Source organism: Prunus dulcis, chromosome 6, assembly GCF_902201215.1.
Source record: "Prunus dulcis chromosome 6, ALMONDv2, whole genome shotgun sequence".
Lineage (NCBI taxonomy): Eukaryota > Viridiplantae > Streptophyta > Magnoliopsida > Rosales > Rosaceae > Prunus > Prunus dulcis.
The window spans coordinates 21,260,278-21,328,640 of NC_047655.1; the positions used below are offsets into that span (position 1 = coordinate 21,260,278).

The 68,363-nt window shown below is 38.3% G+C and overlaps 8 protein-coding genes across 12 annotated transcripts; 3 read left to right on the plus strand and 5 right to left on the minus strand.

Moving 5' to 3' along the window:
• Positions 1 to 3,556: 3,556 nt before the first annotated feature.
• LOC117632955 lies at positions 3,557 to 8,445 on the minus strand. Its single transcript, XM_034366603.1, has 5 exons — positions 7,307 to 8,445; positions 6,760 to 7,224; positions 5,632 to 6,660; positions 4,998 to 5,181; positions 3,557 to 4,640 (listed from the first exon to the last, which is right to left on the minus strand). Exons 1-5 carry the CDS (start codon positions 8,393 to 8,395, stop codon positions 3,670 to 3,672), a joined length of 3,738 nt encoding a protein of 1,245 aa, XP_034222494.1. The 5' UTR covers positions 8,396 to 8,445; the 3' UTR covers positions 3,557 to 3,669.
• A 2,693-nt stretch (positions 8,446 to 11,138) lies between these two features.
• On the minus strand, positions 11,139 to 13,509 carry LOC117631199 (cyclin-D5-1). 2 transcript variants are annotated; one of them, XM_034364214.1, is made up of 5 exons: positions 12,975 to 13,505; positions 12,777 to 12,863; positions 12,368 to 12,659; positions 12,137 to 12,273; positions 11,139 to 12,046 (listed from the first exon to the last, which is right to left on the minus strand). In XM_034364214.1, exons 1-5 carry the CDS (start codon positions 13,251 to 13,253, stop codon positions 11,840 to 11,842), a joined length of 1,002 nt encoding a protein of 333 aa, XP_034220105.1. In that variant the 5' UTR covers positions 13,254 to 13,505; the 3' UTR covers positions 11,139 to 11,839. The 2 variants fall into 2 exon arrangements, with proteins under 2 accessions (XP_034220105.1, XP_034220104.1); XM_034364213.1 differs by having other exon boundaries at positions 11,139 to 12,273; positions 12,975 to 13,509.
• Positions 13,510 to 20,484: 6,975 nt separating this feature from the next.
• Positions 20,485 to 24,430, plus strand: LOC117631198 (BTB/POZ and TAZ domain-containing protein 4). 2 transcript variants are annotated; one of them, XM_034364211.1, is made up of 6 exons: positions 20,485 to 20,903; positions 21,638 to 21,917; positions 22,227 to 22,357; positions 22,746 to 23,052; positions 23,142 to 23,455; positions 24,122 to 24,430. In XM_034364211.1, exons 2-6 carry the CDS (start codon positions 21,657 to 21,659, stop codon positions 24,261 to 24,263), a joined length of 1,155 nt encoding a protein of 384 aa, XP_034220102.1. In that variant the 5' UTR covers positions 20,485 to 20,903; positions 21,638 to 21,656; the 3' UTR covers positions 24,264 to 24,430. The 2 variants fall into 2 exon arrangements, with proteins under 2 accessions (XP_034220102.1, XP_034220103.1); XM_034364212.1 differs by lacking the exon at positions 20,485 to 20,903 and having other exon boundaries at positions 21,664 to 21,849.
• A 1,358-nt stretch (positions 24,431 to 25,788) lies between these two features.
• Positions 25,789 to 30,848, minus strand: LOC117632196 (formin-like protein 6). The gene is made up of 4 exons (XM_034365621.1): positions 29,179 to 30,848; positions 28,864 to 29,069; positions 27,290 to 27,531; positions 25,789 to 27,192 (listed from the first exon to the last, which is right to left on the minus strand). Exons 1-4 carry the CDS (start codon positions 30,630 to 30,632, stop codon positions 26,401 to 26,403), a joined length of 2,694 nt encoding a protein of 897 aa, XP_034221512.1. The 5' UTR covers positions 30,633 to 30,848; the 3' UTR covers positions 25,789 to 26,400.
• Positions 30,849 to 42,743: 11,895 nt separating this feature from the next.
• LOC117632197 (glucan endo-1,3-beta-glucosidase 12) lies at positions 42,744 to 44,883 on the plus strand. The gene is made up of 3 exons (XM_034365622.1): positions 42,744 to 43,061; positions 43,216 to 44,496; positions 44,586 to 44,883. The coding sequence occupies exons 1-3, from the start codon at positions 43,001 to 43,003 to the stop codon at positions 44,615 to 44,617; spliced, it is 1,374 nt and encodes a 457-aa protein (XP_034221513.1). The 5' UTR covers positions 42,744 to 43,000; the 3' UTR covers positions 44,618 to 44,883.
• A 227-nt stretch (positions 44,884 to 45,110) lies between these two features.
• LOC117632198 lies at positions 45,111 to 47,049 on the minus strand. Of its 2 annotated transcripts, none has more exons than XM_034365624.1 (5): positions 46,879 to 47,049; positions 46,531 to 46,691; positions 46,374 to 46,446; positions 46,131 to 46,196; positions 45,111 to 45,493 (listed from the first exon to the last, which is right to left on the minus strand). In XM_034365624.1, the coding sequence occupies exons 2-5, from the start codon at positions 46,560 to 46,562 to the stop codon at positions 45,458 to 45,460; spliced, it is 207 nt and encodes a 68-aa protein (XP_034221515.1). In that variant the 5' UTR covers positions 46,563 to 46,691; positions 46,879 to 47,049; the 3' UTR covers positions 45,111 to 45,457. The 2 variants fall into 2 exon arrangements, with proteins under 2 accessions (XP_034221515.1, XP_034221514.1); XM_034365623.1 differs by having other exon boundaries at positions 46,531 to 46,708.
• An 8,171-nt stretch (positions 47,050 to 55,220) lies between these two features.
• Positions 55,221 to 60,418, plus strand: LOC117632200 (BTB/POZ domain-containing protein NPY5-like). 2 transcript variants are annotated; one of them, XM_034365625.1, is made up of 5 exons: positions 55,221 to 55,481; positions 56,014 to 56,728; positions 57,511 to 57,580; positions 58,027 to 59,193; positions 59,518 to 60,418. In XM_034365625.1, the coding sequence occupies exons 2-5, from the start codon at positions 56,667 to 56,669 to the stop codon at positions 60,103 to 60,105; spliced, it is 1,887 nt and encodes a 628-aa protein (XP_034221516.1). In that variant the 5' UTR covers positions 55,221 to 55,481; positions 56,014 to 56,666; the 3' UTR covers positions 60,106 to 60,418. The 2 variants fall into 2 exon arrangements, with proteins under 2 accessions (XP_034221516.1, XP_034221517.1); XM_034365626.1 differs by lacking the exon at positions 55,221 to 55,481 and adding an exon at positions 55,495 to 55,654.
• A 5,248-nt stretch (positions 60,419 to 65,666) lies between these two features.
• On the minus strand, positions 65,667 to 68,191 carry LOC117633188 (probable N-acetyltransferase HLS1). The gene is made up of 3 exons (XM_034366899.1): positions 67,410 to 68,191; positions 67,036 to 67,256; positions 65,667 to 66,905 (listed from the first exon to the last, which is right to left on the minus strand). The coding sequence occupies exons 1-3, from the start codon at positions 67,602 to 67,604 to the stop codon at positions 66,041 to 66,043; spliced, it is 1,281 nt and encodes a 426-aa protein (XP_034222790.1). The 5' UTR covers positions 67,605 to 68,191; the 3' UTR covers positions 65,667 to 66,040.
• Positions 68,192 to 68,363: the final 172 nt, after the last annotated feature.

Genomic DNA, 68,363 nt, shown 5'->3' on the forward strand with positions numbered 1-68,363 from the left:
ACTTATTTACATAAAAGCACATCAAATCATTCATGAAATCTGATTTATGAAAGAAAGGCCACTCACAGATGGTCCAAGCTACTGCGACCCTTCGAAGGTCTCCTTTGCAATTCTGTCGGGTTCCTGGTGCCTTACTCGATCGATTTGGTGGAGAAACGAAGGAGAATTTCGAGCTGGAAGTTTGGGTAGCTTCGGACGAACCTCCGTCGTAAAACACGATTTTCCTGTCAGCTCAGGGATGCCCCCGGGTTGAGGTCGGTTGGAGAAGGTAGGGGACTCGATGGCGGTTCCAACGCCACCGGTCCCTTGGCCATTGGAGCTCGGAGGCGGCGCCAGCACCCTCTGGAAGTCGGCGGCCCGTTTCGCGCAGAGTCTGGGTTTATATAGATGCAACTTCGAAATATTTACGGTTATGCTACTGAGACTCTTTTGACCATAACTTTTTCGTTACAACTCCGATTCGGCCCCACTCCGTGTCTATGGACTCCTTTCGCCGTGCTCTAAGCAATGTCGCAAGCGAAATTCCCAAATTCTTTCTCAATCAAAAAGTCAAAATTTCCCCTATTAAATAATACAAGGGCAAAATTGTCTTTTCGCTAAAAGATATTTTCCTTACTTTTTAGATATTTTCTTTCTTTTTAGATATTTTGTTTTGGGTTCTTACAGAGCAGCTGCTCATTGGAGTAGATCACACTTTAGTACAGTCCCAAAGTGTGATATACTTCTAAACAACTTGTGTGAGTGTTTTAATGCTGCAATTCTAGAAGCAAGAGATAAGCCCATTGTTACTCTTTTGGAGAGAATTAGAACCTACTTGATGCTTAGAATGGCTAGACTTAGAGAGACAGTGTGGCCCCATGAGGTTGGTCCAAGAATATTTGGTATTGTGGAGAAGAATTCAATTGAAAGTGGCCACTGCATAGCTTTGTATGCTGGTGGGGGGAAGTATCAAGTTAATAGCATGTTGGGAGCTATGTTTGTTGTGGATTTAGAAAGGCATACATGTACCTGCAGAAAATGGGACTTAAGTGGAATTCCTTGTCCACATGCCTTGGCTTCAATAGCAAAGAGTGAGCACAGCCCTCTGGATTTTGTGCATGCACTTTACAAAAGGCCGGCATATGATAGGGCTTATGAGGGCTATATATCTCCAATGCCTAGTCAAGCATATTGGAGAAAAACAGGGCATGTACCTATCAAGCCACCTGTTTATCGCATCCAACCAGGAAGGCCCAAACTTAGCAGAAATAGAGAAGCTGATGAAATACCAAAAGGGGCAACAAAACTTAAAAGGTATGGCATTGTAATCACGTGCCGCAACTGTGGACAAGAAGGTCACAATTTTGCTGGCTGTCCCCAACTTCGACAGGTTTTAATTGTTCTTAATTTGTTTGTTTACATATTTCCTTTTGTTGAAAATGGCTATGTTAACATGTGATTGGACTGTTTTTACTATATTAACATGTGATTTGTTGTTCTTGACAATGAAGGGGCAACCTAGAGGTAGAGCAAGATGCGGTAGAAGGGGAAGAGGAGCTGTGAGGGGAAGAGGTGCAAGGGGAAAAGGAGCTGCAACTGCTAATGGAGATGTTGATACTACAAGTGTCAATGCAAGTGGAACAACTGCAAGTGGAACAACAACTGTCAGAGGTGTTAAGAGAGGCAGAGGTGTTGTCGGTGAACAACAACAAACTCAGGCCAGACCAAAGTTTAATGTAAGTACTTGGATTATTGTGGTGTGCTTTGAATCAATCATTGCATTATTGAAGGCTTAAGGGATCTATGCTTGGAACAGGTGAAAAGAGGAGCTCAGGCCCCCTATGTCATAAGGAAGACCAATGTATTTGCTGATTCACAAGCTGGCCAAAGTTCACAAGCTCCTTCAGGACCTGCCCCAAGGTCACAAGCTCCTTCAGGACCTGCCCCAAGTAAACAAGCTCCTTCACAATCTGTCCCACATTCACAAGGTCCTTCACAACCTGCCCCAAGGTCACAAGCTCCTCCACAACCTGCCCAAAGTTCACAAGCTCATCAAGGTTCAAGTTCACAACCTCAACCTATGGTAACTTCTCCAAAAAGGCCTAGGTTAAAATCTCCAGCAAAACGTATAAGGCCATGGAGAGTTTAGTCAGCAATTTGAAGTGAATGGTTCAAGAGTTGTTATGTTTATTTTGGTGTTCTAGATCATCTTGGTTTGCAATCTATTTGCTAGTATATTGTTGAACTGATTTTGATATGAAGTGAATGGATGAAGATGTATTTTTGAAACTGAATTTGGACAAGCTTTTATGTAATCACATGTGAATTCAAATGTTGTATATTTTGGCCTTTGAAGTGCAGTTCATTTGGTGTGATAGTTACTATTTCAATGGTCAAAATGACAGCTTGCATTTTCATTCACCAAAACAGTTCTTACATTGTCAATTACACACCCTTTCTTACCCTTACAAAAAGTCAATCACCCATCTCTTTCTCACCATTACAAATTGCCAATTACCCATCTTTCTAACCATTACAAAATGCCAAGCACTCATCCCTTTCTAGCCCTTACAAAATGCCAACTACCCATCCATTTCTACAGCTGCCCATTTGTGCCTTTATCTTCATTCAAAATCAAGCACAAAATAACCCCAAACATGCACAATGACACCCAAAACCATGGGTTTTTCAGCTTCGAATTCCCTTTCTTTTTTTTCTGCTTCCAAACTGTTAATTCTCCTCAGCAGTCCTGGAATTATTTGCTTAGATCTATTGCACATAACAGGGTCACCCCACTCCCACATTTGACAACGTTTCTGCAAACCCACAGTTTTCAAAGGTGGAAATTCAAAACTGCAAATTTGAAACCCAAACTTCAAAATTCAACTCACCTGTGCACAAACATAAAATCTTTGTCCTGGATGTGAAGAGGTCCACGAAGTCTGAATTTTTGCAACCTTCCCACAGTAGCAGACCTGTGATGGCAACATCCATGGATTGCCATCTTCCAACTCTGAACTCCCTATGTGTGCGTTCGTCCTCATCTCTATATCTCTCTCTCTCTCTCTCAGCAACCTTCAATTTCGTTCTATTCCAACCTTCGATTTCGTCCTTTTTTCCGCCCAATTTCCGGTCCCTTTCTAACCGATTTCCACCAATGTGAAAGAGAAGTGCGAAGTGTGTGAGAGAAGAGAGGTTGCTAATTCAACCCGCGCCTAATGCCGAAAATAACCCTCAATCAAGCGTCAACGTGGGTCAAATAGACGGACTAATGGATGAAATGTTCGAATTTTGACGGTGGGGGTAACATTGATAATAAAATTTAATTCGAACCTTTAATTCGCTAAAAAAAAAGGTCAGGGGGTAAATTGAGAATTATGTACAAGTTCAGGGGGCAATTCAGCAAAATACCCTTTTGGTGAAGAAACGTGGTGCTATATAATTGAATTAGATTTTTTTTTTCTTATGATTTAGACAATCGCTTGTATATATAAAGAAAAAAAAAATTTGTTTTCACCAAAAAAAATTAAAAAATTAAAAAATTATAGCCGAATTTTATTTCAACCATAATTGCAAATATACAAAAATAAAAGAATTTTATTTCAACCTGTACATGCAATACTAACCGACCCTGTTTGTAACAAATTGGTCATTTCTTGGCTTCTTTACATTCAGGCTCATGTTTTCAATCTAGTCTTCCTCCATAGAAACCTTCCCAGTTTCATACATATGATACATCCAAATTGGTTCAAGCAATTCCTTTGCACTTCGCAGATTTTCCCTTCCATCTTCTTGGCTTTCTTCTTCCATTTCTCTCTCTATCTGAGGGTAAAGGTCTTGAAGAGAAGCCAACATCATATCACCCCACTCTTTCTCATCTTGCCTGAATACCTTCAGGCATACAAAGCGTACAAGTCCGGAAACCAACCTGAAATTCTTCTTCTCCAGCCCAACTATGGCGGCAATCAAGAAAACCACTCCAAAAACATCCCGTATGCTGAGGTTTCCTTTCAACAATATGACAATCATGTCAAGAAGTTTCTTAAAAGCAGGAAACTCCTCTGGTTCAGAATCTCCATCTTCTTCTGGCCTAACTTCACTTATTTCGGAGACCTCAATCTTAGCTAAAATCAAGAGCCATGATGGAAAGTGGAGTCTACTGCGATCAGCTGCAGTTATTTCTATCGCCTCTCCCTTAATCTGTTTCATAATCTGGCCAGATCCTAATGCCAAAACCAAGTCAGGAAGCCAAGACTTTACTCCTGTCACCATATGCGCAACGTAGTTAGAGCCCAAGTACAATTCAATCGAGATGATTAAGTCAAGCAGATAGTTCGCAAGATCAGAAGCTTCTGTGAGAAATGGTGAAGCTTCTGTAACATTTTTAAGAGCTAGATTAAGTAACTTGGCTGCATAGGTGAAGGAGCTCTTCAGACAGAGAATCATATCCTTCAAATCCTCCTCCTCAAATTGAAACTGCTCCCGAGGTTTTCGCTCCAAAGTAGATGTGACGCATTGTATATAACCTGATGTGAACTTTAAGCACCTGCCCTGATTTTGAGGAACAAAACCTATTGTAGCAGCATCAACCACGAACCTTAGGACTGCAGTAAGCATCTTCACCTTGTTTGATAACTTCTTTGGTTCAGTATAGACACATCCTGCATATGTTTATGAATAATATTCAATAATAGCACAGGCAGAAGTACATATTATCAGTACCTGTGAGAAGCAATGAAATAAAGTTATTTATGGAGGAACAAGGTGGATATGCATATGGTTGGAGATTATAATTTACATCTTTTGCAGTCCCATTGTTTTTTAATTTTTGGCCATTGCAGTCCCACTGTTAAAATTTAGATAATGTTCCGGAAAGACCTGAACCTTGCACAAATAACAACTAAGTTGCCCAATGTGTAACTGTCTGGGATAAACACCAGAGAGGCTTCCTACTTAACAGTGCAAGTCTCTTCAACTTATGTGATCTGTGCCTTTGTGCCCTGTCCATAATTACTTACCACCATCGCTTGGACTGGAGGCATCAACCTGAGGTCCTCTGTGTCTTTTTTCACGACGAGTGGACGACCTATTGCTAGCATGCTTAGATTCTGGAGAAATATTTCCAGACCCTCCAGAATCACCTGCTCCAAATAGCCTGTCTGTACAGTTAAACAGGTGATCCAATGCGTGTTCCAACTCTGTCTGCGGAAAAAGAAACAGAAGCAAGACTTTAGACAGTGAAATCGTGTCTGATAGATTACTTCAGCTTCAAAGCAATTATCTTCTTCGGTCCGCACAAAGTTCTTTGTGCGGGAAGATTGAGAACAAGCCCTAATATGAATATCAATTATGTAACAGTATACAGTACAGAAGCATCTCTCCAATTCAAAATAAGATATCTGATAAAAACTGAACAAATTACAGTTGGTTAATCATGAATAGAAATACAAAATAATGGCCGGTTAAGTTTCAAATATGAGTGAATGTAAAGACAGCAATAAGATCATAATCTAGGAAGAAAAGAAAAGAAAACTTCAAAATAACACATGAAACAAAATGTGAGACAGTATCACATGTGAGAGAAACTCTGGTTTTGATATGTTCAGCAATTAAGATATGAGCAGAAAAACAGCTGAGAGAGATAGCACTTGCCTCCAAACTAGACCTTCTGGATTCAGTCCTATGATCCTTTTGAAGAGACATATGCAGAGCAAGATCTGTATATGCCAAAACCGGAGACGTGTCCATATATTCACAATGCATGCACTGCACAATGCTGACCTCAGACAAGACCTTTAAGGATAGAAATAACGATTCTAGAACTTGAGAACCCAATATAGATTTCCGAGCGTTGACAGATACAAGCAAGTCTCTAATTTGCCAGGCTATTCCTACTGCAATTGAATAATCATTCTCAAAATTGGTTTGCTTTTTCCCACCAACATTTTTCCATCGAGCTGAAATTTTGCTAGAGGACTTTGGTTTCTTCCTTTTTGCAGAGAAAACACTCAGCTTCGGTATTTCATTGCCAAATTTAATATGGCAACGGTATGCAGCTTTCTGCAGGAAGGCTGTTAGAGCTTCAAGCATGCCATCAACCCCATCACAAGAGAGCAACAACTTGTGAGCAGACCTCACTTCAGCTTGCCTCTCCACATTTGTGGATAAACCACTACAATTTGTGACCTGGTGCATGCATTCATCAAGAAGTCCAGTCACATCATCTGGAGAGACAGCTGAAACAATGTTGAATACAGAAGACTGAGCACGCCCAGTAGCCGCAGCAGCAAACAAGCACTTCAGTTTTTCACCATCAAAGAACTCTTTAAGAGCATTCTTGAAAAATGGCTCGCTGGCTAGGGTATTACAAAGGTTGGCACCAGCGAGAAGTAAACCCTCAACTCGATCTTCATCCAGATTATTAGGCAGCAAGACCAAAGTAACCAATACTTTAACAAGTTCCACCAAAGACTTATGAGATGCCCCTTGGGACACAGCAAACTCACAAAACCTTGCTCCAGCCATCGGAGACCTTTTAACAAGTGTCACACAGCGATTGCATGCTGCTTCAACAGACACTTTCGAGGGAAAGTATGATGGCATAAGCAGTCTTGTGATTTTCTGAGCAACTTGAGGTTGATCATTTGCAAGGGTAGATAATAATACATCTAACTTGACCACCTGTTGAAAGATCAAATGAAGTAGACAAACCAACTAATGTCAAGAAAGGCAACAGAAATAACAACAGCTTATACAAAGGATTCTGAGGGCATTCTGTACCTTATGGAACTGGAAATTTCGAATATCTCTTACAAGAAGAAGGAGATCTGCCATGGCAACTCTTATTGATAGGACATTGTCCATCATCAAATGCCCCAATCTGGGTAGAAGCACATTGAGAATTTGATGACATTGGGGATTTCCAAACAAATACATAATACCATTTATTGTGGAAAGTCTAACCTCGTGCCATACATCATGTGACATATCATCAAAAATCTTAGTAATTAACTTTGTGATGATGGGCAAAGGGATGATTTCCCAAAAGAGATGAAGGACGCGACAAGAACCTTCCACCGCAACCACTCTCACCTCAGGACAGTCGTCGGCCAGTAATCTCTCCAACAAAAAGAACTGCTTATGAAGCAACGAATCTTTCACCTCTTTTGTGGAATCAGGATCTTCAAGAGGGAACAAGTCCAGAATCAAATGCAGCGCATTTTGACGAACATTAGAATTCGCAACCTACCACCGACCAATCATTTAAATACATCAAAAGCTGAGTCTTTGGCAATTGGCATTACAAACTTATTAACAAGAAAAATACCTGCAGAGAGCGAAATATCACAGGTTCAGAGAGCTGGAAAAGAAGCTTCTCAACACCAGCAGTGGTCCTCTGGTTTATAAACCCTCCCAAAACCCTTCTAATTGAAGCAGCCAAAGCTCCAGAACTGGCATGTATTGCACCCTCAATCAAACCCTGCAAAAAACCATTTTCAATTTCACTTCTTGAGTCCCCCTCCAACACTTTCCAAGCCCGAAACAGAACATCCCCATAAGCCTCTAGCATCGACTTTCGTCCAAACGGAACCTGAGACCGAATCATTGCCAACACTTCCTTCAACAGCTGCGAACTCAAACCGAACAGAAAAGCAAGGAACTTCTTCCCCTCCTCTGCCTTTAGATACAGAGGCGAAATCACACACCGGATTAACAACTGCTTCAAGTCTTCAATGCTATCATCCTCGAAATCAAAACACGCAAAGGCCTCGCGGAGTGCGTAGACTCTGTGGACGTCCGCCTTCTTCTTCAGAGTCAGAGATCGAGACAGCAAGAAAGGGAGCGACTGAGAAATCAGAGATTCTCGCCCCGGCAAGTCCTCCTTCCACCATTGCTCGCACAAACTCGCTATCTCCGATACCAGCACTGAATCCGACTCCAAAATGATCAAATTGTCGTGCAGCGCCTGAACTCCGGGCAACAAATCCAACGGCGAGAACGCATTTTGGGGATGCGAAACGCATAGTTGCGTGATAAAAGCTAAAACTTGAAGCTCGGAAAGAATTCGCTGCTTTTCCAGGTCAGGATTCGGGTCGGGATTGTCTCGTTCGGGTTCGGACCGGGTCTTGGACCTCCGAGATGACCTCCGGAGGCGCTTGGTGGGAGGAGAGCGTGGGGAACTATGCCTAGGGTTCGGGTTGGAGTTAGGGTCTAGAAGGTTCTGGAAGGATTGGATGGTTTGGGAAATGGAGTTGCAGAGAGAGAGAGGGAGAGAGGAGGAGAGGTCGGAGGAAGGATTGATGGCGTGAATTAGGGTTTTCAGAGCGGGCTTTGAGGATTTTAGGGTTTGCTTTGTGGCTGAGCTCAGAAATTCGTCGGCTGAGGATCGGAGAGAAGAGCGAAGCCGCTTCTCCATGGCCAGAGTTTTACGAATCGAAGCGTTTTCTTTATTTTCAGAAATGAGAACTGAGAAGACGAGGGGAGACCGTTACCTTCGATTTTCGGATGAACTGGGGAAGAAAAGTCACCGTCTGTGATTAAAATCAATCTGACAGACAAATGAGAACGCAATACACATAATACTGAGGGTGTAATGACTTGTCTGTTATTTACATTAGAAACTAGACTGGTGCCGCTTAAATCCTTTCAATTTTCAAATGGGGTTTTGGCGCTGAGGCATTAGCGAAAAAGAACCGGGCTCCTTAAATTGGAGCCTAGGATGTTTCTCGGGCATACACACCCAAAACATTTGATCACCACACCCAGTATGTAGAAATAGGGTTGCAAAACTTTTAATTTTCCCCTCTAGGTTTAGTAATTAAAACATTAAAAATCAAGCAACCATGACTTAGTTCTTTATACATAAATTGTCATTTCACATGTGTGAATAAATGTTTATCTTGAAGTTTTAATTAGTCATTTATTTTTTCGGTCGTACTGCGCTTTGCAGGTAAGGAATCGAGCAGCATTCTTTTATTTTTATTTTTACTTTTACTTTTATTTTTTAATAATCATCATATGTAGTGCTAAAATACAAAATTTGCAATTTAATTTGGTTGGTGGATGCAACTCAACTTCACAACGTTTTGCTGCTAATTGATGATATTAAAACTTGGTTTATGTCTTTGCTCAAGCAGTCAGACAGATTGGACTCCTTTTGCTAATAAAGTGTTGTGCAGCAGGGATTGGTACCAACTAAAGTTGGCCTTCCAACTCAGGATACAATGTGCTTTATGAGGCACCATCACTCCAATCCTTGAGTTTAAGGAGCTTGTAAGCCTTGGTGGGAGCAATGGGAATGGGGTGATGGAAAATCATTTGGGTTCAGCTTGTTTGCTATGGGTTTGCCTCTTCCAAAACCAAGAGAGAGGAGAAAATACACATTACATGCACATACTCTTTTGTCTTCTTTTTTTTTTATAGAACCTTTTGTATTGAGAGGGGCGATAATATACTAAATTCATACACACTAAATGGATGATAGGACTTGAACCCAGGACCTCGCCTGAGGAAGTAATTACTTCAAACCGCTACACTAGTGCGCTTGTTGCCTTTTTTGGGTAAAAGAAAAAGTGCATATTGAATTATATTTGTGCAACTTAATGTTAATGTGCCATCTTAGGCCTAGCTAGGTGAAAGTAACTTTTGGCTCTCTCTCTCTCTCTAATGCCATGCTCTCAAGATGGTAATGTAATGTCCAACATTTTTCTTTTTTCTTTTTTCTTTCTACCCTTTGGTTCCCAGGTCATTTTCTCTTCTTAAAAGGAGTGAAATGTTGTTTTCATGCCATAAACCAACAAGATCCGTCTGTATGATGTGGATGTAAAGCGTGGTCCTTTTATATTTCTGAGCATCCTAGACTGCAATTCTGCAAATATGGTGTCCAAATTACATAAACCATCTTAATGTGGTAAAAAACAACATAATGGAAGTTCATATTTGCACTACTATGGAAAAACCAAGTAGTTTTCCCCCCTGCATTATTGGTTTTGAGAGCCTATTCTCAATAATAAATCACTAATCACACAAAACCACAGTTTAGTTATAATTGAAATTTGTAATTTTTGAGGTCTGTTTGGGCAGAACAGAATCCAAGACTAGTCCTTAGACCAAATACATTTGACTTTGTGGGTACAGTCTGTGTACCCCAATTCTGCAGAAGATTAAACAGAAGGCTTCTTTGTTTTTGGGGTGAAGTTGAAATGTACCCAACCTAGGATTAATAGAGGTATTAAAAATGAAGATAAAAACATAGTAGCCAAAACCCTAGTGGTAAAATGAAACATAGGCTTTAAACCGACCAATTATGCTTTCATTGATTTGGTTGGTTCTCTTTCCCCTGAGGCTTCTTGACCAGAAGATGAGTGTGTCCCAAATATGCATCACTTCTCAGCCTTTCCTCTTCTCTTTATTTTTATTTTTTTTGGGTACAATTATAATCTTATTTTCTGGATCAGAGAGAACAGAGAGGTGTGGGCCTTGTGGCTCCTCCTGAGAAAGAGCTACACAATACACAATTATAATATCTAAAGTGTTCTGAAGGAAGTAAGTATGGCTACTGCTTCAGGCTAAATTACAATAGTGTACTGTGCCAGACTGGCCTATGAACCCTAAGAAGGCATGTGGATGGGTGGAGCCTCTGACACCATTTTGCCATGAATCTCATGCCCCAATCCCACCACCCCCACCCCAAAACTAGGGTCCTTTGGTTCATAATTATGGTTCAATTGGGTCCTACAGCATCAGTGAAAGGGTGCAGTGCAGAAAACAGCATTTGCATTTGCTGGTGGAAAGCAATATTGGCCCTCCATGGTTGAATGAAATTGCTCCTGGTCCTCACTTAACTAATCTGCAAAACCAATCTCAAGCCATTCATCTAGAACCTAAAACAAGCCTACCCTCTATTCAAATCATTTCGTTGTGCAGATTTCTTGTTGTTAAATAATAGCCGACACGATGTTAATAGAGAACTTATCCTCACATTCACGGTAAAAGTTTGATTCTTAATCTTTCACTAGGACCTTGAATTAAAAGAGAGAGAGAGAGAGAGAGAAAAAAACAAGAGCCATCCTAAAGTACAATCTTAATAGTGAAAGGAAGTATTTTCCTATTTATCAAAGAAGTTTCCCACTCATCAAAAGGGAAACACAACATTCCCAGCAAATATAATCACACTCACCTTTTTATAACTTTCAATGGCCCAAATGCAACACAGATATATCAAATCAAACAAAAACAATTCTTCATTCCTCATGGCTTTCAGCCTTTTGAAAGACAGATAAGAAGCATCCCAAGCGCCCCCATAAAAGTAGGGTTAGCAAGTGATGTATAAGTACATAAATAAATGTTCACTTTCATGAAACATAGAAATAATAAAATAATAACAAGAAAAAATTACACCAAAATTGAAAGAAGGAAAGAAAAAAAAGTGGGTGAGCAATAGTGGCACTATGACAGCAAATATTACTAAAGATTTACTATAGACAAAAGGGTCATCAATGGCCTTCTACCACTCTCTTGGCCTTCGAATTCATTCCCTTCTTAATGGCTTTGGACATCAGTCAGCTTCTTAACTTCTTACTGTAGGCTAAAGTAGTACTTGTCCTCTTTTATTTATTTACTTTCCCTTTTTCTCTATCCTCTTGGTTGTCACCAGCTGAAACCTTTTGTTTGGTATTGGAAATTGGAACTCCAATCATCAAATTCCAAATCATATATACCATAAATTGGTAGATAACACACACTCATTAGACCTATAAACCCCATCTAATACCAAGAATCATTTTTTCACTTGTAAAATCTCTATAATCCAATAAAAAAATTGCCCCAAATCAACCCTTTGCTGAAGAAAATCTGCTAACTATGGCTTGTGATTTTTCTTTGTTGGACAACTGTGATCAGAGTCACTGAAGGTAAGCCTTCTCTTAGTCCCAACTGAATTTTCAAGCACATCCATTGAGCTTGAATGGATTGCTAACACACTAGGGGAAATTGAAAACTTGGGTGGTGTCTTATCTTTTCTTTCCACCATTTCCTGCATATGATTATAACAGGAAAATATATGTTCCTGTTGCAGTGGTAACATAATTAAGATTAATGAACAGTAACAAGTGGCAGAGACACAAATTAATGAACAAATTACAATTAGTAGACTCACATAATTTTCTTGGGACTGCAAGAATGAGACCACACTCATCTTAAGCTCCAGCATTTTTCTAGTTAACTGACCATCAGATGCTGCTAAAACTGCGGCTGCTGCGATGATAGACGGCCGAGTATCTATTAAATCAATCTCTGCATTAGAGGAAGGAGATTGATTAGGAAATATAACAAACTAAGCAGATTTGATTAGATTGGGAATTTGGGATATTATAATGTTATGGATTACCTTTTGCCATTGCCACAATGAGTCTTATAGCATCAGAGAATAGTCCTTTGGGTCTAGATTCAGCACAGAATTTATTGATAAAGTAATGCAGATAAGCAAAAGGAGTGATTGAACCCAATTTCCATTCCAATGTGTTCAAGACCAATAGCTCCATTCTCTGAATCACCTTGCTTTCAAAGTTATAATCTTGGACTTGGAACTCTGATAAAGCTGGCACTTTACATTCTTCCATCTTAGCTGCCAAGGATAAACATGCCACTGATAATAGTCGAATAGCCCACAATTTCCCATCCTATATGAAAACCAATAAAATCCAAAGATTATTACCATACCATAGCCAAACATCAAAAAAAGAAAAAAAAGGAAAGAAACCCATTGATCAAAACATGATGAATGTTGGGTTACTTACATCAATGGATCGCTTTGAAAGAAACCCATCAAAGTAAGTGACAGATAAATAAACTGTTTGAAATTGGAACCCAAAATTTCCTCCTGTCTGCAAAATCAAAATAGAGAATGCCAAAAACATTCAGGGACCGAATCGATAATAAAAAAGAGAGAGAAACAAGAATCTGGAAAAGTTAAGAGCTTTAGGAGAGTAACATGCATTGAAAATCCATTCAATCGAATCCAAGCGAGCAGTTTTCAACCAGCATATGTCAGAGGCAGAGCAATCAGTAAAGGGTACAAAGCCTTTGGATCCAAAGCAACGAGCTTCTCTGCGGACCAAGTTCTCAACATACTCATCTTCATCCACAGAAACAAAACATGGGTCTGAATCTATGCAAGTGTTTGATTCAAATTCCAATTGATTTAAGCAAGATTGATCTTCATGGCAGAGGAGGCTGGAGAGAGAGAACGAAGAAGTGTCTGAAGAGTCCCTCATTCTCCTCAGTCTCTCTGTACATCTATCTATGATGGAAGAAATAACAATCAACAAATTAAAACTGTCAACAGGACGTGCATATTCACAGTATATATTAAGCAACTGCTAAATCCACGGTGATGAAATTGTGCAAAATCTTTAGAGAGAGAGAGAGAGAGAGAGGACGACTAAAGAAAGTGGAATGTGGGGAGTGGGAAGGAAAAGTGGCGGTTTTGGTGCCGCCAAAATGACCGGATGAGATATAGAGGGGGAGTTAAATTAGCGGTTAGGGAGTTTAGTGGGTATAGACTACCACTACACAGTATACTGTAGTTATATACTGGTAGTAGTCCTATGATTTCCCATTCTCTCCAAATTTTAGGAGATTCTGGTTTTAAATTCCAATTTAATACCCTAGTTTTATGGAAGTCAAAATTTCTTATTCAATAATGGCACTTTAAAGACCAAAATTAAAATTGCTTTAGGTTATGTCAAAGGATCAACTCCGTATTTCATAAAATATTAAAAAATAAAAAGGATCAAATCCATAGATTTGGGTGGGGAGCTCTAAGTCACGTGGGATATGTCAATTGGTCATTGTGCTCATCTCCTTGCACCCAAGTTTAATCTTCTTCTCTGTAGATTAATGCATTTTTGACTATTGCATTGTTAATCTGTCAATAGCATTTGGAGTTAGCCCAAAATAGTGAGGAAGAGTTGAGTAATGAGTGAGGATTACGATATGTCTAGGGTTTGAATAAAAAAAATATAACATATGTTAAATGTTTTTATTTATAATTCAAGCTTTATAATATGTTATATATTTTAATATAACGGTACTTGTCATGTGTAGAGAACTCTCTATTTTTATTATTTTATTATTTTTTTCTCAAAGAGGTGGGTTGAAATAGAAATTAAGATGATAATATAGGAAAAAAAAAATCCATATCTTGACTTGCATGCACTTATATCCTGGTCATTTCAATTCAAACTTAGTTAAGTTTTAAACAATTAGTTTTTCTAATGGGTTATGCAAACGAATCATTTTATGAAGAAATCCAAAATATAAATAGAGATACTATTTCTTACATTTGGTATACTACTTTTGGGGAACGTACGTACCCTTAAATTTTGGACAGCTGTAGGATGGGAAGCTTTGTCCTGTCTGATTGAAAGAGTCTCGTTTGGCCCTTTGGTCCTAAGGTTCATCATCATCGACAGTTCTTCTCTCTCTGAGTGCCTTCTTCTTTTCTTCCAAGGGAGGGTCCAAAGGGTTGGAGAATGACAGAGTGTATTTCGTTGGTGTTTTGGTATGAAGTTGAACATGTAGAACCAAAAAAAAAGTTTTAAAAAAAAAAAGAAAAAAAGAACTGAAGTTAAGCATTATAGATCCTAATGGAAGATTACTCTTCTTTTTTTCTTTTCTTTTTTCGTTCAATAAACTTATTGTACCAAAAAGAATGCTGTTTTTCTGCTTAATTTGTATATCGAAAATGGAAAGAAAAAAGGAAGGAAAAAAAACACACACACCTTGTACCTTACTTGTTTGTACCAGCTGGAATTATTGTCTGCCTTTGTTGTGTAATGTCATGCCAAATTATTGCCATGGTACACCACATATTTCCAATATATATTCCAAAGGAAAGGAAAAAAAAAGGCATATTTGTGAAGACATTATTATGAATTGGTAAGTAAATTTTGCTTATTTGCTTTGTCCACACCATGGCATCTATCGTTTTATTGATTGGCTTGTTTTCCTTCATTTCCACAAGGCTCCATTTGTAATGATTGCATGTAGAGTTTACCATAAAACAATATTGTATGTATTCCATAAGGAAGTATGTTGTGATAGCTTTCCCCATTATAAAAAATTAATTAGGAAAACATTTTTAAGTTGATCATAAGTTCAATATTCATATAGAAAAAGAAAAAAAAACAAACAAACCCCCCATACTATTTTTTTTTTCCCTTTCTCTAAATAATTTAGTAAATATTTTTGTATTTATTCATAAAATTCATGGAGAAGGTAAATTCTATGAACATATGTATTTGTATTCGTATAAGCACACGAGTTTGAAACAATGATGGTCCAAACATGATAACAACAATTTTAATAACTTTTCATCTTTGGGGTTTTCCTACTTTTTGTCCCTTTTGTTAAGGATGCTTTTAATTAATCACTGATTCTCTTTGGACACTTAGGATTTGATGAACCATTTGCAAAAGGTTTCCGTCTAAACAATTGGGTTTTGTTTAGGGTCTTAGCATTATTTAACTTCTAATATATTAAAACTTAAAGGCATTTGTCTATATCAACATTACACGGCTTTCAAGTCTAATTTCTGTCACCGGAAAAAGAAAAAACAAACATGGTATAACTTTTTAGAACATATTTACTTACTAGGAACAGGGGAAATCATGAATCAGATAATTTTTAGATGATGAAATTGAAATATTGGAATCAACTATGCCTCTAGTTGATCCCATTCTTGATTTTGAGGGTATTTAATTACGGATTTTAAGGTGAAACTCACATAAATTTTTATTCTTTATGTGTTGTAAACACAAGGAAGTCAGAAATGGAAATAATTCTAATACCCATGTCTTAGTAAATACAGAAACATAAAAAATTAGAATTATTCTAATAACCATTCTTAATAAGTAAACATGCTATTAATTTATGAAAATTCATATGTTTTGTTGCACATATCTTTATATAAGTAATAAATTGTTTTTGGTGACAAAATGTCTATAAGTGAAATTAATTATTAGTCAGCCAGGCAACACTAAGTATGGCCAAAAGGCAAAAGCTGAAGTGAGTTATTTTACAAGTGTAAGGTTATGATGGACATGCATTTCTTTTAGAAGGAAAACTGCAGGGTAAGCTTAGCTCTAAAGCAAAAATGATAAATGACGCAAGATCCAAAATCTGGTCTGTCAGTAAAATTGGTTAAATTCAACTTCATAATTAGATAAGAATATTAATCCAGTCTCACCAAATAAATAGCTCAAATCCTCTCTCCCTCGATATAAAAACTGAATAGTAATATTTTCCTCCTAGATACATTACATGTCAAGTTGCGTGAATATAAATTGGAATTATACATGAGTGCTGTTATTTTCTTACCCATCTTATCTTTCCTTTCATCCTCTATATAAATTTGAAAAAACACAATCTTAGGTTTGGTCCGTGCTTGAAGCCTGCTCGGACCAAGCCCGACCTATGTTGGGCTATGGACCGGTCCAGTCCATTGGACCTCATTTTTTGATCTTGGCATGACCCAAGTTTTCGTGTCGTGCCGAGCACAGCCCATTAATATTCGTGTTCGTGCCATGCCGTGCCTCATTTAAACGAGCAAGGCTCGTCCCGTGCTGGACCGGCCCATCCCGTTTGACACCTCTAATCCTAGCGCGTGTTCTCTCATACTAAAAAAGAAGGCATTTGATAAAACAATCACAGAACTTGAGAAAAAAAAAAACTGCAATTGAAGCAATGGCCAATGAAGAGGTGCTTGAGAAATCGGGCAATCTGCTATAAAAAAATAATAATAATAAAAAGGGAAGCCATAGAGAGAAAGCTATCAACAACCTATAGCTTGGGCAGGGATGGACTGAAAATCTCTTTTTTCATTATATGATGGGAAACTCAGAAGTTATTATTTTCAAGGTGCGAAGAAAGATAGTGTTGCTGTCTTTTTTTCAAATTTACATAGTGGGTGCGAAGATAAAATACGGGGGGGTGAAAATAGCAATACACTGATACATTCAAATATGATTGCACCGTATCAAATATACTTCATCAACATAATTTGTTAAATTGTCTGACAAAATAACATTTCAAAAGTTCTTTTGTTTGTCAGACAATTTAACATGTTATATATGTTATGTGAAAGCATTCGTGTTTGAGTATGTAAGTTAAGATTAATAGTAGAATTCAAAGATAAAAGGATATATAACTATTGAATTGGTGATACCAGACTGAGCTTAAAAGTTGATTATATGAAGATAAGTAAGTAAAGGAGCATGTTCAAAAAGGTTACATTATCCAATTAATAAATGCCAGCTCTAAGACCAAGTTTTTGACCATTGTAATTTTCACACCATCATCACACAAAACTTTATCACTTTGAATTGAACACATATATATATATATATATATATATATATATATAGAAAATCAAAATTTGGTTTGGGCCACAATTAGAAAGAGAGTAGAGGGGACTTAAGAAAATAAATAAAGATTGAAGAAGGGCACACGTGAATAAAAATTATAATTGCAGAGGGAGGAGCGTCTTCACGTGTGGAAAAGCTGGACCACTCCAGTCAGTGGTAGCAGCATGAAGAAGACGAAGACGCTCCTCTGAGGACCTCATCTATCCAAAGTTGCCACCCACTCATAATACAATATGATCGATAATAATCAAATCAATAATAAATAAATAAATATATATATATATATAATATAATATTACTACTTGCATTTTGCAAGGTGGCTGGCAGCAAACTTGGGTCTTGGTTATAGGGCAGTGCAGGAGGGGGAAGGGAACCTTTGACTCTGCAAAAATCTGCAAGCCCAAGATGGTCAGCAACTAGCTTTGACCGTTTATGATGTGTTGCTCTTTGTTGTTGTTTTTGCATTGCTTACAGATGCAGACTAGGTGGGGAAAATCATGGTTCCAAGACCAGGGTTTTTCACCATCAAATTGCGAGTTCTTTTGTTTCTTTATTATTATTATTCCTTATTACGTCTAGTAATTCCATACTCCCTGATCAAAAGGACGAAATTGCCCTGCAATGCAATGAGTGGAAAACATTTTCGTGGGCAAAGGGACAATCATGTAACTAAGTTCGGCTACGAGATTTTGAGGACTTTATGCGAAACTTAAATTGAAATCCTCTCTCCATCATTTAACATAAAAATTTTGTATATAAAAAATACAATAAATTGATGTTAAAAAAACAATGAAACTAATGAACACAACTATTTTTCATGAAGACATATGCATAGTTTAATAGTAAAGTATGATAATGTTGTTTGGTTGGTCATGCTGTGCGGTGCACCACTTGCACACTTTTAGGGTTGGCCCTGCATGTAGCATTCAGCAAACACCATCTGACACTTTAAGTTAGTAATGTGACATTTAAGAACGAAAAACTTTATACAAAAAGCTCTAAAGGGCCGGTTTTGTTTGCGGATTACATATTTAGAAAATGAGTATGAGATTTCATCCATATGTGGTAAGTACATTCTAGCATAAGATTTCGATGCCTGTTAAATGAGTACGTGATACTCATGAAGGCGGAAGTTGAAGCCATGCCCCTTTGAGTATGCAACTCTCATGCTTGGGATTGCATTTGGTAACAAATCCATCATTATTTTTACTCCTTGTATGAGATTGTTGCTGCCTCTTTACACCTTAAAAGAGGGAAATAGCTTTGCATGCCGCATGTTTTGTTGTCCCTCTCTCCATCTATATGCTTCCTGAGGTATGCAACTTTCACGAAAGTGCTTTTTGCAGTAAGCCTTACCTGCAGGCCCAAAATCATTTTCTCAATGAAACTGCAATATCTGGCTCTGGCCCCTTACTAATAAATACATTTCCAGTTTCTTCTGAACAAAGACTCTTCTCCTCCTTGGCGCTCGTTTATTCTCACTTCTTGTTCATATACGAAATCTCTGCTCACAAGTATTGGCACAAAACTTCCAAAATACTTTCCGTTAAGCAAATATGGTAGCTGACGTTTTGGCCAACTTCGGCTATTCGTATCGGAATACAGTCATCTGGTTTACGAATAAAGTCAAGTCTGATGTCCATAATATATATATGGAAGTCACAGGGAAGCTAATTATATTTTCAGGAAGCATAGACCAATGGCAAAGGCTTGAACAAACAATGGTAAAGCCAAACTATTGGGCCTCAAAATGGATTCTCAACCCATATTGGTTTGGGTGTAGTCTTCCAACGGTTTCCAGCGTGGGCCTCTCATCAGTTCGTTATTTCAACAAGAGCTTTGCTAAATTTAAAACTGTAAACTAAAACATATGTACCAATAAAAAGACAATTGGAAAGAAAACTCGTTTGAGAGTGATTCTAGATAGGTTAATGATTAATTTTAAGGAAAAGTATGTGGAAGTGCTTCTCCATATAAGTGATTATAATCCTCCCAAAATTACTCCCAAACGAGTTCTAATTATCCAACAGAGAGAATCATAATCACGTTGGTTGGCCTTTTCTTTCTTTTTTCTTCTCTTAGGCTGAACTTATGTTAGGATAGTTTCACTATTGTATTTTCTTTTATGTTATTTGGTATTTGAGTTCTTGCGCTATAGCTTCAATAAAGTATTGGAGTCATTCTGTAGTGTGGGCCTTATATATGACCCTTAGGTGAGGTTATTTCCTAATCATTGGATCAGACTAATCAATTTGATCCAACGATTAAGAGATGAGACCTCACCTAGGAGCTATATATATAAGGCCCTCACTATAGAATTCTTGTAAAGTGTTGAGCTTATTGAGTTGGACTCATATAGTCATGTGAATTAGAGCTTTCATTTCGGGTTTAATAGTTATTGGGCCTAGGATAATATATATATATATGGGTTGGGGTTCGAAAAATTGTTTGATTTTCAGAGGCTGTTGTTTTATGGAGTCGATTCTTTTTTAGGTGGTATATAAGATGGTCTTTATATGTGATCTCCTTAACATTATTCTTTTATTAAACGGCTACAAAGAAGAGATTATGGTAGAAATTTTATGCAACTAGACCAAATCATCATGATTGTAATTACTTCATTTTCTTTCATACCTAACCTATTACGAGATTTCGAATTTGTAATTGTACACATAAAACTAACGGTGGAATATGAGACATGTCCTTGTCAATGTCATGTGGTTGATAACGACGAGGCACGTCTCCCTCGTCCACTTTTATTCAATTGTCAAATTGGCATCCATCCCATGCATGCATCTATGTTATGACAGAAGACAGATCCTCACCACCAACGAACTAGTATATATTTATTTCATGCCAACCTTTTTTCCCCCGACAAAACCAAAAAAATTGTTTGATTTATTAGTACCCAAAAAATCACGATGAGCTGTATTGATCCAAAATAGTTGAGCAAAGCATATTTTTTTATGCAAAACAAAACATCTTTGTCTTTCCCCTCCCCTGTTTTGATAATGACAGTTAAAGCAGTTGGGAACGTTGAAGGGCAAAACGCGGGAGGCGCCTAAAGCAGACTGGAAAAATGCACGGTCCTCTTGACCTGAGGTGTGAGTGATTCAGCAAATGCCCAAAAACGGCCGCGTTTCGGGGAGTCTCTCCCCGCCCGATATTTTTGGGGTGCAATGAGGAGGACTGAGCTGACAGTTAGACAAAGAGAGGAAGAGAGAGAGAGAGAGAGAGAGAGAGAGAGGAGGCCCTCCATTTTTATATATAGGAGCTTGGGATGTTGCAGAAATCTCACGTGTCGTGCCCAAGTCCCAGCCTCCCTCTCAACACAGAGGGAGAGAAACAGAGAGTGAGAGGAAGAACACCCAAAGAGGAGGAAAAAACCAAACGAAAGGGCTTGGTTCTTTGGGTGACGCTTCTCAGAGGAAACGATATCGTCGTTGGGAAAGTGATTCTTCCACTGCTTTGCTCCCAAAAATCCATCTTTTCAAAAGGGTAAGTGGTATTTTTGTTTTTTGTTTTCCTTTTGTTCTTCTGAGAATTGAATTGACTGCAAAGAAATGGGTTTATGGGTTATTGGGTTGTGATCTACTTGAGCTCAAAAGAAAAGAACTTGATAATAATAGGTAGGCTGTTTTGAAATTTTTGAATCCAAGAAAAGGAAAATTTGATATTCACAATTGTATTAATGAAAGTGAGATAGAGGTATATGAATGGTGGTGGCTTCAATATTTTTGTCCACTTGCATAATTAAACTTTTGTTGGCTCTATCAGATCCAAGAATTGGCAAGTTGAATTGTCTCTTCTTGGGCACTTGAATATTGTTGTTGATATTGGTTCTTTGCGGCCGGCATGTCTTTTCTAGGAGACATCCAAAAGGTCCTGAACTTTCCCTTGTATATGGGAGAGATCTTATTGTGCTGTTGGATCTATTTGTATTGTGTTAACTTTTTAGCAAAAGATGATCTGGTTCTTATATGCTTAGTTTCGTGGGTTATGTATTACGTTAGAACCTCAAAACCTTGCTTTCCTCCTTGAAAACAATGCCTTAACTGACTAATCTCAGAAACAGGCCATTTCTGATGGTAATTCTCTAATACAAAATTGATAAATACTCTCACCAAAAGGGGAAAAAAAGATACCACCTCTGTAAAATATTTTATAAATATGCATGTTGAATCCTTTTGATCTGAGATATATCTCTTAAACTGGTTATCATACTTCTGCAGAACCGGAGCTTAGACACTAATGTGTAAGGTGGACACCATCCATGAGGGATCTGCCCCTGTTTCCAAGGAAGTCTCCCGAACGATTCCTCCATGGCCTGGTCCTGTGACAAACAATTTTCATAAGGGGTTATCAATTGATGGATCACAACAAAGGGGGTACAGCTGTGTTTCTACAGCAACAAAAGATTCATGGGAGCGCCTCTTTGATGAAGGTTATAGAGCAGATGTTTCTGTTAATACTGATGATGGTGGCATTATCTATGCCCATGCTAACATTCTTGTAAGTTTAGTTATTCAACATCGATTAAGATAGGTGAAGTGATCTTCCCTAAATTCTGTTGCAGTCCTCCTAGAGCCTTAGTTTGATAATAGATGTGTTGTTGGAGAGAAAGGCCAAACTATTCAGGGTTTAATAGTTGATTTTGTAAGTCACTTATTTATAAATTGTTTTACCACAGAATGATGTAGTCGTATCATATGAAACTTGTAAACACAGTCATACTAATTGTAAGTAGACATTGCCTTCCAGACATGACAATGGAGTTGATATTAGGCATGCTAACATTGTACTTGGATGCTATTCTGACAGGGCATGGCTTCTCCTGCAATGAAAGGCTTGTTGAAGCAATCAAGCCGGTTTCGTCGTCAACGATCAATCTCAATTCTTGGAGTTCCACATGACGCAGTTCGAGTTTTTATTCGATTCTTGTATTCTTCCTGGTAATGATTTTTCCCATGGGTGCTTCTCTTCTACTGAATTTCTTGGAGTTAATGTGATGCCTAGGAATTGGCCATTAAGTGAGACTTCATACCTGAACGTAGGAGAGGATGTGAAACTTCATCTTTTAACAGTTTCTAGCGCATGTTGAAAAACCAAGTTTGATAGTTTTTTTTTTCTTCTGGTTGAATGCTTTATTAACCTGAACAACACCAAGACCAATAAAACTTGAACAATACTACTGGAATATTAGAACATTTCTCCATTTTCAAACTAGTAGTCACACTAAATCCATTAAAGGATGTTATTGACACAAGTTTTGAAATTTGTTGCAATTCCAAGTTGGAACAATACTTTGTGTACTGATTGTTACTGGTGTTTCCTGTTTAGTTATGGAAAAAAGGAAATGGAGGAGTTTGTCGTGCACTTGTTAGTGCTTTCTCATGTCTACTTGGTTCCTCAGTTGAAGCAAGAGTGTGAGAAGAAGCTGGAGCATGGCTTGCTTACCACAGAGAATGTAGTTGACATATTTCAACTGGCATTACTGTGTGATGCCCCTCGACTTAGCCTCATTTGTCACCGTATGATCCTGAAGAACTTTAAAACTGTTTGTTCAACTACAGGATGGAAAGTGATGAAGAAGAGTCACCCTGCACTAGAAAAGGAGCTCGTGGAGTCCATGATTGAAGAAGATAATGTAAGCGATCTGTTTGGCTTCTTCTTTTCTTTTCTGTATCCCCATGGAAAGTCATGCTAAAGTTCATTCATGTTCGAATTCTTTTTCAGAGGCAAAAGGAGAGGATCAAAAAAGTAAATGAGAGGAAAATATATTTGCTATTATATGAGGCAATGGAGGCTCTTGTTCATATATACAAAGACGGTTGTCAAACAATTGGACCATCTGATAAGGACTTTAAAGAGAACCAGGCTCCTTGTAAGTATGTAGCCTGTAAAGGATTGGAATTGCTGGTTCGTCATTTTGCTGGTTGTAAGTTGAGAGTCCCTGGTGGTTGCATTCATTGCAAGAGGATGTGGCAGCTGCTGGAGTTACACTCCCGCCTTTGTGCTAATTCCCATACCTGCAGGGTTCCTTTGTGCAGGTGTGCCTACTAATCTTTGTTTGTTTGTTTGTTTGTTTTTTTTTTTCCTCCTTTTTATTTCTTTTGATTATGGGTAGGGGGACGCAAGGGTCGAACTCTTGCCATGGGTGTGAGAGTAAGTGCTCTAATCCCTAGAGCTATAAGCCCCCATCCTTTTCCCATTTAGTTTCAATAACCGTTGCAGGCTTGAGGTTAGAGCGTCCAACCCAAAACCAATTGGCAATGGGTGGAAAGGCAACAAGCCCCCTAATGTGCAGTAGGACTTGAGCCAAACACGTAGACAAATTATATTTAGTGACGTGGATCATGTGTGGCTCAGTTTTGGGCCTAGGTGGATTGTCTGTTTTAGTACCATGTAGAATTAAGAGCATTCAACTCCTCAAACCAGTTGACAATGGGTGGAGAGGTCTAAGACCTTATGTATTGTGTCGCAAGGCTTAAAGTTCCTGACGTGAGATTTTGTACTCTCGACAAATTTAGCTCACAGAGGCATGGAACACACTGCTAGATTGATTTAAGTAGGAGATATCATAGGCCAGTTGTCTATATAGGTTTGATAGTTGACGTTCTGAATGGTTTTGTTTTGTTTTAGACTGCATGCTATGTCTTACTCTTACACTAGGTTCTGAACTTTTTCACTCACTGTGGCAAATTTTTTCATTTCAGGAATTTTAAGGAGAGAATTAAGAAACAGAGTAAGAAAGACGAGATTAGGTGGAAAATGTTAGTGAAGAAGATTTTGAGAACAAAGAGAATCGCGGGAGCACCGTTCATTTCATCAGCAAAGGTCAGCTCTTTGTGGCAATGAAGTCTTTGTTCCAGCGGAACCTGATTTAGTTGTTCATTTGCTGTGATTAAACCAGTGTTCCTTTGTATCTCAATCTGTAATTTAAAACAAGCAGAGAATCACTTCCTGTCTGTTCAAGAAATTCCGGAATCCCGGTTAACTCACAAATATAAAGACTTAAATATATATTTTGGTTCTATAAAAAAAAAAAATTATCATGTTGAGTTTAAATATATATTTGGGAAAGTATAAGTTATATCTAAGAACTTAAATCTTGAACAACCATATTTATTAGTCTTTTCAGAATGTTTTCTCTCTAAGCATTTTCCATTTATTATGGGGCACTTTTGTAGCTTACCATTCTCCTTGGCGATCAAATGGATAAATATAAGAGCAGCATATTTATAATCACGAGCTTATCATCAGGAGAAAAGCTTGTATATTACGGGGATAACATTGTTTGGCTATTCTCAACCAATTATTTTTTACAAAATTAGTGAAACACCCATTCCTAGACATGAAACTATAAATATACCCTACACTATTTAAAACATAGAAACACACCCAAAATAAACCCAAAAATCAACAATTGTATATTTTTTAATTTAATTAATAAGATGAAATATCTTTATTACCCTTTTTAGCATTAAATTAGTGTTGGGCTTGTGTTGGGCTTGTTTTAAGTTATCGTACCTATTATGCAAATGAAATATAGTTGTTAGCTTCCAGGAAATGGTATGAACAGTTGTTAAACTGTTCATACCTTGCAATTGAGTTGATTTCTATGACATAGTATTAACAGGGTACTTCCATGACATAGTATTAACAGATTTTTCAGAAATGGTATTAACAATGTTTTTGCAAAGGATATCGGATATCTTGCTGGGCTTTTTTGGGTTTTTTGTATGAAATGGTATTAACAATGTTTTTCTATGAAATGATATTAACATTGTACTTCTATGACATGATATTAACAATGTATTTCTATGACATGGTATTAACAATACACTTCTATGACATGGTATTAACAATGCACTTCGGGCTTGCTGGGCTTATTTTGGGTTTTTTTTGAGTTTTTTGTATTGGGCTTGTTTTAAGTTAATAAATGGCAGAGATGTAATTTATAGGAACTTCAACACTTATTTATTAGATAGTAAATGATTTTTGGGTGTGTTTCTAAAGTCTATTCCATATAGGGTTTTTTTATAATTTCATGTCCTATTTTGGGTATATTACTAAAGCTCCCATTATTTTTCCCGTACGTGATAAAAATTGAACATAAAGCCATCTACGATTGAAAATTTTGGGCCATTGATTTCTAGATTTATTTGGCTTTCATAAAGCCTAAAGGTGTTTACAGTAATGGTTAGTCTTTGTTTGCTTTTCTTAAAGTGGGCTTGTGTTTAAGTAGCGATCGAACTTGGGTTGTCCTTAAAGTTTGAACATCTGAACTTTGACAATATGTCTCTTCTCCTTGCTCATTTCTTCCAATAGATTTGACATATTATCCAAGTGGGGTAGGGAAAAGAATTAAAGAAGACAACAATGCTGAAGAATAGCTACTTATTATTGATTTTATAATTTATCAAATAAATGCAGACCCCAACCAACATCATGACCACCGACATCAAAACATTCTCTGCTTCCTTCAAAATGTGTGGGACTCTGGATCTAGATGAAGAAACCTAAGCCTATCTATCGCATATGTGTTGGAGCAGAAAAAACCCAAAACAAAAAAAATCTAAATATTTGTAACTTTTCTTTTCCTTTTTTCATCTGTTGTACATGTTCTCATTTGATGCCTTTTCTTTTAGTTGGATGATCCTTCAAATAGCATATGCTCTTCTAAATAATATTCAATATTTAACTTGTTGGACTATGCATACCCGATTCTCATAAAAAATCTGTTGCTTCCCCTGGGTAACTGGCTGGAACTCCTCTATGCGGAATGGGATCTTCTTTATATTGGAAGACTTTCAAAAGTGCCTTCCCTTCTGCATTCTTCTACTCCTTTGACATGCTTGTAACAAACAAAACAAATATACGGGTGCTGTCCTGCTGCTTCTTCAATTGGACGTATCATCGACGGCCGTGGTAGTATCCACCTAATCATTTACGTATCCTCCTAAAAGGTTCATGTGCTTCATATACACAAACTTCATGGTGACAAGCTTTCATCATCTGAACTGTTATCTTGTCTCACATTATACCTGTTGAGAACTGGTAGAGAAGCAGTTGCAGCTATCCGAAATGATCTAGCAGAGCCCACCAATGTTCTATCCTGCATCCTCCCCACTTCCTTGCACACTTGGTCCAATACGTTTAGAAAATCCCTCACGATCATGAAGATTCTGAAAGGATGGGCTTCCTCCTTTGCTGTATCCCCATGAAAATACTCAGTGACCTCTTTCACCATATATAATGCCTTTCTTTCATCAGCCTTGATCCTAAGAATTTCCTCCTCCGCCTCTTTTAGAAATATCTTCATCGAGTTGAAGAATTTCCCTTGCATATCTGGTTTCTCATATTGTAAAACCAGTTTGACCTTCTCAAGCCCCATTTCAAGCTTCGACACATAGCCACTTAGGACATCTGAGTCCATTCCTGCTGCATTTTTTACGTTGCTGAGGTCTCTGCCCAGCCCTGCCACAATTTGCAATCCTTGCTTTTTGAAATCATCTTCCTTCGCATTGATGGGCATTTTTTTGGCATCCTCATTTGTGGAGTCAACCACTGAACCTTCAGATCTTATAATCTCTTGGACCACAAAATGGAGCAATGTGGTCTTTCCATCTGTTCCCTTTATGTCTACTAGTTTTAATAGTGTATCAAGTTTAAAAGATTTAGCATCACCACGGTTGGTCCCAACATTCATTCGGTTCCCTGTCCTGAGAACAGCTTCGAGGAGTTTAAGGAATAATCGACTGTTCTTTAGTTCTTCACTTGCTTCCTGAAGAATATCAAGATCTTGGGTGTGAGTTTTTAAGTCAATATTCATGGAATTAAGTAATCCAGAAGGCAATAATTGTCAATTTCAGAAAAAATACCTCCAGCGTTTGAAAAGACTTCCTCAAGTACTTCACTTCTGTATTAAAGTTAGCTCTGTATAGCATTGCTTCAACTCTCTTAAAGGCAAATGGGATATCAAGCACTGCCTTCAAAAAGCGTTCAGCAGTCCCTAATTTTGAGACGTCACCCTGGTAGTCTCGAAGTTTAATTTCTTCTTCCTTTGTTGGAGCCATCTTTACCAGAGTTTCCAACAGCTCAGCGCCCAAGCCTTCTGGGTTACCTGTTATGTACAAGCACATAATGCACATGATGCAGCAGATGTAAATAATACCATCGAAACATGGGAGGGGAGAGAGAAAGTTAACAAACTCTTGCATCCTCTAGTGACTGCTAAATGTTTACATCACGTAATGGAACTTTCAAGGGGTGAATATGCAATGATAAATGAGAAAAAAAAAATTCTTTGTTGGATTACTATCCACCTACAGGGCTCTTTTTTGACTCATGCAAAAGGTGACATCTGGATGTAGCTTTTATGTGTGCTTGTATAGTATTTTGAGTTCTAATGAATAGGAATGTTTCAAAGATTGACCCTGTTTATCTGAATGTGATACATAATGGGTTAAGCTGCTTGTACAAATTGAATTTCACACGGCAATCTAAATTCTATGAGGCTATAATTATAAGTAAACCAAGACTCGCTCACACCCAGATACCTTTAAGAATGCCATTGGTAGGACTACAGGCTAGTTTAAACATCAGTCGCAGTAATTATTGCTTTTGCAGTTAAAATATAGGATAAAACTTCAAAGTATTGAACGCTTTCATCCAACAGGGCAATGTATTCCTGTTGACAAAGATTAAACATGGATGCATGAACCTATTGCTTCCAATGCAAAACTCTTAAGACAATAGATTATATCTCACAAGGAAGGTTGTAGGGAATTGAAAAAATTTTGTTGGAAAAATTACTGGTTTATAAAATGTCAACTTCAAAGATAAAAAAAAAAATTAGAAGCTGGAGGCCTGTGACGATGAATGGTTAATGGTAGGATTTGGAACCAATCAACAGTGAGCCCACTAATGATGCCTGATGCTAGTAACTTGGTCTTATGGCTTTAGGTATGACCACACTTTTGCTGCTTTCAAGGATTACTCTTATCCGATCTTTAGAGGGTAACTTGTTTTACTCTTATTCAAGTAACAATAATGCCTTCTTCTTCTCACTTAAACTTTTAACTCCGACTTCTGTTTTTGAAATCCTCCTCTATCTCCTTATTCTCTTTCCCAAATATTGGCTTAAAATATAATGCGTACCTCAAAATAATTTGTGTTATTAGAAACTTATTTAATTCATTATTTTGAAATGGTTTAAGAATTCACGATATCCACGCAAAATAGAGCTTACAATATATATGAGTTTCATGAGTCAGGAACAATGGAAAGTGAATCTACAGACACATGGTTAGCTGTTCTTGGTAGACATTGCTATGTTTTCAGTAAATTGAGTAAAATATTAACTGAATTTGTTGAAAAAAAATTTCTTTATCACCAAGGAGAATGAAGGAGCTAATTACTCATCCTAAAAGGGAAAGAAGAAGAAATCACTTACCATCTAAAAGAGAATCAGTGACCTCATCTCTTGCTACATTCAGTGCTCTCAATAGTATAGCTATGTTCTGCGACTTCTTTGGATCCAAAACCCTGTTTTCTTGTTCAACAGGAGGTAGAACTGATCTTCTAATAGGCTCTTTCGCTTTTGGGACCGAATTCGCCGAATTGCAGCCAAAAAGAGTCTCCATCATGTCTTCATTTAATCTACAAAGAAACCAATACATCACCAAAAATCAGAATTTGCACACCAGAGCCTAAAAAACACAAAAACTAAACAATATGCAGCAATGCCAACTGAACCGAAACTACTCACTGGAATGAGCTTGATTTCAGCTGGTCCCATACTGTGGCTCGGTCCGAGGTTGCCCGAACCTTATCCCAGTGCAGAGGCTTCAACTTGGGCTTTGCCCCTCCAGCATCATCAGCTTCAAAACTCTCCGAAGACACCAAACTCTCATCGGCAACTGGCTTAGCAGTTTTTCTAGTCCCATTTTCAAAAGACCCTATTGGGATTGATGCGGATGATTGTGTCTTGGCTGACACTTGGGCTGACATTGCAGAAACTTTTGTAACTGTTTCCGAATCCCCAACTTCCTGCTGTCTCAATATCGGCGGTCGAGACGGTGGAGGTGGCGGCGGAGGTGGAACGGGGGCCCTAGATACCCGCGCCAAATTTGGTGGTGGTGGCGGAGGGGAAGAGAATTTTGGCCTCTTATGAGAATAAGATGGAGCTCTTTGTTGCGCATCCCGGGCTTGCGTCTGAATTGGCATTGGTGGTGGCGGTGGTGGCGGCGGAGGTGGCGGAGCAACCTGGTTCCTTGTGGTAGAAGAAACCGAGAGGCGCGATTTTGGAGAAGTTCTTTTGGAATGGGGAATCGAATTTGCCACATGAATCGGAGCACAATTGGCGCCTCCATTGACACTGCCTTGCCTCGGCGTGTAGTAGCTGTCGTCATAGCTGATTGAAGAGCAGTTCGGCGAATGAAACGCGGTTTCATGGCTCTCTTCATCGGAAGACGACACGGGAGAAGGCGAGTTGAGGTTCTGGGGAGGCTTGGACAGAGGAGGCAGCGGCTGCAACTCGGGACTCGGCCGATACCGATCCGATCTTTTGACCGAGTTGAGCCTGTGGTACGGCGACCGGTTCAATTCGGCCGTTGTGGGTCCACTCACGGCTTCGCTGCTGGTCGTCGACGTACGGCTGGGCTCGACTGTGCCAATGTAGAGGAAGCTGGAGGGTGGGATTCTCGAGTCGTCTGCGAATCTCTGGGAACCGGGTCCTCCGCCATTGACGAGTTTCTCAGACTCGGACGGGTGCTTGACTCGGTGGCGGTAGAGGAAGAAGGCGAGGGCAGAGAGCATGCCGAGTGTGACAATTCCGACGGAGGCGGCAATGGCGACTCTTTTGGTTCCCTTGGTCGGCTGCGATGCTTGTGGGATCGGAACGGTGGCGTTTGACGGTGGCGGAGGGGATTGGGGCTGATCTGGGGTCGACCCAGATGGCAATTCATGGAAGAAAGGCTGGTCGGTTGGATCACTTGCGACATCCGGCGGCGGGGGCGGTGGAATCGGCGGCGACTCGATCTCCGGTGGAGGAGATGAACTCTCTGGAAACAGAGGCTGGTGCAAAATTCGTCTTTGAATTGCCGTGACTGTTTGAAGAGCATGGAGTGGAGTGAGGGAGAGGGAGAGTAGTGATAGAAAAATGGAGAAGAAGAGGGCTGAGTGATGATGACGAAGATGATGATCAGGAGCTCTCAATTTCATGTTGAATTTTAATGGGTGAGTGTTGTTTTCTGGTTTTGCTTTTGTTTCAGAAAAACCCAATTCATCATCTTATTCTTCTTTCGCTGCTGGATTTTGTTGTTGGGTTTGAGAATTTGTTTTTGTGTTGTTTTGGTTGGATTGGAAAGACAGAAATTGAAATAGGAGAGAGAGAAAGAGAAAATGGAGGAGGAGGAGGAGGAGGAGAGAGAAAGGGGGTGAGTTGAGTGAGTGAGTGGGGAAGCTTCTTTTGGCTGCAAGATCTGGGATCCGGATGCCCAAGTAGCCGCTGACCTCAGCAGTAGCCGCATTCCCTTTTTTTTTTTTCTTATTGATTTATATTTAAAGAAACTTAACGTGTATTTTATACATAATTATTTTATTACTGGGGTTATTTTTGAAATAATAATAGGTAACCCACCTATTATAAAACTAATTTACTTTCTTAAATTAGTTTAGAACTATGTTATGGTCATGTGATGATGCAAATCAAATTAAACTATAATTAGAGCATCTATAATGGACTCTTTAAATCACATCTTTAGATAAAATTTAGGGAGGAAGTAAGAAAACTCACCTTCAACCATGCTCACTATCCAACTCCTAAAATATGGAGACCTCCAGGAGCTCCTAAATTTAAAGAGAGATAATGAACTCCTAGTGGCTCCCTATAATTTAATGAATATTTTAAAATCTTTAATCAATATTGTCTATTTGTATATTATTTTTTCATAGAGATGGACCATTTATGTTGAATTAAAATATAATTCTAGCATTTATGACTCCTTAAACTAGAGAGTATGATTGAAGTTGAAATTTTATAGAGAACTTCTAAAATAATTTTTTGTGTGTTTTTAGCTAAATTTTAACTAAAAAATAGAGAGTATGATTGTAGATATTCTTAAAACAGTATTATTTAGCTCCTTAAAATTGAGGAGGTGCTCATCTTCACAATAAATGAGACTTTGATATTTGTCAAATTCGAAATAAAAGAAGCCGACACAAGTAACAAGTGTTAAACTCACATTTGTTGCGAGAAGCCAAGCAAATGGGAGCTGTGAGAATTAGATACAAGATTTTAATTCGCCTCCCGACTGTTAAACCGAAACTTTATCTTGCTCTTTAAATCTGAAAACAATTTAATTTTCTAAACATGCGAAAGAGTAATTTCATCAAGAACCCCCAACACTAGAGGCATGAAGGGTAATAGTTAACTTTAGTTACTAAGTGGCATGAAATCTGAGGATCACAAGTGATTTTGAAAATAAGAATATTGCCACTTCAGTTGGGATCTCAACATTTCATGCTTTCATTTATGCCCACCAACAATATCAAGCTATTATTCTTGATTCGGTATTTATTTTACAGTATTAGGTGTGGTGACTGGTAAGGAACGAATGAGAATCTACTTTGCTGCTTGTTGCAGTCAAATAAATGGACGATGATGACCATGTTGTGCTGATTTAAAAAGGACCACGTTCATGTCTTTTGTTGTCCATTTTATTTATTTATTTATTTTATTTATAATTGTTATTTACCTTTGGTTGAGGCCGAGGCCCAAGGGGGGCAAGGCACATATTCCATTAATGTTTCCCACTTGGTGCCGTTGGATCCTGAGTCTCCCCTTACTTTTACTACCTTTAAGTCCACGGCTCCAAGTTGAGATCTCCTACAATGCGACCGCAACGCCACAAAATGTGGTCCATAGAACAACCCCCAAGTGGCACTTTCATGGAATATTTCTCTTGTTCTAGGTTATTGGTTGACGGGTGTTGGTCAATTAGACACAATCACTTTTGGGTTCTCTACGATATAACTATAAGCTTTGTGTGTGCTCTTGTTTTAATGCTTGGTACATAATCATCACCTAGCAAGAACAACTCTACTTAAGTTTTTCTCGGCATTTTATTTTGTTATGTTGAAATTGTCGTCCGTGTGGATAATTTCAACACTTGAATTTATGAATAAATTGAGGGATATTTCAATATAGAATTTTGATATCGATAACCGTCACTATTTTTGTTTAGTAGACAAGTAACTTTATTAGGGTTGATTTGATTTAAATTTGACTTAATTCGGGATTTTAAAGGCTAATTAGAGTTCAATTACCTTCTTGATTTTTCTTTCTTTCAATTCTGGATCAATACTAGTGGAAATCAAACATTTTTCCCCTTTTGAAGGTTGATATCGAGTAAATCTCAAAGAAATTGCAGGAAGGGTATTGATTTTCCCACTCTCATTTTGTCCATTCATACTCTCTTTTGTTGTTTTTTTTAAATACTTTTTATTATAACATACAATTTCTAATAAGGGATTGTAAATGAACAAAAGATAAGTGAGAACATGCAATTTTCAACAAATATGGACAATAAATTAACAAAAGAAGAATGAAAAAATCAACGTCCGGTCAAGAAATATCAAAAATACAAAGAAACAAATTACTTCACCTCTACTACATATCTTAAGAGAAGAATATATCTTGCGTATACACATATATTGTAATCATTTCTATTATAGAGGGTGTACAAAATTTGAAGCAAACTTGAGTACATATGGTTATTCTAATTTGGGGTTTGGGAGACGAGGCTAAAATGTCGTTTTGGGACAAAGTGAAATGGGCTAAGTTAACGTTTTGTTGGTTTGTGCTTTCTTAGTTTCTTTCTCTGATAGATTGATCCACCGACCCTATCTATTTATGCATATCTCTTTTATTGTGGGAGGGAGACATGCACACGCCCAACAGCATATGCTTTATTACTTTTTCATCTTTTGTCCCTTTTTCTTTTGTAATGGTATTTATTTGTAGGACAATGTTTATATGTGGTTTCTTTCTAGTTCTATGATACCACTAAGTAAGTAGTGGTTGTTGAATTAAAAATAAAATAAAAAAACTTTCTTGTAAGTTCCTTGTCAATGTTCATATGTCCTAATCTCTAATTGTGCTTTAGCATTTCTCAACTCCCTTATTCTGTCTTCTTGTTTCTTGGACACGATCCTTGGGCACACTTTTAATGTAAATGATTGATTTAATATTTAGGGTTATAACTTGCATGTGCTCAATTAATATTTTTAATATTTGACAAGCTATACCATTCATATACCCACATGAATTCAACGGTTTAGATTAACGTATTCTCCACAAAACATTACAGAGAATATATTCAAGATGCTTAAAAATCTATCTTTTCTCCCAATATTTTTTCAACTCTCTCGCACTAGGTGAGTGAAATATTTTTTCAACTCTCTCACAGTTACTACATCATCTAATAAAAATAGAAAAAAATAAAAAAATAATACATGGCTTCTTACATGTAATGACTTATTCATGCTTACGAGTAAATAACACTTTGACACGTATCCATAAACTTTTGTTTTTGTACTCCCTGTAATGTATCTGTTGATAAAGAAGAACATGATCCTCCAACAAGTGAAAACGCACAAGATGTCACCATCTTAGAGCATATGAAATTCATGAATGTTTTGGGGATGGTAGATTTTGATTCCGACGGAGTGTAAACAGATACATAAGAAAGAAAGAGACCAAAAGGGACAGTTATTAATTATATTTTTATGTTTGCAAACAGGTCAAATTTACCAATTGATTGGCTCTTTCAGTTGCCATGAGATCCTCCTATTGACCGACATTTCTACTTGGTGTTTGAGTTTATGTCCTAAGCCATATTTTATTGTTAATAATTAGTCATGGGACCTCTAATGACACCCTTTAAATCATTGAAAAGGTTTCCTGTAGTCTTTTTTTAATCTTTTTTTAATTTAAAAAAAAATTATATTGTCGTTATGACAGCATTACCAAACAAAAGAAATCAATAATTAGAGGGAGATAATGTGCTGGAGGCAGCAAAGTTGGGTGGATTTCTTTGGCACTTGGGTCCTACAGTGTGTCTTGGAATATTAAGCTTGTGGTTATGGACTTAATTTAATAATAATAATAATAATCCTAAACAAGAGCATTTCCAAGAAGGAATTAGAATATTCTTTAAACAAATAAAACGTTACTAATTAAGGATTAAGGGCAAGCAAAAAGCCCTATCCTCCTAGGGTTTAAAAATGAGGCAGTAGAGTGAGTGTAGAGGGTTCTAATCTAATAGGCCAAGTCAAGGATCTAGCTTTGCTTCATGTCCATGCAATCAGAAGATTAAAAGTGAATTGGCAGAGAGGCAATAATTTCCCATTAACAAACAAAACAAAACACCAAACGTTAATCATTAAGGAAAGTCTAAACACACACGTCAAGTCTGTCCCAATATCATCTTTCATTTTTTTTGTATTTTTAGGTGCATACATTATTAGCTTGATAGATTAGGTCACAACTCTAATGATTTTCAACTAGTACCTTCTTTTTTTTTCCTTGGGGGGTCCGGAATTATATAAGGTACATAGTTTGTGCAATTTGCACCACATAATTCTGTGGTCTTATTATGTAACTGCAGAAAGAGCTAGAGGTAAAGAGCTAGAGGTCCAAAACCCAGTTTTGTTTGGCCCATAAGTAGGAAAGTTTAGGCCTAAGCTTAGGCTCCATGACCCAAGTCCCATTTTAACAGAGGCCCAATTTATTTCCAAAATTAGTTATTTGAATTTTGAACGATTGGATCAAACCTAGAAGCTCATATGTGAAGGATGAGCCACACAATCTTCAACATTGGTCTTGCAGAGACCAAGAATATGTGAGCAGTGCCTTGAACTCCCCCTTCTCTCTCTCTCTCTCTCTCTCTCCTCTCTCTCTTTGGTTTACAATATAAGCGATATTAAGAGAGAGGGAAATCAAACATAAAACCTCATATGTGTATAATTATTCATAATACTTTGAGTTACAAGTCTCTTGTTACGCATGACTCATCTTCTTTGATAAGGGGCCTTTTGATTTGGAATTTCAACTTGTCTTGCATAAAATTTGTGGTTCATGTGTACAAAGTGTATAATGCAGGTGTACTTCAACTTGGGGAATAGCTCTAACTAAATGGTTCCCCAAGAAACCATAAAGGCTTGGATGGCTATTGACTTTTGGTTGCGCACATTGTGTACAAGGTGGTGCTAGAGGTAGGTAGGTAGGCACACAAAATCACTTTATTTCAAAGTCATTTTCCGTTAGAGTTTATCGTTAACTACATAGATCAAAAATACACTTTACTCTAAGATTTACTATCCAAATCGTAGATTAAATTTTACATTCGAACCCTTTAGAGCATTTCCACCAGTTAGCCCCTTGTCATTACAAGGGAAGCTCTAGGGCAGCTACTATTCACGTGAATAGTGGCTGTCCTAGCCCCCCTCAGCAAAGTGTGTTTCCAGCAGTTTAGGCTTGCCATGACAAATACTATTCATTTTTTTTTTTTTTTTCACAACTTTGTTTACTTAAACAATTAATTTGGATAATATTTTCGGATAAGATTTTTGGATTCCTATGTGTCAATACTATTCATATCTGATAAGATTTTCGGTTTCAAATTTCAGATACATTTCAAAATTCAAATTTCAGATAAATTCAAAATGTCAAATTTCAGATACATTTCGAAATTCAAATTTCAGATAAATTTCAAATTTCAAATTTCATTTGAATTTAAAATTTCAGATAAGATTTTCAACCTCTAAGATTGCGCCGCGTGTTATATCTATCTGTCTACATTTTTTTTTTATAAAATCAGAGGTTCAGCTCATACCTCCCACACCAGTTCTTCTCTACATTTCCATTTCTCATATTTTAGATTTCATTCTCCATTCTCAATGGCAGACATGCAATAGGTTTTGGAGAGGCAAGAGCGAGAAACTAGAGAAAGAATGCGTAGACGAGCTGCAAGCAAAAGGGCGCAGAGTGTAACACCCCGACCCCAAATTTCCCCAAATTTAACCCTTATTTAATTATTTAATTATTTAAGGGTATTTTAGTCATATTTTTAACCGGAGAGAGTTTGGGACCGTGACTTATATTTTTGGATAGGTCGTACCGAGACGAGTTCATAGACACGTAGTGGGCTCGAATCGGAGTTGTAACGAGAGAGATATGGTCAAAAGAAACCCAGTGGCACAATCGTAAATATTTTGAAATGAGATTTTTTTTATAAAAATCAGATTTTTTTACTCTCTCTCTCTCTCTCTCTCTCTCTCTCTCTCTCTCTCTCTCCCGCGATCTCTCTCCCTCTCCCGTCGGTTCTCACTCTCTCTCTCTCCTCGTATCTCAGGCCACCGGCCGCGGCTGCGTTCGGGACCGGTGCCAAAAGAACCGGCTCGGCCTCGGCGTCACGACCCAGCCCTCCCCCGACATCGGCCGCCACTCCAGCCGCCGGAAAATGGCGATTTTCGCCCGGAACTTCGCCGGCTCCGATCTCCCTCCTCCGGCCGCCATTTCTGGCGATCAAGGCATGGAAATTCATCCCTTCTGCATGCTCTAGCCGATGGTTGGGTAGGAATTGATCGATTTGTAGCGTAGACAATTCGATTTTCGAATTGAAATTCGGCCGAACTTCGGCCGCCGTGATCGGCCATTTTCGGCCACTTTTTGGGGGTTGTCCAAGAACAAAAGTGACTTCAAATGGGGTGTTTTACCTAGGGTAGGAGTTTGGAGTCTCGGTTCCAAGATTTTTCGACGGACCGTAATCGCTTTGGACACCCGGTCTGCCCGCGCGTGTGGCGGCGTTTGGGCGAGGGTGGTGGCGTGTCTCTGGGCAGTTTTGAGGTTCTCGTGCCGTCACGAGCGCGTAGAATTTCGCGGATCTCAATTCGGACGTCGTTTGACTATCGAACGGATATCGCCTATCGGGCGTTGTCCGGGTTCGATAGGTTGGGGCCGTTGGATGGTCTCGAAAATAATATATGTTAAACTATGTATTTTTAGGATCGTGGAGGAATTCACGGATCGTGAATCGGAGCCCCGGATGTTCCGATTTAATAATTTAAAGATTATATTTTATATTAACCATAAGGTCGTGCGATCGTGAGCGATCCGACCGTCCGATCTGAACCAAACTTGCAGGACGAGTGTCCTATACCTTATAGAACCCATAGGAACTTTCGGATCGGAGTTTGGAGGTCGTGGTCCCCGTGGGCCCGTTTGACCAGGGTTATGGTAGTTTGACCCTTGGTTGACCGTGAGTCTCCCGGAGTAATCTCACATACCTAGGGGGATTATCTGGTGCTAGACTATTGTTGGGGTTTACGCAATATTAGAATATTTGTTTATACAATTAAAGTTATGTATGTTTGTACGAGGGTACAAGAGAGTTTAGAATATCAGTTTGGAGTGCTATACGCACTACCTTAAGTACCTCCCCGGACTTTGGATTCACTACGAGTACCATCAAGTGAAAGTTAGGTCCCACGTGGCGTAGGTTATCCGGCGTGTGGACAGACCCCATACGTGGCGTTGGTTGTACCGGCGTATGGGGAGATTTGTGATATTGTGTTGAGGTCGCACGTGGCGTAGGTTATCCGGCGTGTCGACAGACCCCATACGTGGCGTTGGTTGTACCGGCGTATGGGGAGATATGTGATATGATGTGCAAGTCTCGCGTGGCGTAGGTTATCCAGCGTTGAGACAGACCCCATACGTGGCGTTGGTTGTACCGGCGTATGGGGAGATATTATGGTAGTATGGTATGGTCGCACGTGGCGTAGGTTATCCGGCCTGTTGACAGGCCCCATACGTGGCGTTGGTAGTACCGGCGTATGGGGAGATTACGTGAATTACAGAGAACTACGTGTGGCTTGATCCCTCAAAGAGGGTACGTAGGCAGCCTAAGGTTGTTAGGTGCAGCCGCAGACTAAATGTTAGTCTTAATTTGTATTTGAATCGTTTGGGAGTTGGTTGAGAATTTTTGGAAGGCCGAAGGCCATTTATGTAAATTGCATGAATTTATATTGTGCATGCTGCCAGTTGGGAATATAAATTGTATTTTTATGCAGGTATATTTTTTGGGAAATGTCCAATTTATAGGGGAGACTCTGCCGAAATTTCGGCAGAAAGTCTCGGTCTTTAGTAAGTGGGCCTGGCATCGGGGTGATGTCAGGAATTCCAAAGGGTTCGTCTCGGGTTTTGGGAAAATTCGGGGCGGGTCCTTTCACAGAGAGAACTAGATGAGCAACTTGGCATAGCAGTTGCTTTGCTGGAGGAAGAAAACCAGAGTCGCCGTGGTTCACGAGAAGGCCGTGGCCCAAATGTGGACAGACATAGACATTCTCGGGGTAAGAATCTTATGGAAGATTATTTTATCCCACAATCTTTGTACTCTGATGTTTATTTTCGAGGGAGATATAGAATGCAACCCCATTTGTTTAATAAAGTCATGCATGATATTTGCAATTATGATGAATATTTTGTTCAAAAGAGAATTTGTGCTGGAAATTTGGGACTTCTTCCAGAGCAAAAGTTCACAGCTGTGATACGAATGTTGGCGTATAGGTCATCTGCTGATCAGGTGGATGAGATTGCCCGGATGGGGAATTCCACTGTTTTGGAGAGCTTGGTGCGATTTTGTGATGCAGTGGAAACTCTATACACCAGAGACTACTTACGCAGACCTACGCCCAGGGACTTGCAACGGCTTCTCCAAAAAGCTGAGTCTCGAAGATTTCCTGGCATGACTGGTAGCATTGACTGCATGCACTGGTAATGGAAAAATTGTCCAACTGCTTGGCAAGGGGATTACGGAAATAGAAAAGGGCATAAAAGTATCATCTTGGAAGCAGTTGCTGGTTTTGATACATGGGTTTGGCACGCCTTCTTCGGAGTTGCCGGATCTCAAAACGATTTGAATGTCCTAGGTCAATCCCGGTGTTCAATGATGTTTTGAGAGGTGAAGCCCCAAATATCACATATGAAATTAACAATACCATCTACCAGACCAGGTATTATCTAGCTGATGGCATATACCCAAGGTGGACAACATTTGTGAAAACAATTCCACATCCCCGATCCCATAAGCAAAATTTTTTTGCTCGCTATCAAGAGGGGTACAGAAAAGATGTTGAGAGGTGCTTTGGTATCCTTCAAGCCCGGTGGGCTATTATCAAGGGCGCGGCACGTCTATTTGACGAGGAGGTGCTTAGGAGTATAATGATGACTTGTATCATCCTCCATAACATGATTGTGGAAGATGAATATGATTACGATGCTGATGAAGTGTATGAACCAAATCCCATGGACACGGCCCTAACACGAATTTATGAAAAACCAATGGGGCCAAATGGAGAACCAGTGCAGCATGAACCGTTGGTTAGAGACGGTAGTTTCATGCCCCATATGATTGATCGCTACACGGAGATGCAATCGTCCTATATTCATGAACACCGTCAAGTTGACTTGATGGAGCATTTATGGGCGGTGAAAGGCAATGAAGGTGAATGAAGTGAAGTGAAGATGTTTTTTTTAATTTATTATGTTTATGTTGTATTTTTAGTTATGCTTTGTTTTTTTTATGCTTTATTATTTTTTAGTTGTGGGTTGTTTATTTTTTATGCTTTGGTTGTGGTTTGTTTATTTTTTATGCTTTGGTTATGGTTTGTTTATTTTTTATGCTTTGGTTGTGGTTTGTTTTTTATTTTTTTTATTTTTTATGCTTTGGTTGTGGTTTGTTTTTTTATGTATGGAATGTTTTGAATAAAAAGGATTTTTGTTGAATATTTTCTTTATTCACTAAAAGAAAAGCAATACAACTAATAAAATAAAATACATGAATTAAACAAAACAAAAAAATACAATGAAATCAAAGGCAAGTAAACTAAGACATGAAAGGCAAGCAAACTATTTTAATGGTTTTCATCATTTAACCAATCCGTGTTGCTAGGTCCATCGTCACGAAAAAGTCTTCGTCTCATAACATCCCTTCGTTCTAGCTTCCAAAATTGTTTTGTTTCAGGGGACATATGGCTTGTATCCATGGCCATGGTTTCCCGATCTTTTTTTTTCAATGTTTTGTTCGCGTACATACTCCCTTTCTTTTGCATATTCTAGTTGAATAGCCATATCGTGCTCTTGTTGTTTCAAGTCCATTTCAATTCTCATGGCTTGGTGCTTTGAAAGTTCCTCCAAAAATTTAGATGCATTCTTGCTAGAATTACTCCCTCTCTTTGCCTTCGCCACCTTCCTCCCAATAGGCCTTGGCTCCTTTTCAATGGGTGAGTCTTGACTCATCGGGGAATCCATAGGTGAATCCGATGCCGTCGTCTCATGAAGTGGAGTCTCGTTCAAGACTACCGTCGGACCGGTTGGAATAATTTGGAATCTCTTACAAGTCTTCACCACCTCCCAACAATGGGTATGGTTGAAACTTTTTTTTCCCTTGCCCAGTAGCACCAAACCACATTTGTGCTTGCATAATCTATAAAAAAAATTAAATGGAAATGCAAGAAACTTTAAAAAATATTGGCAATGCAACATGTAAAAAAAAACTAATGCAAATTCAATAAATTTAAAAAAAATGCAACATGTATAAAAAAAAAAAAAAACTAGAGACATATTAACAAAATATATAAATTGCAAGAAACATTTAAATAAAAATTAATATGACATAGAAATTAATAGAAGGAAAATGACAAATAATTTACCTCATTGCTAAGGTTTTCTCCGCTTCGATGGTTGTCCATCGCTTTTGCTAAGGCATTTCTCCATTTCGCCAACTCTTTATTAAGAACTTTCCACCTACTGGATAATGCCATTTCTGTACGTGTAGAACCAATTGCCTTTTCACAAAATGCTTGATGAATTTTTTTCTACATATGAGAAAATTTAATCTCATTGCCCGTTACGGGACAATGACTAACTTGGACCCAAGCCTCACACAAGCTAACATCTTCCATCATGCTCCATGCCCCTCCATTTTCAGTAGAAGAACCCATAATATGATAGAGAAAAATACAACTTGAAAGTGAAAAAATATTGAGTAGAAAGTGAATAAATATTGAGGAGAAAGTGAATAATAGTAGAAGGAGAAGAAAATGTAAGAGGATTTGGTGTTAAAAGTGAAGAGTATTGGTTGGTATTTATACAAAAAAAAAATCAGTAAATTTTGTGTATTTTTTTCAATTTTTTATTGCTGAAAAATTGGCTGCCGTTGGATTGAAGGAAAAAATAGAATCGGAGAGCCAATAGGCCGACACGTGGAAAGTAGCCGTTGGTGGCTACTGTAGCACGTCGTTTGAAAATTTTTTAACGTTGGCGCGCGCAATGCACGCGCCAACGGTAAAAAAAATTTCAAACGCTGAAGGGCTGACGCCAGCCTGACGTCAGCCATGACGTCACCGCCCTCGGGCGCTTGCTCCGGCAAAACTCCTCTTCGGGCTAACCCAGTCTCGTGGCCCCCACCTCTTGCCCGAACTGCCTTCTGCTGCTGAAAACCCACTTTTTTCCCAACCCCCAGCCTTATTCCAGCCTGCTGCTGGACTTGCTCTTAAACACCATCATATTACAATCTTCTTGTTTTGACAGTGATCAGCTTTGTTATCTTGTTTAATTCAAAATCGACTCTTGGTCTCTCTTTAACAAGTGAAAAAAGAGAGAGAATAAAACAGGTTTCCTCTCCTCCCCTTGTCTCTATCGTCTGATATTTGCTGGGCCCCCAAGCTGTCAGTTCACTTTTCAACCGGGTCCCAGATATCCAATACTTTTTTGTCCTTTACTGTTGGGCCCCACTGGACCTGTTCCTTTCTTTTGCCTACTGGTCCCACTGACCTTACAAAGAAAACGGCCACTCTTGACTCGTGACTGCAAAAGAATTACATTTTGCTCTATTTGGTCACAAGTCTTTTGTGGGAGAAAAACTTATCTACACGGAGAGAAATTTCAAGTCAATTATGCATTGTCTTACATTTAAATTTTTCGACACAAAGAATGCGGGCGTAATTTAAAATACGCCACAATCATATCCTTTACATGAAAATTCTTCTCCTCTTCTTTGTTCAAGCAAAACAGAGAGCTACTAATGATGCTGCACAGCGGAGAGAGACATCTCTGTTGGTCTTGGATTCCTGGGCTTTGTCACTATTTACACTCCCCACACCACCTTTTTATCTTCTTCCACGCGTCCCAATGGAAGGACAAAAAGGCCCCTCCCATGTAATTTTGGTTCTGCTTCATTCCTACTTCCCTAGGCAACGTATTGGTATTGGATACTCTGCTGCTCGACAGCTTCTTGCCATTTTTTTGTTTTGCTTTTTATGCTTTTTATTGGACAGGTTGGTCTTTCTCTAAAATAGACCACTTTTTCTTTGTTCTAGTTTTTACCACTAGAACAAGTCATGTAGGGGAAAACTCAAGTCTTTCAATACACACACATATACACAGAGAGAGAGAGAGAGAGAGAGAGAGAGAGAGAGAGAGAGAGAGAGGCACTGCTCACAGATTCTTGGTCTCTGCAACAACAATGCTGAAGATGATGTGGTTCATCTTTCACCTTCTTTTCCTCTTTTCTTTGGGTGTAACTGGTAAGCAAAGCTTCAACCAGTTCAAATAAATGTCCTTTTTTTTAATGGTCAAAGTTGTTACTTGTCACTGCCATTTGGGGTGTTCTTTCTCTCTCTCTTCTTCTTTTGCTGTCCTACAACAAAGGCCTCATTCTTGGTTTTTATTTCTCTGCAGGTGAAGGGGAAGAATCTGTTCAACTCATCAACCTCTACGACACAGTCCCTGGGGTACTTCAAGAATCAATTCACTCCGGCCGTCCTCTAGCTGTTTCTGTAAATGCCGGAGAGATAACCGAGATATCAAGCTCAGTTTTAATGGCTGAAAGTTTTCTCAGAACCCATGTTCTGGCTCACTACCCTGCCACTCCCATAACCACCATTGTCGTCGGCAACACTGTTCTGTGCCTGAAAGAGCAAGAGCACAACTTGGGTTTGGTCCTACCAGCACTCAAGAACATTTATCACTCTCTTACAAGGTGGGGTCTTGAGAAAGATATCAAAGTCTCAGCTGCTTTCTCTTCCGGCTGTTTAAACCAAGACTCTGGTTTCTATAGAGAGGACGTAGCTGAGAAATTTGTAAGGCCTCTGCTAGAGTTTCTCCGAGGTACAAACTCAACCTACTCTGTGAACCCACCTCCGAAGTTCTCACGTTTACCTGATGAAACCATGAAGTTGGTGTCTTTTCACTCAGAATCCCTAAAAAAGCTTGGATTTTTGGACCTCACCAATATCAATGTCATACTCAGCAACCCAGAAGAGAGAAAACCCTGGAGCAGAAAGCTCTCTTCTTTCATGGATTCCAGACCTGTAGACCCATTTCCAGCAAGACCAACCCCACTACCAAAAATCTCTGAACCCCCACTTCACTCTTCTATTGGTTTCTCTGTTCCTGCCAATGTAGCCAAGAAACCTCATCCCCCAGAACCCCAAATAGTCTCTCCACCACTCCAAGTGTCTTCCCCACAACCCCAAATAGCCTCACCACCATCATCACAAATGCCTTCCCCAAAAGCCCAAGTAGCCTCACCACCATCACCAAAAATGCCTTCCCCAGAAGCCCAAATAGCTTCTCCACCCTCAATGTCTTTCTCTTCAGCCCCAGAAAACCCTCCTTTTGCTGATCAAGCCCCTCCACCTTCTCCTTTCACATTGCCCCCATGTAACCCAAGACATGAAGCAGGGGCCCCAGCCCCTCAAGTGGGAGTGGTGCATAACAAGCTGTGGTGTGTGGCTAAGCCTACCGTTCCTGCAGACACTCTGCAGGTGGCAATGGACTATGCTTGCGGAGATGGTGGTGCTGATTGCAATGCGATTCTGCTGGATGGCAACTGTTACAGTCCTGATTCTGTTGTAGCCCATGCCTCCTATGCATTCAATAGCTACTGGCAGAAGAACAAGAGGAATGGAGGGACTTGCAGTTTTGGCGGGACTGCCATGTTAATCAACAACGACCCAAGTAAGACTTTCTTGTTGAATAGTTTGTGATTTTCCTCTTTTGCAAGCTTGCTTATATGGAGGATTTTTTTTTTTTTTTTTTAATTGCAGGTTATCTTCAGTGTCGTTTTGTTCTCACATGAATGCATTAGGAGGGGCAACTCACTCAGACTGTTGGCTGCTTTTCCACGATAGGACTTGAATTTTAGGAAATCTGATTCTAAGGTGACCTTGTAATTTTGTGACCCTTGGATTTTGATACTAGTTTAGCAGTCTGGATTTGAAGAAAAATTATTTAGTTCAAAGTAGTCATCTGGTATCTATGCACAATAGGCAGACTCTTTTGACTTGTAATCCTTGATATGTAACCCTCTTCTTGCTATAATCAGAGATGCAGCTTATGTGTTCATTGTTAGAAGCACTAACAGAACCTAATCACTGATATGGTTTGACCACTTCTGAAATTATTGAGGTGATTAACCAAGGATAAACCAAAGCATACTAAGAAGCTGGAAGAGCTTAATGAAAACTTATGTGGCACAATAAATAAATAAATAAATATATATATATATATATATATCAATTATAAGGTCACTGATTCTGCTATAAGTGACCTGACAAATTGAACAAAATTGGTGCAGAAGAAAAAGAGAGGAAGAGATTATATTTACCATTAGGGATTTTATCAATCATTAGTCTTGAAGACAATTGATTTAAGCAAGAGTGTGTACAATGTGCACCGTACAGATACAGAAACCAGAATCATCTGAGCGTGATGTAAATTTGTGGATCTTGAACCCTCAATGTGGGATCTGACTCGTCCCATTTGCTCTCCACAACAATTTGATCAATCAAAACTTTGCTTAAGTAGTAAAAGGAGGTGCGGCATATTTACAGTCACCCGAGAATGTGAAAACAGAACTTGAAAGTCATCTGCATTCTTCATTGCTACTAGTAGTGACTATCGCAGTGGAGTTTCCAATTTAACCATCATCTGAAACTTTACTGGGATCTTCATTCTGCAAAAATGCACAGAGATCAGACAAATCAATAGGCAAAAAAGAAATGCATAAATCAAAGTAACTGCCAAGACTAAAACAACAGTATCCACTTACTCAAGGAAAAGGTAAAACAGGCAAAAAGCAACTTGAACCTTACATGTTGACTAAACAACAAACTATGTGTTCAAATACCAAACGCAAAAATAAACAAAAAGAACTACTGGTTTTTCTCCAACACAATCGCAATCACGAATTTGTCAGAGGTTGATTATACACCACAAGGGCACTAGCTAGATTCATCAAAAGTTGCTGATATATTTGGTTTATATCAGTTATTTCTGAGTCCCTAAAATTTTGTTGCGTTCCCTTTGATATGTAAGAAATCTACTTAAAATCAAAATGTGACACTCTCCAAGCAACATTATGTGTAACTGAAGGTTATCACCCGTATTGCCAACCATTATGAATTTCAAAAATAATTTACGGATATGCTCATGATATCCCTTTTACAGCCTTACTATTGGTTCCCTTATGAAGAGAGTAAAATAAAATAGACGATCAATTCAGAAAATTCAGAAAATTCAAAATAGTTGGTCCAAATCTAGGCAATCATGTAAACGAAACCATAAAAAGATAGAACTGAGAAAGAACTGACCTTTTTAACTTTACCATGAGCTGACATGATCTCATAGAACTTGCGCATCAGCATTTCTTCTTCGACCTGCAAATTGTACATCTAGAATCTTCAGTACCGTACCACAGTATATCAATACCATCTAGCATCTGCAGATTGTACATCATACTTTCCCATATGAACATACGTGCATATTTTTATTTTTATTTTTATTTTAGACTCAAGCACATGATCATAAAACTAACTGAGGAATTAAGGGACTACCTTCAACTGATGCAATTCTTCAGACATTGATATTTTGGCTTCCTTAAGTAGCTCACTTTGCTTCTCCAAATGCCTATAAACAGAAAATAAAACAAACAAAATTACAAAAACATGTAACTAATATTCATACCAAAAAAAATCAATTGAACAGACTTACTTCAATATCTCTCCTGTGTATCTAGGGTCCATTAGAGTTAATAATCTGAAATCCTAGGCGCTAATGTGGACTTAGGATGAAGATTGTGATTCAGGCTCCTTTTGGTACGTCGGTCTCAACTGGGTTATACTATTGAACTATTGAACAGAAGTAGATGGGAACTGCACATATCATCAAACTGTTTCCGTTGAAAGAGAAAACGAAGGGAACTCAGAATTTGAACCGACGAAAAAAATTAGAAGTTTGTACAGAAACATCCATATCAGAATTTGCACAACAAAATAAAAAATACATATTATACAAATTAATCATGTAAAATGGAAAATTTCCATAAAATCTGAAACTCACCAGCAGATGGCACCAATGCAACTCAACGGCGGCTCAAGAGGGTCGACGGGACGCGTGGAACTCAACGATTGCGCAATTTCATCAGAATTAATCAGAGAGGACGCTTTGACGGTTGAGAGGGTTTTCGGCTTGCAAACTCAAAGCCTTTCTTTTGGACGGAAAAAGGGCCTCTTTTAACTCTTTACAGCTTCCAAATGCTTGGGCCCAAAACAAAAGGAAGGCTTATAATGCACCCAACAATTTAATCAAACTACACCCAGCACCAAATTTTACTTCCAAAGTTTTACCCTAGGACTCGTTTGGTACGTCAGACAGTACTGACTAATTTATGTTGGATAGTATTAATTTGTTACGGAGAATGCTGACTGTTTATTCATAATATTATAAGGCGTTTAGTGTTGTTCCAGATAAATAATCTGACTAAGTTTTAATGTGTTTGGTGTTCTGTTGGATAACATCATATCAGACTTTTTTAAAAAAATTCTTTAATAATTTAAGTGAAAATTGAAATTGAAATAACACAAATTTTTTTGGTAAGATTCATATCACAATTGTTTTTTTGTTTTTTTTGTTTTGGCCAAATTATTGACAAATCATTTTAGCCATTAGATACATCCAACAGTTGCCTAATACCAAAACAAGAAACCTCTCTCACGATTTTCTCTTCCCTCTTTCTGCTTCCTTCATTGTCTTCCTCGCCGGCCCACCACATCATTGATGCAAAACCTCCCAACTAAAATTTGAATATGGGATTTTGATCAAAAAATTAAGATAAAAAATTTGGAATCTAGCTAAGCTTTGAATCGAGAGCCAATTATACTGACCCATCAATTTAAAAATTAAAACAGGATTGAGAACCAAACTTGTTTGGCTGAGCTTTGAATCGAGACAACATAAATGGGAAAGAATGAATTTCAACACCAAGCAAAGCTGCAAACTTGGGTGTTCAAAATTCAAACAAAAAAACCACCTCACACAAATTATTGATTTGTGTTTTCCACAAACAGTTACCAAATAGTCTTTGAAGAAGACGAAGAGTGAAGAGGAGAAGTATATTGGAGAGAGTATGAGAGAGAGATATGGATACCTGGAGAAGACTGAAGTGAATAACCATTGGAGGAGATAGCAAGGAAAAACCCTAGGAAGAAGAAGATAAAAATAATGTCTGATTTTTCACGTAGAACGTGTGTTTTTTTTTTCCTGACCTTATAATTAAGCGTGTATTATCTAAACCGTGGTGTGTGGGTTGTATTAGTTAGTCAGGTAAGGAGAGTATTAAAAGCCCAAACATTTTAAAATAGTCAGGTAATTAAATAATACAAGTTGACACCAAACAATTGGTATGGACTATTTACTCATATCTAGAGTCTAATACGGTGCACCAAACGAGCCCCATGTGTACTAAAATAGTGTTATGTAATACTCCTCTTACCACATTTGTATACCACATTCTCATATCACCTTATGTGACAGATGAGGTGGACAACCCTATCAATTAAAATTAATTTAACATTTTCTTTCTTTTCTGATTTATTGATACTTTTTAATTGATGTGGCTGTACGCCTGATTTACTAAGAGAGATGTCAAATATCAAACATTAAATATGAATTTGATGGTTTATGTGGCAATTTGACATATAATAGAGTTTTGAATTCCACCCGACATTTCAAATTAAAATATTACTTTTTGCTCACCACTTTAACACAAGGTATACCATCACCACCTTTCTCAATGCTTGACACGTGTCTTGAGCATAACCATGGTTCCACAAATACAAAGCAAAGAGTTATAATTAGGCCCGTGGACACATGTCAAGTGTTGAGAAGGATGACGAGGGTACACCTTGTATTAAATGGTGAGCAAAAATATTTCTATTAGATTATTACTTTCTAGGCACATTAATTGAAAAATGATAATAAAATAATATCACAAAGTCAAACAACCAAAAATAACAATATGAGAGAGAAATGTTATATTCCAAATAGGATATAACATGGTTAGAGTGAGTTTCAACTAATTTTTTTACAGGCTAAAAATGTCAAGTTAGAGAGGGAGATTTTTTATTTTTTTTTCTTTCTCAATACAAGCGATAGTCTAAATTACAGGGACAAGGATTTCACACACACGCACACAACTAAGATATCATAGGAGTTCGAACTTGAGACCTCTAGTATGCAAGTAAATGTCATTTTCCATTGGGAGAGGGAGATGCTTTTAAGTCAACTTGTTTGTAGCATATTTTGAAAATGGACCAAAAAAGGTCTATTTCTAAAAAAGAGAACTGTTGAAGCCCAGACCCAATATATTTCAATTTCCTTGCCTTTGAAAAAGATAAAAAGGAACCCTTTTGATAATGGGCCGACAATGAACAAAAATTAATAAAAACCTATGGCGTTAGGAAGCCCAAGCCTTTGAGCCACGCTAAAGTTAAAAAGATTGGTAAACGTTATTAATTAACCCATGTGAGGATCTGAAGACGGATTGTCAACATTAATGGCGACTTGACCATCTTCTCGCCTAACAAGAAAAGCAAGCTGGATAAAAGCCACCATGACATGAAGGAGTTGATTGCCAACTAGATTTTCAGGTTCAGAAAACTCAAGTCAGAGAATCACCTAAAAAAAACAGCAGTTTTGTCAGAGAAATCCCATCATTTCACCTATGAACCAGTCCAGATCAATAGATCAATAGCTGAGTTTGGATAGTAGCCAAATATCATCTTTTAGAAAACTCTCTCTCCAAAAACTAGACGCAACATCTCGAAAATACTTGAAAAACTCAAGATCTTTTCAAAAAAGCCTGCTTAATTTCCAGATAACCAGTTGACAACTCATGTGTTCATCTTTTTGTTGCTATACCATCTCCATGGTATTATTTCTTTCAAATGATCAAATTGAATTCATGTATCCATCTAACTGGATAGAGAAATCTCTAATTTTTCTTTGCATTGTAATCGATATTTTGAATTAGTTAAATGGATAAATTCAGAACTCTTGTTCTGCCTTGCTATCAAGTTTAAATCAGATAAAGAGATCTCGGAGTTTATCATAACTGTTTCATTAAGTATCTGCTATTTAATTATTTTTACATATTTTAAATCTCTATAGATTAATTTAATTTTCCGCCTTCGTGTTATTTAAATTCAACACTCGGACCTAAAGCAGAGGTCTAGGCCCGAATACAGCCCGGTTAGTCCTAAAGTAAAATGTTAATTCAGGCTCAAACTATATCGTTGGGCTCGAATTAATTGGAATCTTGACTTGATCTAAATGCCGATTGAATTTAAATTAGGTTTTCGAACCCAAATAGGGTATCATTAACCATGATTCTGGTTCCCTCTTTGTTTGATTAGATATTGTTCGTATCTATCAGACCAACACACATAAATGAAAGAATATTGAAGTTTTCTTGATTGAGGCATAGAAAAGAACTCATTCAAGCCAGTACCCCCCTTGGAAAACAATGGCTTGAGCAGAAGTCCAGAATAAGCGCAAACACAACAAATCAACATCTTACACCACTCATACCAGGTCTATTGGGCTGGTCTTATACCCAATAGTGGCATGCCTACGCAACTCTCGATCAGGATAGAAGGAACAAGCCGATAAGGGCCCAGCCCGAGCGCCCCTGTTCTTGTTAATCTAATTCAACTTTCAATTTTTTTCAGAAGTTGAAAGAATCCTCTTTGTGAGCCAGCAAAACCAATCGGGACATTAGTGTTGATCCAACGACCTCCTCACTCTACAAAGCAATCAGATGAAAGTCATCAAAACCATCAGAAGGAGTGTTTGCGGGAAAAAGGACCAACACAATTGTTTATCATGTTTTAGATCAAGATTCAATTAATGCTTAGGTAATTCAAATTCCAGAGATGAGGCCAACAGGTTTTGCAATTCTGTACTTTAATAAGAGAACAAAACCATGTTCATGTTTTTGGTTGGTACTTTGGCACTCGACAAAAGCCATAAAGCTAAAAATGAAAGCCTAACTTTCAGGACTTGGACCACACCTGCAAAAGTTCAGCAGCACAGAGTGCTTTAACGCTTAATTAAGGTTATTTGATGTAAAGCAAGTAAGTAACCAATTATAATAAAAGAATCATGTTGTATTTGGACAGGTTTGTTTCATTATTTTTTCTTTTCTTTTACCAAATGTGCCATGTTTGTTTTATTTTTCAGCTCATGGGTTACTTCAAACTTCAATAGTAGCTGCAAATATTCTATTCAAGAATTTTCTGATATAGATTCCATATGTATTCTTTTCACTTTTCCTTTACATTCTCTACGCGCATGCTTTCAGCACAGAACAAAAGCCTATCTGGGTCCTCTCCCTCTTGTCACCATCCTGTCCTGTCCTGATATAATATACACATATAACTTAAATTGAGAGACTTTTACATATCAGTCGTTAGATGGTTGAGATTGCACTGTGTGATACCGATAGAAAATCTAAATGGTTCACATGCACAGTTGTTAATTAGCATGATTCATCCAACAAAGTTCTTTTTTGGGGGGTAATTAGCATAATTAGCATGCAGTGATTTTATGTGGAGTCCAAGCAATCACCATGTCGTTCAGTAGACCAACAACACTAATCCCCCAATGTGTATATCAAGTTTACACCCTGCCTCACCCTTTTGCAGCGGCTAGCCATACCAAAAGAGACAGCTGTATATAAGCGCAACCCCTACGATGCACCCTGCAAACCAAGAAAAAAGTGGGGAACAAGAGGATTGAACACAAAACCTCTTGCAAACTAGTTCCAATATCAATTAATTTAGAACCAATAACGCTAAAAGTTTAAGCTATTAGAGAATGAGCCAACAATGTATATCTGTCTACATTACAATCATAATCACAGAGTCACTAGAGCCAACTGCTAAACAATACCAGCTATGGCCAACCAGCCTTACAAATGAATATTGTGGCCAAACTCAAGTAACTTTACAATATATAATTAAAGATAATCATTTCATGCCTGGCTTGCCAATGAAATAAAAGTTGTTCCTAAATGATGTGCTCAACAAGCATCACACCAAAAAGACATCCTAAACCAAACAAAGAGAGAGAGAGAGGCCTGAATTGCAACAGCCAACAGGGAAAGATTCTAATTTCATCTTTTTGGGGTCAACAACAACAAACTAGTTGGCATGAATTGAACTTTTCGTCTTCTAACTGCAATTTGTATGTTGCCTAATCTTGGCAGGTCTGGTTTTATCATCTAGCTAGGACGGCTTCGTGGAACAGCTTTAGTTCATTACAATATTAAAACGAATTTTGGAAAAGATTTCAGCAACAAAGTAATAATCACACAGATCAGTGACGATCATGTTGATAATTTTGTAAAGAATGTCAGGAAGATTTTTCCAAATAATTAAAGTTATATTGTCATGAGATCACAGCAACTATCATAATGAGTCCATATGGTCCTCACAATAGTATATGATAATTGAGTTTCCAATGCCATTAACACAAATTAGTATGAGAATCTCTTCCCATGTGCCCTGCCATAATTACCTCAATTCACATAAAGCTTCCTTCTTTTGTTATGTTGTCTGCAAATAATACAAGCCCTGTGATGAGTTGTAAGTGCAGTTCATCTCTGCTTTCATTTGGTTGCTTTTGAACCAGAAATTTCATATGCTTGAGGATCATATGTCTCCACTCGAAACCCTAGTGTTAAAATTATCTAGTTGTTACAGAATCTGGAAAGTCACTATCATCTACATGAAGATGAATATTGAACTCTGTCAATCAAACAGACAGGAAACAAGATCCATAAATAGGGTTAAGGAAGTGGTCCCTTGCCCTAGACTGGGGAACTTTGCATCATGCTGAAAGGAAATATAATTTTATCAGAGAAAGAAGAAAAGTAACAATAGATAATGTTGGGCAGAGAAGCTCAACTAGCAAGACCACATGGTATGGGACACAGTTCACAAAGGCCAATCCATGTCCGATTGGCATCCACAATGTTTCCCCTATCTTCTTTAATTGTGGGGCACATCCCTGCAAATTTTTCTGTGGTATGCCATTGACAAGTCCAAACGTAGCTAGCTAGGCAGATTGCAGGACCTGATTTTGCAATGTGGGATTATGTAACCCTTTGGACTAAACCATCTAATGCTTGTCTCAAATCCGACCAATTCTCATGTACAAGATCTTTCCTAAGATTGTGACCCAAATTTTGTTGCACATATAGATCTTCTTCTTCATAGATCTTAATAAAGATGCAAACTTTCACATTTGATATTAAAATCTCTCTGATGTGCTGTATATGAGCAGGTGTGCTAAATTACAAAGATATAGAAAATAATTTTAAAAAATTAAAAAAGAAGTTGTTTGCAGGTTATTAGATTCTCGATGCAAAGTAAAAGTAATAAGTTATTGAAGCATTATTATCGAGATGTGTTTCAAGGAGAATATGATAAAATTAACCCAAGTGACTGAATAAAAGTTTGGTTCTTTTTTCTTAGTGACATTGGAGAAGTGGATTTGGAGCATTGCATGTGAGCAAAGGTGGAGGGAATCAAAAAAGATTGGATAAAGGAAAAAAACGTTCAATTTGTATTGTCCACTATAAAGAGAAGAATAGAAATGTCCATGATTTTGATTGGACCAGACAATAAACAATGGAGATAATCCTAGCTATCAGATGTTTGCAGAATACAAGACTGACTTCAGTTAATGTTATGTTCTTGGTTCATTGAATCAGCAAACCAGCAGCAATGGCATCAATTGGCATTGTGATTTCAAGCGCATTCACTGAATGGGAAATTTAATAATAGGAATAGCCACACATGAATAGGAATGAAGGTAAGTGAGACATATAATTATAGTCTATAAAGAAAACAAATAGTTAAATGTACACAAATACAAGGACTATGAGATTCACCTCTTTGCTATACATCCACCAAGTTGCTATAAGGCTTTTTATTTTATTTTATTTATTATAATCCTTTTCTTTCTTTTTCACGTTGAAGAAGAAAGGGATGCAAGTTCCACTAAGGAAAGGTCAAAATGAGATAGAGAATATCCTTAATTAATCTAATTCATGAATTTTTATGCAGAACTATATATGTTTCGATTCCTGATGTGTTAATAAATGCAATGAAAGTTAGGAATACGAATAATTCTTTAGTGCTAATACTCATGTGATAGTAAACACATGAAGGCACAACCAATTGAAAAACCCTAGCCCCCTTTCTCCCAAAAAACACTTTTAGAGCCTTTTCCACTTTGAGTAGGGAAGAAGCCATTGTTCTTCCCCCCTCCCCTCTCTTCTCTTTTTCTCTTCCTCCTTTCACCTCTTCCCCCATTTTCAAAGACAAAGGGTTTTCCCTATTTGTCTTAGTTTTGTTATGATTTTCATCCAATCATTATTGGTGGCTGCGGCTCAGCGTCGGATCTTCACCTGCATTTCGTGGTCGGATCTCCACCACCATCTCTTTTGCAATTTCTTTATGTTTGGAATAAGTTGCAGAGACTCTTTGGGTTCTCTATGTGGTTTTCACCTCTCCTTTTGTGAGAGTTTTTCATCTCTCCTTTGTGAGAGTTTTTCATATCTCCTTTGTGAGAGCTTTTCATCTCTCATTGGTGAGAGTTTTATTTGTATTGTTATGGCTTGGTTTTTTCAAGCTTTATCTCTTTTTTATTATTCTAAGTTTGCAATCTTAGTTGGGATGCCTATGCCAGAGTTTCTTCGATCTTGCATGATCGTTGGTCGTTGGTGGAGACATACCTGATTTTCTTAATTTTGATATTAGACCGCTCCGTTATTGTAATGGCCCTTTTGTGACTAGTTTGTATTGGCTCTTTGTGGCTAGTGACTTTTTTGGCTGAATTATGAATGCAATCATAGAATTTCTCAACCCAAAAAAAAAAAAAACACATGAAAATCTAAATCCCATTGCCTACTCCTAAGGCCGTACCTAAATTATGTTACCCAATTTGTTTCCACTTATTCGATATCACTCAATAATTTCTCTAAATATAAATTTTTATTTATTTAAGTGAAAGCTAAATACCACTTCACCAACATTTCAAAGCCTTTTTAAAACCAAAGAACAAAACGAAAAAGAGTGTTACTTTGAACTTTCACGTACCAAGCGAAGAATATGTTACAAGAAAAGCTCAATCTTTGACCATTTATAAGTTCTTGTTACTGGTTATGTTTTCCTTGAAATAAAAATAAAATATAAAAATAAAAGTGGTATGGTTCCATATTTAACCGTTTGATTTAGACGTGTCGGGAACGGAAAATGATGTGTTGGTGGGGGCGGTGGTGCTGATTCAAAAGGGGGTTACGAGAGAGAGAGAGAGAGAGAGAGAGAGTGGGAAGTGGTAGCAGACTGAGCTTGGCTTTTTGTGTTTTGTGTAGCTCTGGTGGCTGTCAAAGATAAGCAAACAGCTCATCTTTTTATGGGTGGTCTCTTTCTGGGCTATTAGCTTTGTGGGGTTCTCTAAGGATATCGTGCTTTCATCTCATGCAGTGTGTCTACACATTGTGTTTGTTTGTTTGTGCCACTGAGATTGATTCCTGGTACTTTACCAAAATGATTTGAACAAGGAGAAACCAGTGCTTCCGCTCCTACATTTTTAAGGTGGGTTCTTCAGACTCTCTAAATCTCTTAGCTTTGGATTCAATACATACTTTTCTCTCCTTATCTCCTCCTTTCTCTGTTTGCTTAATGCTTTATTATGCTTCATACTGTCATTTAGTTTCTGAAAGTTGAGAATTTTTCGCTCAATTTGGTCTCTCTGGTCTTCATTTGAGGTGGGTTTTTGGTTCTTCCTTGTTTATTTTGATCTTGGGTTGTGCTAGATTTTCTTGCATTTATTGTAATATATGGCAGAAGGGTATGTATTTGGTTTGCGTATTCAACCTGTGCATGACAGCATGTGTTGCTTTGGGTGGAATTTCAATGCTTTATTTGGTAAACGACATGGGATGTTCTCGGGTTTGATTCTGTGTCACATTCTGAGTTCTAAATCTGATAGTCTTTCAGTTCCACTTGTGGTTAGAGACAAACGTGTTGGTATTTGATACTGATGCTCGCTTGTACACCCCAAAAATTGATGCTTTTTTGTTGGTTAATTCAACTAAGATCGAGATATGTTGTTTTGCTATTGCAGGTGTTCTAACTACAAAGTGAGGAAGGAACATTTCTGTAGAGGAATGAGGATTGTGGGTTTCGGGTTCTGAAACTTTGTGGGCCAGAAAAAGGTCTTGGTAGTTTTTGACCCTTTGGAAAGACAAAACAAGGAACTGAGAAGGCAAATAGATAGAATGAGAAGGATAAACAAATAAGGCAAGGGCGGTGGTGTCAGTTTTAAGCAAGTGGGGTTTTTTTTTTTCTTCTTCTGGCTTTGAGAATTATATATGTTTGGGATGGTCAGTTGGTAATGGCTTATGTCTCCTGAGCTGGCCCTGTTTCTCCGGGGTCCTTGGGTTGTGTAGCCATTTCAGGAAGCAACCTCTCCTTTTGGTCTCTTATCATTCAAGTGAACAATGTGTTAAAAATCACTTAATCCCATTTACTCTTAGTTTCTTTAGCCTTGGTTTGTGGGAAAGATTCGGTCATACTAAGAAGAACACCAAAGTTTCCTAAGATCTATTCTTTTTTACCTTGAACATCCAAGATATTCAGCTGTTTAATCACCACTTTTGGGGGTTTCCTTATATTTTCTGGGGAACTTTGATATCAAATTGGCGGTGAAGACATTTGCAGGCTTAACAGAAATCAAGAAGAAGGAAAACATAGCAGCAGATCTCTTCCTTGCCAAAAATGAAGTTCATGAAGCTTGGATCCAAACCTGATTTCTTCCAGACTGATGGAGACAATATAAGGTGAGTATAAGATCTTGCTAGTAACCCAGTTGCTAACTTGTTAGTATATTTAGCCCTCTTCATCTTTTTCCTTGATATTTATATGCGCCATTGTTTGGGAGATATTTATCAATTTACGTTTCTGAAAAAGTCAGATTTAAATTTTAAAAGCTTTAGTGGAGGCACAAGGTTATAAGTAGAACTGTGAATAATACAGTTCTGACCTTAATTTTCTCAACATGGATTTGGTAACAATTCAAAATGTCTTAATAGTCCTGTTCGTGTTTAGACTCATTGACTTTTTCAAGCGTTGATCTGTTGTCTGTGTAGCTACATGAGGAACTAAGATTTCACTTCAACTGTGTCATTGTATTAAAGGTTTTGACTTTGAGGATGGAATAATATACGTATGCAACTTTATAATGTATTTATGTATGTATGAGCATACGTACATATACATTCTGTATGCTCCATCTGAAATTACTTTTCCTTGTTGGGTGCCATCCCACATTGATAAGGGAAATTAATTTCATCCGTGAAAGTTGATAATTTACTGTTAATAATCAACAATCTTTAGCTTTCTAAACTAGATTTGCAAAGTTATGGTCAAAATAAAAGGTTATGGGCAGGGAAGTCTGTTAAAATTAAAAGAAAATTTACATGATTTCTGTATTAACTTTCTGTTTAACAAAGCCAATGTAATTTCTAATTTTTGTTATGTGTTTGCTCATATTATTCTCATTCAAGTAAGGGCATAGTTTTCGTCAAGTTTGTGGTTGACATGTGAAAATTTGTGCATACAGGTACGTCGCAACTGAGTTGGCAACTGACCTAGTTGTTAACGTCGGAGATGTGAAATTTTATTTGCACAAGGTATAAAATCTGTTTGATCTTAAACAGGATCCAATATTTTGGTCAGTCGCTTGCTATTTTCTAAACATTTAATATGGATTGATGGGTAGACAGTAATGTACTTTTCTGAACTCATAACCCAGCTAGGTGAGAGGGTCAATTTGTTCCAATTTCAGAGTTGCCTGACTAGGGATATACACTGTCACGTGATTCTCTCTAATTATATTCCAAGGCGACATGGTTTTGATCCTATTAAACCCATTTTTCACTATTGCTTTGGGTCATTTACTTCACCCTAGTTAAGGCTGGGTTCAAACCATTGCAATGGCATCTGTTTGATTGCCAAACGAAACAAGCCAAACTTGCATTGGATTAAGACACAGTGATGGGGTTTTGGGATACCAACATTTTTTTAGTTGGTAAGCTCCTTAATGCATTCATTCTAATATTCTTTGATGCTTCTGTAGTTTCCGCTTTTGTCGAAGAGTGCACGCCTGCAGAAACTGGTCGCAACCACAAATGAAAACAGTGATGAGATCCACATCCATGATATTCCTGGTGGACCTGCTGCTTTTGAAATATGTGCCAAGTTCTGTTACGGCATGACGGTCACTCTCAATGCATACAATGTGGTTGCAACTCGATGTGCAGCAGAATACCTGGAGATGTATGAAACTGTTGAGAAAGGAAACCTTGTCTACAAGGTTGAAGTCTTCCTAAACTCTAGCATCTTCCGCAGCTGGAAAGACTCAATTATTGTTCTTCAGACTACCAGGTCTCTTCTTCCATGGTCCGAAGAAGTTAAGGTGGTGAGCCACTGCCTTGATTCCATAGCTTCCAAGGCTTCCATTGATACCTCCAAGGTGGAATGGTCATATACATATAACCTAAAAAAGCTACCATCCGATAATGGGAATGAACACTGGAATGGTGTGGGAAAACAGCAGGTAGTTCCAAAAGACTGGTGGGTAGAAGACCTCTGTGGGCTTCAACTTGATTTATACAAGCGGGTGATAAATATAATTAAGACCAAGGGAAAACTCTCTGGTGATGTAATAGGGGAAGCCTTAAAGGCATATTCTACCAGAAGGTTATCAGGTTTTAGCAAGGGTATGATTCAGGGTGGTGATGTCATAAAGAATAGATCATTGGTGGAGACTGTAATCCAATTACTTCCTGCAGGCAGTGTCCCTTGCAGTTTCTTACTTAAGTTGTTAAAAGCAGCAATATTGTTAGAATGTGGAGAAATGGAAAAAAGTGAATTGATTAGCAAAATTGGTCAGCAGCTTGATGAGGCTACAGTTTCTGATCTTTTAATTCAAGCCCCAACTGAGGAAGCACTGATGTATGAAGTTGATATAGTGCAAAACCTAATTGAGGAGTTTGTGACACTTGATCGAAGTGCTCAAACTGATCCTTCAATGGAAGCTGAATTCCAGGAGATTAGAAGCCCCAGGTTCCTATCAGATACTTCCAAGGTGAAGGTGGCAAAACTGGTTGATGGCTACCTTACTGAAGTTTCACGTGATCCCAACTTACCTGCATCAAAGTTTGTCAGGCTTGCTGAAATGGTATCAAACTTCTCAAGACCAACCCATGATGGACTTTATCGTGCCATTGACATGTATCTAAAGGTTAGTCATGACACTTTTGTAACTATAACTAACAAATTGCATTTTGTTTACTCCTCCATTTCTCCCCTTTCTTCTTTTTTCTTTTTTTGGTTGTTGAGACTTCTTTGTATATTTTTTCTCCAAGGCATCCTGCACAACTGCCGGTAATCATTGCTCACCATAAAAAATACAAATGTTTAGTTTTTGTTTATTATGTTTCATGACTTAAATTTTTGTAAATGCAATTTCTAGTCGATGTGTGCGACTTACGTACAAGCAAATATAGCAGGTACTTCCTCAGTTTTGAACACATTTGTGTAACCGATACGTTGTGTGTTGGTGCAGGAACACCCAGGGATCAGCAAGAGTGAGAGGAAGAGAATATGCAAATTAATGGATTGCAGGAAGTTGTCAACAGATGCCTGCATGCATGCTGTGCAAAATGAGCGGCTGCCCTTAAGAGTCGTTGTGCAGGTCCTTTTCTTTGAACAGATTAGGGCTTCAGCATCCGGCGGCAACAGCACACCTGATCTACAAGGGTCCATCAGGGCCTTGCTCCCTGGTGGGTCTCATGGGAGTTCAAGGTCCACTACAACCAACACAGAAGAGGACTGGGATGCTGTGCCGACAGCAGAGGAAATCAAAGCTTTAAAAGGGGAGCTTGCTACTCTAAGGTTAGGTGATGCGAATCGGGGAGTAGGCAATGATAGAAACGCGAATCACGGTGCTACAAATAATTCTGAAAAAGTTGCTGCCAGTAAAATGAAAGGTTTGCTCATGTCAAAAAAGATATTTTCTAAGCTCTGGTCAAGCAAAGAAAGGAATGGTGAAATTAGCAGTTCTAACACATCGGAGAGCCCTGGTTCTACTTCTACCAATGCAGAAGAAACAAAGTCCACCCGGTCGAGGAGTAGGAGGCATTCAGTATCTTAGTTCCAGGCATGTTCAGTAGATCAAATGTATACATTCTTGACCTGTAACTCCATCTCACGTATTCGACATCAGGAGTTAGAATCAACTGACATGTTTTTGGCTGATATTCCACTGGGATTTTAAGCAAAAGAGGTCATATTGTTAGAGTAACAAAAGAGCCCAGAAATTTCATTTCTTATAAGAAGCGTTCATTATCTAATTGTTGTTCCCAGATTATCTGTTGGTTTTCAGTTCTAAACTTATAATGTGGGCTCAGATACTGACACAGTTTTGATGTACTCTGATCTAAATAAACTTCTTGTAGTTGCACATCTTCCTTGGGCTTTTATTTTCTACAGTGTCAATTGGCAATTGTTATTACTCATCTAATCCTTAATCTGAGAAGAGCAACTGTTTAGTGCAATATCATTATCATACACCCCAGTCCTTGAGTGAGGGAAAATTGCCAAATTAGCCTCTGCCACTATGTGGTTTCTGGCCCAAAATTGCAGTCCTTTGGTAACCAAAGTTTGGTTGGTCCTGGCCCAAAGCTTCATGCATGATAGAAAAGTTTTGGTTCATTGAGCTAAGCCCAACAAATTTTTGATCAAATCCTAATGCTTCCAATCAGTCAGTGAAACAGCTCAAACTTTTCTTTTCGATCCCCATTGAGAGCGGATTTTCTTCAGTGCAGTGCTGCACTTGGTGCAAACGCCCTTTCCGACTAGTACATTGCTCCCTCGAAGTGGTAACTTGAGTCACCGCCGGACTAGCGTATTACCACTTCAAGCATAATACCATTGCTCCTTTCTATTATGGATAGCAATAGTATGCCCGATCATTGTAGGTATAATGGTAGACGCTCGGGACCAGGTTACTATTATTTCTTTTTCTGCTTTTGTGTTAAGTGTATTTATTTTTCTTAATAAATAATTCGCTACAAAAGGATTTTTTTTTAGTGAACGTGTCACAATTAATTACTCCTATTTTTGTTTTTATTTATTTTTTGTAAAGACGAAGAAACAAATTATATTTTCTCGCCTATTTACTACGGCGACGAAGAATCAAATTATCACTATATTTATTCATTTTTCTACTTCTTCTTCCAAGTGCAGGATAACCCCAAGGGATTGCGGGTTTTCTTCTACCAATTGGGGCCCTCCCTTCACCACCCCCATGGGGATGGTCTACCGGGTTCATAACCACTCCTCTTACGATACAACGCTTACCTAGCCAACATTTAGATCCGGCTTTACCCCAACTTTTCTGGTTCACTTCAACATTCCCCACTTTTCCTACGGTTGCTGAGCAGTTTTTGGATATCAAATAGAACTCTCCAGAAGGTAATTACACACACTATCACTCCAAGCACATACACTACCACTTTAAATATAAACATTACCGTTGTTCGTACTCGGTGCAATGAAGCACCGAAGAAAACACGCCTTGAGGCCAAGACGAACATAGTCCTTTTTTTTTTTTTTTTTTGGACCAAGATGGTCCCTATGGTTTGGCAAACATCTAAACTTTTCATGTTCTTCTATGTTGACCCGTTGGGGCCCTGGAAGGTTGAGCCCAGTGTAAAGTGATTGCGGCCGAACAAAGAAATCTTTATTGACCAATGACCACCGCAATCAAAAAGCCAATATGGAAACGAGAAAAACAATGTTGGCATTTTCTACCTAAATGGGTCGTAACATCCCATTCAATCAAACCCGTGGACGGCTGAGAGCCTAATTTGTTTAGCCCACGCTTACTTTACCCGGTGTAGCCCAACCACCAAGTGCCGCCACTTAAGACCCCATCCAATAGTTCATTATCGAATATTCTTTTTTTTTTCTTTTCTCCTTTCCAACAACTGTCGTCTATAAATTTTTAAAGGGTTTTTAGGTCTAATGATTCTTAAATTTTGACTCGATTTACATTTTGGTCCCTCAATTTTCAAAATCGTTCCTGTGGTCCTTTAACTTCAATTTTGTTAGGATCAATGGTCTTGCCATCAATTTTGTTTTTTTTAGGGTTAAATTCAAGGGCAAAATAATTTTTTATTATTATTTAAATTTCCACCATCTGAATATTCCTTTCACCCACAAAATAAAAATAAAAACTAAAAAACCTACTTCCTATCCTCGCCATCGCAAGGAGGGTGGGTATGGTTTGGATGGGGGTGTGGGTTGTGGGAGCGCCATTAGTTGTTGCCGGAGTGGTGGATTAATTGGCTCAGTGTCGGGTGAAGGTTGTCCATGGCTTTGTTGGAATATTCAAAATTAAAAATAATACAAAAATACCATTTTGTTCTTGCATTTAACAGAAAAAGTTAACAAAACTTACGACATTACCATTTGTCCTAATGAAACTAAAGTTGAAGGACCACGTGAATGATTTTGGAAATTGATGAACTAAAATACAAATCGGGTCAAAATTAAGGGACCATTGAACCTAAAAACTTAAAACTCCTTCTAACATAGTAACGAAAGTTGTCGATTAATTTAACATAAGAATAATGTTCTCTTATCAGATATTTGACATGGTATACTGGGAGGTTGTTAATTTAAATTGTAAATTTAGTATATAAAAAATCATCTAACCAAATGATTCAAATTGTTAGCCAAACAACATTATATGTTAGACTATATGTCAAGGAAAACATTTATCCTAACAAAAGAATCCAAAAATCTTCTTATGATTAGGCGTTAGGCAAGATGGTGTCTGACTATACAAGGGAACATTTATCTTAACATAAGAATCCAAAAATATTCTTATGATTAGGAGTTAGGCAAGCAATTAGTCAATGTAGGTTTTTATCATCTTCCCTAATATTTGTGGGATTCGAAAGAAAAAAGAAACATAAATAAATACAGCAAAATCCATTTAAGAAAGTGGAACACCTCAAAAGAAGATGCTCTTCTAACCAGTCTTTCATTTTGTATTCCACCTAACATAAACAAAAAAGACTTTAGCCGTTCGGCCATTGACTTGCCAAGAAGACCAGCAAAGATAAGGCTACACTAAGCCGACCAATTTTTTTTTGACCATATTTTCCACTGGTAATTTCTTTATCACTGTCTTCACACCTACACATAAACAAAACCACACCAAGAAATAAAACATGGGGTCAACCCAAGAATGACTTGACAAAAGCAACTCTCACCTGCTCAATCTCTTTCCTAGCCTTTTCGATATGTAGGTAGGCAGCAGCTGCATGCCTTTTCCTTTTGAACATCTTTTTCCTACTACACTCAAAAGACTAGAATTGGATAGTGAGAGCTTCCACCTAGATATCTTACTTTATTACAATTAGGTTTAAGTTTAACATCTATCAATCAAAACAACCTTGGTTGATTAGAACTTTGCCCAACATTTTCAATCCAACTTACCTAATTCAAACTTTACTGAGTGTTGGTTGATAATCCTAAAATAATTAATCTCGTTGATATGTAATTATATTTTTACTTTGTCAGGAATTCTATTATATCGTTAGGATGCATTATATGTGCGTGCAAATAGACATACATAAACAAAAACTATTACAAATGTACATACAATTTATATTGATTTGATACGAATATGGACATGCTTAAGCTTTTGGATTGGTTGTTTGTTTACGATTTATATCCATCGTGATTTGGTTTTGATTTGCCTCCTTGATGTATTTTTGAGGCCATATTTTTGGGTGTCAACAATCACTTTCTTCATAGCTTGTTCATTTTAATTAGGGCTCAAACGTGAGGGTAAGTGTTTGAAAAAAAGATATTCACAATGGTTAAATATGATCCACTACCAAATGGTTAGGGCTTAAACATTACCAAATGGTTTAACCTTTTGGTTATTTATATATATCTTTATTCAGAATGCAGTTTAAATTTAGATATTTGACCTAATTAACACATTCACATAAATTTGTCATTCAACCAATCCAACCCTCCTCATCACCTCATAAATCATATGATCTTGATAGCATAAACCCCGTGAAGGCCACAAGACTCATTTGATGGCACTCATTGCATGCAACACCTACCTCTCTCTCTCTCTCTCTCTCTCTCTCTCTCTCTCTCTCTCTCTCTCTCTCTCTCTCTCATGGATTCTTCACTGCCCAATACGTTTAATTATTTGTCTCCCTCTAAATGAATAATCGCATGTAGGGTTACACTTGAAATCAACATAAGAAAAAGAAATCAAACAAACAAAAAGACACAATACTATTAAATATGTTGATAGTGGACCAACAACAACAACAACAATATTTATACTTGTCACATAGTCGGACCCCAAAAGAGAGAGTAAATCAAATTAAAATATATTAGCCCCGAGCTATCTTGAAGCACTTGCTAACAAACACTGGGGGCATGCGTGCCATTATTATATTCATATTCATATTGATATATTCAAGGATAATACCATCACTTTTCATGCAAAAGCTTTTTGTATCTTTTTTGCTGTAGCTAGAGAAAAGGCCACGTAACCCATCAATGCACAATGGACCATCTCTCTATCTCTATTTTTTTACTTGTTTATTTTCAAAAAAAAAAAAATATATATATATATATAGAGAGAGAGAGAGAGAGAGAGAGATTTCATAATTTTTATATAAAAAATGTCACAATCCAAGGCATGATATGCACCCACCAAATTGTCCCAAAGTCCAAATCAGAAGCACCATAACGAGGAGAGAAAGCGAAGGCTGCTGCTTAATGCTCCTATGGAGAAAAGAAAATGAAAAAGAAAGCAACAAAAGAATAAATAAATAAAACTAAAAATGAAAGGTGCTGATTTGTTCACTTATACTTTTTTTTATTATAAATATTTGTTATTATAACATACAAGTTATTATAAATATTTGTTATTATAACATACAAGAGAACAAAATAAAAATAAAAATATATAATTTATAACAAAAAGAAGTATAATTGGACAAAAAAATAGTGGGAACATCAACTCCGAAGTGAAAACTTTATACCACTCGTTATCATCTTTTCAGTGCAAATATATATAATGCGAAACCCACATAGAAGCTAAAAGCCAAAATCGCCCATCAATTTCATCATCATCATATCAAAAAAAAAATATATATTTAACAACCAACAAGCCAAAAAGAAAGAAAGAAGAATCCCCCGACACCACCGAACCACAAAAGTTGAAAGTTAATCCACAAAAAGAGTATGCTAGTACTAAACATGAATGTGTGAAATTAGTAGCACATCCTAGAAATGCCAAAGAGACGAATTTACCCCTCATCATTTTACAGCCGAGCCCGAGTCTAGTCCATTTCAAGCATTTTTTTTTTATATAGAAAAAAATATATTCCCACTAACCCCCTTAACTAGAAAGATGCAAAATCATAAGAACCTAATTAACCAAAAAGTGATTTGAGGAAAAAGGCTTCTCCCCCCTTCTCTCCTAGAGCAAATATAGCATATAATCAAATCAAGGACAAATGATATGGTACCATTACTATATGGCCCCCCAAAAGTGATTTTGGGTTGAGCTTTTTTGCATGCATAATTTTATAAAGGGATATTCTCATTACATAATAACACAGTGAGTGTCACGCAGGCCAAGATTTCCTCAATCTGATTTCGAGATCATAGAGAACCCTTTGTGTTTTTTTTTATAAAAGTTGGTAAAAGATAGATAAGGAACCCCCCACATGAAACCAAAGGCTGCGTTTGGCTAGAAGAGGATCTAAAAAGCCACATCCATTTACAAAAAGTTACATGGCTAACCCAAAAAAAGAAAAAAAGAAAAGAAAAAAGTTGGAGGGGGTTTTTTTGGATATTCTCTTTTACAACTCAAAAAAAAAAACCCATATCTTCTTTTTTCCTCTGTTCCCACCCCAACATTTGCTTAGTCTACCCACAAGGGTCAGGCAGGCCCAAAATTTAAAACCCAAAATAGAAAAAGTTAAAATTTAAAAAGAACCAAAAAAAAAAGAAGTTAATTTGGATTCTTTGCGTTATTAGAACTCTCTAGGGTCGACAAAAATGGACATCCCAGGTGGCGCTTTGGTCCAGTCACCGACAGAGCCGTCACTGTAGTCTTCCCCGAGCCGTTTGATGCACCACAAGTCCTCGTCGCACGATAGCCTCTTCCAGTGAGGAATTCCTAATCTCAGCGGCTCGCGGCTCGACACCTCCGTCGCCACGACCCCGCACCCGCGCTCCTTCGCCAGGTTGTGCGCGTGGCCGCAGAGCGCCTTCACGAACTTCTCCGAACGTGGGCCGGACCCTCCGAGCCCGTACAGGAAGTGGAACCCGAACGGCCTGAACAGCTCCGGCACCGACGGCAGCCGCAGCCACGGTAGGGCCCGATCCACGATCCTCGTCGTCTTCGCGAGGGTCCGCCTCACGCGCGACGCGCCGCGGACCTCGAGGGTGTAGGCGTCCTTGCAGTTCCAGACGCTGAGGACGGCCCAGGACTCGGGCGGGTCGGCCAGGAACTGATCCGACCCGGGCCAGTTTCCAGCGGTGAAGGTGCCACGTGGCACGGCGAGGAAGGTGCCGAGGGAGAGGCGGTTGTTGAGGACGGCGTCAATGTCGCGGGGGAAGAACTCGGTGGTGGCGAATCGGCGGCGGTATAGGGACTCGGCGTCGGAGGGAGAGAGCTTGATGACGTGGACGCCGGAGGAGAGCTTGACCCGGTGGGCGAAGACCGGGTTGACGAGGATGGCGGGCGTACGGAACTTGGAGTAGCCGCATTTGTCGGTGAAGAGGTTTATGGAGGGTTTGTTGTCGTTATCTGTGGCCATGTACGAATATTCAGCTCCGTTTTCTCTGAACCACTCCTCCACTCTGTGCACCAGCTTTAACCCTATTCCCATCCTCCTGTACAATTAATTAAAATAAATAAATAACTTTATTACATGAAAAATATCAAAAAATTTTAATTTTAATTTTTTTAGGTGTGTGTTGGGTGGGATGATGAAAAAGGTGGGTGTGTTGGGATATTATTTACCTGTGAGAAGGAGAGACGCGGAGGCCTAAGATGTAAGCGAGCTTGGTGTAAACCGGGAGGGGCTTGAGTGTGTCGTCGAGTACGTCATCGTTTTTGTTGTGATGGGTAACGTTTTTGCCATTTCTGGAGAGTTTCTTGCCACATGTAACGGTTTTGATGCAACCCCTAATCATTCCCACTACCTGTTGCTCCTCTTGTTCCTCCCCCACCTGCTCAGCCACCTACAAAAATAATCACATATCCAAAACAAAACGACCATCAAATATTATTATTCGTACATACCCAAAAATAAAAAATTGTTTTTGAAAAGGGACATCAAAAAATCAAATATTAAATAAAACCCACGTTAATATGGGTGATTATTATTTACTTACCAACATGAGATAGGCAGGAGAGTGACGAACTCTGCAAATTGGGTCGCCGAGGAGGTCGGTGAAGAGGGAGAGCTCACCGCCGGGACCCACCTCACATCTCCTCTCGACTTCTTCAACCCCTTCACAGTCCTTGCTCGGGTCGAACTCTCTCAACACCACTATATTATTAACCTTCCTGCTATGATCCTCTACCATATTGTATGTGTATGTTAATATATATATAAATATATATCGGTTTCCTCTACGTGGGTGTACCTAACAAAACGAAACTCAGCGTCGCGGACTGCTCAGAAAACCCAGCAGAGAACAAAAAGGGTTGGTGTTTTCTTCTGGGTTTGAGGGTGTATATATAAAGGAGGAGGGCTGGGGTTTTTTCAAGGGCGCAACATAGAGTGGAGGAGTGAGTGAGGTGGAGGCATAACGTGAGATGTAAGCAAGAAAAGCTGAGCTGAAGCTTCGAAAATGGAGAAAATCAAGGAGAGAGAGGGCCTCACAGCTCACGTTTTGCTTCTCAGCACATCATAACAGAACCATATATAGGCCGGAGGCTGAAGCGGGCCCCAGCCAGCTCCAAATCAAAAACCCCCCAAACCCCAAATTCTTTTATAAAAATCAAAAATTAAAAAAACGAAAGGTTGGGGTAATGGTTGGGATTGGGATGGAACTTCTTGGAGAGAGAGAGAGAGAGAGAGAGAGAGAGAGAGAGGCGTTTTAAGGGTGTGCGCTTGTTCGTTCGTCTCCTTTTCTCATTTAGGTGGTGAGTAGATCATCATTGCAGAGATACAGCAAGTGCCCTTCTGCCCCCCTTTAAATACCTGATTCTTGGGCTTTTCCTTTTCCTCTCTCTCTCTCTCTAGAATCCCCCCACCTTTTTTTTTTTTTTTTAAAAATTAATTTCTCTTATTTATTCAGTTAATTTTAGTGACAAAAACCCAGCAATCTTTATTTAATTCG

What these genes read in the sequence shown, in the direction of transcription:
- LOC117632955 (XM_034366603.1), bottom strand. Translation starts at nt 8,395, where the DNA reads ATGGAGAAGCGGCTTCGCTCTTCTCTCCGATCCTCAGCCGACGAATTT. An exon ending in TGATATTTCGCTCTCTGCAG is followed by an intron (nt 7,225 to 7,306) that starts GTATTTTTCTTG and finishes GGTCGGTGGTAG; the next exon opens with GTTGCGAATTCTAATGTTCG. An exon ending in GAAATTTCCAGTTCCATAAG is followed by an intron (nt 6,661 to 6,759) that starts GTACAGAATGCC and finishes ATCTTTCAACAG; the next exon opens with GTGGTCAAGTTAGATGTATT.
- LOC117631199 (XM_034364213.1), bottom strand. Translation starts at nt 13,253, where the DNA reads ATGAGGGACTCTTCAGACACTTCTTCGTTCTCTCTCTCCAGCCTCCTC. An exon ending in TTTCAAAGCGATCCATTGAT is followed by an intron (nt 12,660 to 12,776) that starts GTAAGTAACCCA and finishes GTTTTCATATAG; the next exon opens with GATGGGAAATTGTGGGCTAT. An exon ending in CATTGTGGCAATGGCAAAAG is followed by an intron (nt 12,274 to 12,367) that starts GTAATCCATAAC and finishes CCTCTAATGCAG; the next exon opens with AGATTGATTTAATAGATACT.
- LOC117631198 (XM_034364211.1), top strand. Translation starts at nt 21,657, where the DNA reads ATGTGTAAGGTGGACACCATCCATGAGGGATCTGCCCCTGTTTCCAAG. An exon ending in CGATTCTTGTATTCTTCCTG is followed by an intron (nt 22,358 to 22,745) that starts GTAATGATTTTT and finishes TTTCCTGTTTAG; the next exon opens with TTATGGAAAAAAGGAAATGG. An exon ending in CCATGATTGAAGAAGATAAT is followed by an intron (nt 23,053 to 23,141) that starts GTAAGCGATCTG and finishes ATTCTTTTTCAG; the next exon opens with AGGCAAAAGGAGAGGATCAA.
- LOC117632196 (XM_034365621.1), bottom strand. Translation starts at nt 30,632, where the DNA reads ATGAAATTGAGAGCTCCTGATCATCATCTTCGTCATCATCACTCAGCC. An exon ending in CTGAAATCAAGCTCATTCCA is followed by an intron (nt 29,070 to 29,178) that starts GTGAGTAGTTTC and finishes GTTTCTTTGTAG; the next exon opens with ATTAAATGAAGACATGATGG. An exon ending in CACTGATTCTCTTTTAGATG is followed by an intron (nt 27,532 to 28,863) that starts GTAAGTGATTTC and finishes TGTACATAACAG; the next exon opens with GTAACCCAGAAGGCTTGGGC.
- LOC117632197 (XM_034365622.1), top strand. Translation starts at nt 43,001, where the DNA reads ATGCTGAAGATGATGTGGTTCATCTTTCACCTTCTTTTCCTCTTTTCT. An exon ending in CTTTTCTTTGGGTGTAACTG is followed by an intron (nt 43,062 to 43,215) that starts GTAAGCAAAGCT and finishes ATTTCTCTGCAG; the next exon opens with GTGAAGGGGAAGAATCTGTT. An exon ending in GTTAATCAACAACGACCCAA is followed by an intron (nt 44,497 to 44,585) that starts GTAAGACTTTCT and finishes TTTTAATTGCAG; the next exon opens with GTTATCTTCAGTGTCGTTTT.
- LOC117632198 (XM_034365624.1), bottom strand. Translation starts at nt 46,562, where the DNA reads ATGGACCCTAGATACACAGGAGAGATATTGAA. An exon ending in AAGAATTGCATCAGTTGAAG is followed by an intron (nt 46,197 to 46,373) that starts GTAGTCCCTTAA and finishes TACAATTTGCAG; the next exon opens with GTCGAAGAAGAAATGCTGAT. An exon ending in CTCATGGTAAAGTTAAAAAG is followed by an intron (nt 45,494 to 46,130) that starts GTCAGTTCTTTC and finishes GCATTTTTGCAG; the next exon opens with AATGAAGATCCCAGTAAAGT.
- LOC117632200 (XM_034365625.1), top strand. Translation starts at nt 56,667, where the DNA reads ATGAAGTTCATGAAGCTTGGATCCAAACCTGATTTCTTCCAGACTGAT. An exon ending in ACTGATGGAGACAATATAAG is followed by an intron (nt 56,729 to 57,510) that starts GTGAGTATAAGA and finishes TTGTGCATACAG; the next exon opens with GTACGTCGCAACTGAGTTGG. An exon ending in CCATTGACATGTATCTAAAG is followed by an intron (nt 59,194 to 59,517) that starts GTTAGTCATGAC and finishes GTGTTGGTGCAG; the next exon opens with GAACACCCAGGGATCAGCAA.
- LOC117633188 (XM_034366899.1), bottom strand. Translation starts at nt 67,604, where the DNA reads ATGGTAGAGGATCATAGCAGGAAGGTTAATAATATAGTGGTGTTGAGA. An exon ending in CTCCTGCCTATCTCATGTTG is followed by an intron (nt 67,257 to 67,409) that starts GTAAGTAAATAA and finishes TTATTTTTGTAG; the next exon opens with GTGGCTGAGCAGGTGGGGGA. An exon ending in CGCGTCTCTCCTTCTCACAG is followed by an intron (nt 66,906 to 67,035) that starts GTAAATAATATC and finishes TTAATTGTACAG; the next exon opens with GAGGATGGGAATAGGGTTAA.